This window comes from Perca flavescens, chromosome 20 (assembly GCF_004354835.1).
Source record: "Perca flavescens isolate YP-PL-M2 chromosome 20, PFLA_1.0, whole genome shotgun sequence".
In the NCBI taxonomy this organism is placed as follows: Eukaryota; Metazoa; Chordata; class Actinopteri; order Perciformes; family Percidae; genus Perca; species Perca flavescens.
This window is the reverse complement of record NC_041350.1, coordinates 4,663,082-4,726,993: the sequence shown is the minus strand read 5'-3', so window position 1 is coordinate 4,726,993 and position 63,912 is coordinate 4,663,082. Positions and strand designations below refer to the sequence as shown.

The window sequence follows — 63,912 nt, the reverse complement described above, 5'->3', positions numbered from 1 at the left end:
CTCCTAACTGTGGCCCTGATATTGTGTTTTAAAGACACTATAGAAATTAGTGGTTTATTGCTGTGCAAAGCCGACAGAGCTGACATGACTGTATAGCACATTATGATTTGTAGATGTATATATACTATGGATATATGGATACAGAGCTCCCACTCTGAATAGCCATTTAAGAAGATGTTAAAAGTAAAACTACTTTAAGCTGATCATATAAACTGGAGATAGTGGAGCTGAAGCAGGAAAGTGAAGAAAAAAAAGAATAATGTGATACAGCCAAGATGTTTCAGCTTTTGTGCCTGTACCATTGTAAAGATAACTAATGAAGGGGAATTTTGATCCGCTCTTTTGAAAAATAATACAAACTGCCAAAGATAGTGGTGGAAGTGCTCATACACAAAGTATACAACTCACCAGTAATGGAAATCTTGTTTTTAACACGTAGTAAAGTCTAGTTTCACTCTTGTACTAAAGCATCACCCCCCCAGCTCTATATTGTATAATAGTTGAGGCAGAATATGTATTTGTAATATTTTATGGCTCATATTGGATTTTTAAGAAGTTTTATGACAAAGAAATGTTTTATGTGATGGAGCTATGCTTGAGCTTGTCCAAGCCTGTCAATGGAAATAGAATGCTTTACAATGAAATGTTATTTTTTAATATTGTCTGGAATGAAGCGCTATGACTAGGTGAAGACCCTTGTTCGTTCATCCACACCAGTCGACCTGTGAAGTCTCTGTTTCCTCTGGATATGAATACAAATCCTCCATCCACTGACTAAGGGCCATTCATTCCAACAATCCTGCTCATCATCCCACAGGGCATCCACAGACTGTTAATATTAATGGACAACGCATCCGGTTCGGTGAAGTGCTGCAAATGCGGAAGTGCCTTAAAGCTGCATTCTGTCTGAATTCCAGCAGGGGGCGACACGTGTGGTTGCAAAAGGAGGTCGGTTTCTGTAAAAGTCTATGAGAAAGTGACCCACTTCTCTCTTGATTTATTACCTCAGTAAACATTTTCATAATGAGCTTATGGTCTCAATCGCTAGTTTTAAGTCTTCTGCAACACAGAATGATGTTCATTTTTTGAATTATGGTCTCGTTGATTTTAAAATCGACGATAAATCAGGGGGTGTTTTAGGGCGTGGCTATGATGTGATTGACAGTCCGAGGCCTGTCTTATATGTAATATAACTATGGGACAAAGATATATTTAAAACCTAGCAAAGCTAAATCTTACCTACAATTATGTCGGCTAGCTTTCAGCAGCAGTTGCATCCAGATTGCCGGTGAAAGTGTGTAACGTAGAGTGTAAGCAGCGTTGGCAACTCTCCGCTCTATGGCTCCTCCCTCTCTCCTCCCTCTCGACTAAAATTGTCACATCCACAACCAGGATGACTACGCCCGTAACGGCAAACTCGACGACTCATAGCAGATCTCCACAAACCAATGGGTGACGTCACACGTGCTCTGTCCATTAATATTATACAGTCAATGAGTGTATCACAGTCACATCTCAAGTGTGTGTGCGGATGTGTTTTTGTACTTTTATCCTTGTGAGAACTAGAGCTGTGTCCCAAATCCATACTAATTACTAAGTGCATAAAGCAGTGCTTCTCAAAGCCTGGAGCCAAGGTCCGCATCCAGACCCAGCCCATAAACCTTGTATTATGAATGCAATAAAAGCAATAAGTAAAACTAATTAAATAAACTGATAGATTTGCTAATTTCGCAACTTTTCAGATCTGTTCATGAACAACCGTTCCACATTACTTCACTTCAACCAAGGGCTAGTTAGTTTTTGGGTTGTTCCTGTGGTTACCTGCTAATGTCTATTGTAAGTAGGGTCAAAGAGTATAGAAGTACCAAGAGGCGAAACTCAATAGAATGTTGTGTTGCGTTCAGTCCGAGATGTCGGAGCTGCACTCTTTAGAACGTTCCATTGCAAGCTGCAGCTCGGCCATGGGCATAGATATATAGTGTATGTATCTATGGGTCATGGGTGCATTAAGGTCTAAAGAGTGCAGCTCCGCCATCTTGGACTGAACGCAACACAACGTTCTATTGAGTTTCGCCTCTTGGTACTTCTATACTCTTTGGTAGGGTTGGGCATTGTTTTAATTATTAACAATTCTGATTCCAATTTCAATTCTTCCTTTCAAGTGGAGTGGAGTTGTAATGGGTCACATGCTTATTCCACAGATAAGAGGAAGGTTTTTATTGAATGGTTTTACCGGGCTTTTTCAATGTAAAATGAAGCCACACTTAAGAGCGCTGCTTACTGTGCTCCGTGGCTGCAACACAACAAGCGCCTGGAAGTACAGCGGATGCTGCAAAAACCAAATACTTGCGGGTGTTAAATTTGGAAACTGGATGATCAGATTCAAAACGATTCCAAACTATTCCAATGAAGAAACTATTCCATTGGAATCTTAATTTTTGAAACGATTCCAACCGGTTTTTGATGCCCAATCCTAATCCTAAATGGTGAATTAAAATCTCAGAATTATGTTTATGTTCAAATTCAAACATAACCATTTGGATGGTGACTAAACAAAGCTGGAGATTATAGAACATGTTACTTTATCCAACCTTATGTCGAGGTCAACACAATTATTTCATGAAGATGACAATCATCTTGTGATCCCAGTAAACAAAGCAGATGAATAAGGAAAGACATGGTCGTTACCACCTGATTTAGAGTTCAGATTAGAATTAGCATGCATTAGGTGAGCATTAAATACAATGGAACATTGGTATAGGATTGAGATAAGAATTAGGTCTGGGTTAAGGCAAGGCTTAACTTTATGTTTAGAGTGGAGCCTCTTTGCCGTTAAAATTAGAATAAGGATTTGATTTAGGTAGCCCAATGTGCAAGAGAAGGTGATAAAGTGCTCTCTAAACCGTGATTTATGCTTCAGCGTAAAAACTACGCCGTGGCTACGTACATAAGTATGTGGTGACACTGACCTACGCCGTAGCCTGACATGAACCTCTCGAAAAATTTTACTACACGTCGTTCGGCCGTGGGTTGGTGGCGTTGCATTTCCCCCGACTCATTTCCTGGTTCTCCTTCTCCATAAACAACATGAAATCAAGGAGAGGGTTAACTTCTCCTGCTCCAGATTTCCCACCGTGGTCAGAAAGAACAGGAGAGACACTTTGTTTCTCTCACTAGGACCCTAGAGTTGCCGTCACTCTCTCACTCACTCTACCACACACTCCCCACGCGCGCGCACACACACACACGCCTGACCTGATATTCTCCTAAAGAGATCGACTCACACACCATCGCCCAAATTCAAACTTCAGGCTACTTACGTAGGCTACGGAGAGAGCTCTGCGTGAAGCCTCTGCACAACCATAAATCAAGCTTTAAGTTTGGAACTGTTTTCACTTAATTGGATTAGGACTCTCTGCGCGTTGGTGCCATTTTCATTTTTTTAGGGCCCGGCCCCTTAGACAGCCTGAGTGCTACTTCTGGGTAAAGTCCCCAAATCCTGTGGTTGTCCCTCGGAGTCTGGAGGAAAGAGGGAAGGCAGTTTAAGGTCTTTACAAGGATACAGTAGACTGTGTGACTGTGTGTGTTTGTTTCTGCAGTGACCATGGCCACAGGCCCATACCAGCCCCCCCCCACACACACACACACACACCAATACACTGAAGGAACTGACCTAGTAAAGAACCTCAATCGTTCTAATTGTTTCAACAGCACCAGTCAAGTGCAATAAATGACATGTTTTAAACCCTTTGTCTCTTGTGTGTATTTTCTCTTCACTTCATGTTAACCCTTGTGTTGTCTTCCCGTCGACCAGGAACTTGTTTTCCTTCCGGGGACAAAATTGAAAGTGAACTTTTTTTGGCGCTTTTTCCGACGTTTTTGTCCCTCTTTTCAACTTTTTTTTTCATTATTTTTATTAATGGTCAATAAACCAAATTTAAATGACATTGTACCAAATTTTTGAGTTTTTAAAAAAAAAAAGCAGATATTATGAATTATTTTGACTAATAGTTAAGATCAGAGGATGTTAAGTGAATCGCAGGCACACTTTAAAAACATATATTTTTTAAATGCTATGAAATTGAATAAAACAACCAAAATTTAATGGAGGTAATCATTTATTTTACCTGCTAAGAACGTTGGGTTCCATACAACGTACATGCAAGCATCCATGTTATATGTGGCCATTTTATAGTGCGTTCTTTTTGTCTTGTAATCACGACTAGTAGCTCGAGTGTGATGTCACATCCGTGTCGAAAAACGAATAACCGCGGGGTTGTTGCGTTCTTTTGTCACACAATACTACGAGTCGGAGAAAAGATTGATTTTTGTAACATTTTTAGTAACATTTAGGATTCTATTCACCCAGTTATTGACATATTACACAAATGTATTTCACAGTTTGATACATGAAAATTACGTTTTGATTAACGTTAACGTTAGGCTACTGCTCTGCTTTCTGCTGAAGACTCGGCTTAAAGCCATTGTTGTCATATAGCAACCGAGCGTCTCTAGCCAATTTCAGCTGCACAAGCTACAAAATAACTAATCAGGCGGTATTTAACTCCTAATAAGACTGAAGCGACATGCCTATAGGTAGCAGTATACAGCACTATGTGTACGACAACTTCATTTGGTTACAACAACGACAAAAGTGCTTAAAATTGTAGAAAACCACAATGTTTACTACGTGTGATGCACGACGTAGCTATATTTGAAAGCGAACTCGGGGTCCTCTGAGTTCAGACGACTTGACGAGTCATATATGCGACCTCGGGGGCGTTCTTTTTGCAACTTCCGGATCGTAACTCCGGAACATGACTCATAGATCGACTTCGGTGGACAAAAAGAACGCACCATTAGTTGAAAGAAACCCATATTTCTGATATAAAAAACTTTGAAAATGTGTCAAATTTGACCTGAGGACAACACAAGGGTTAAATAAGCTTACTTAGTTTACATTATTAAATCTATATTGAAACCCCACCTCTACTCTACTATACTACAGCCCACCAGAAAACCCTGTCCTTTCTGCGTCCTTCACAAACAAAACCTTTTTCCACATATTGTCTTATGTTGCTGGTTTATTATTACTGCTTCAATTGCTGTTCAATTGTTGTGTTGCTGTCTGTTATTTCTGTGTTCCTATAATTGTAAAGTGCACTGAGACCATGTTTAATGGTAATCTTACAAGAGAAATAAAATGTGATTGATTGATTGATTGATTATTGGCAGATCCTTGAGATCTGCAGTGACCAGTTTAAAGACATGTAAATACCAGGCTGAAAATGAATGAATACATAACACATATTTACCATGTTATTCGGGTTACTATAAAAGAAATGTTTAAAGCATTCTCACCCGACTCTTCTGTTCTCCTTAGCTCTAGTGAGCTTTTTTTATGCTCTTTCAGTTTACTGTTTTGGTTTCACAACCCAAAAGTACAGTCACTTTTTGGCTTAGTCCCATCAACTCTCAACTGGTTTCCAACAGGCGCTGTTTTCAGTGGAAAGGCTGTGATGACCGACCTGCCCTACCTGCTCAGCAGCAAACCGCAGACAGACCCATTGTTGTTGTTCTTATATTTGCTTTAATGAACAAAGATGGAGCTTATAAGATATGATAAGATAAAATGTCTGTCCACATTTTCTGTTTTCTTGCATCGTCTGCTCCAACATTCAACAGATAACATTAAAAAACAGAAACATAAACGTCTGTATGGTCACCCCACAAACATCTGACACACACACACACACACACACACGTGGCTCCAAATAATTATTTTCCAGACAATAATCTGAAGTTTGTCAATTCTTTGTTACTGTAATGTTGAATTGGCACTTAAATCCAGTTCCAGGTATTGTTAAATAGATCTGGGAGTACTGAGATTGTCTCTCTGAAACCTGCAGATTATGTTATAGTTCTTTCTTTTCTGCAGGCCTTTGTAGGAAAGAAAACGAAACATATTTCACACGTGTTCAAGGCACTTGGTAGGCCTACTAACAGAACAGCAATGTGGAGTAATCCTGCCACCTAGAGGACATTGTGTAACACAGTCAACATCTTCAGGAGGGCTGATAGATAGATAGACAGATAGATAGATAGATAGATAGATAGATAGATAGATAGATAGATAGATAGATAGATAGATAGATAGATAGATAGATAGATAGACAGACAGACAGACAGACATATAGACTTTATTAATCCCAAATTGGGAAATTTCTCTGTTACAGCAGCAAGTTTCAAGGACATACACACATACTCACACACATACAGAAAATACAAGAAATATACTATAAATAATGAAGAAGATAAAAATAAGATAGCAAAGATAAAAATGCCAGAACAACTACTGGAAAAAAAAAAAAAAAAAAAAAAAAAAAAATATATATATATATATATATATATATATATATATATATATATATATATATACACACACACTTAGAGTGATGAAAAGAATACACATGTATATACAAGTGTAGAATACAATTTATAACTTACATACATAGTATATATAACAAACTAAAATATGTGTAATATTAAATAAGAATTAACCAGTGTGCAAGTATACAAACAAATATAGGAGGAAAACTGGTTGGGTATGGAAATATGATAAACACCTAAAACGATATAACTAAATATTAGACACCCCTCTGAAATAATGCAGTCCACAACATACTAACTACAACCTCATGCTAAAACTTATCATTTAATCAACACCTCTTTGACAGTGTCAAAAGCACTACCCCCAACCATACGTGTATAGCTTCTGCTGTCATACATGGTTTACCCTCTGGGAATGAATAAAGTCTTGGTATTTAATTTTGTGTAGATATTTATAATGCAAAAAGTCATGTGTATAAGTTTGTATTTGCTCTGTTCTATTTATCTGTTATTTATTTACTTGGTGTGCACTTAATGTTTTGTGATTGATGGGATTTTGTTTAATTAAAAAATAGGAATTGAGGTAATGTCAATACAATACAATACAATATAATATAATGGGTTTCTTCTATCTTCCCTGAAATGAGGCCAGTGACAGCAGAGGAACCATAGAGACCTCCACACTTTTAGCACATTACGAACATTCGAAGCGCAGGGATTCTCCTTCGCTTTAGTAGAATGACGTACAAGATACGCGTCTGGCAGTTACGGAGTTTACGTTAACGTTTTGTCGTAGCAGAGGCCCGGGTGAAAGGAAGTGGTCCCACCGTGAACGAGTAGCCACCAAATCGGGACAGCAAGAGTGAATGGCAGTGGGGATATCCAACGAACGATTTCAAGTCTTTATAGCCCGTTCTATCAATTGAAAAATATACATCAGGTGAGATTATGTACCGAATTATATGTTTTTTTCCTTCTGGAATAACGTTAGCGTTACTCTTGTGCATGTGTTGGCCTTGCTAGCTATTAGCTAGCGCTAGCTAACTAGCAAACTGGCTGGCTGACATGGTGATGGTGCATGGTGGATGTAGTCACTGTCCGGACGTTATGTTGCGTTACACGCTGTACATTTTGGGTGAAGCCATGTTTCAGTTTGGCTCGTTACACTGTTGGGGCCAGGCAACACACACATTCAGACATAACGTCACACGCCTTTGGCCATTAAAATAGTCAGGTCAATAACTGGTTCCCGACAGGATCGATCTGTTTGATGTAGCTAGCTTTCGCTAGCCATGCTAGGTTAACGTTAAGTTAACCGTTAACTTAACCTGCTGAAAGCTGCTAGAAGGGTTTTCAATGCAGTTATGCGAGTCTTTGCTAATTGGTAACGCTATGCAAAAGGCTGATAGTATGTCACTGACATTATTTGTACCAAACTATTCTTTACGACATTATATCAGATAAGATAACGTAAATAAGCTAATACGTTAGCATCCAGTTGTTTGTAAATGTAACGTTAAGCTAGCGTCCCCGGTTCATACTTTGCCACCAATAATGAGGCCAAGGATCTCGAGAGGCTTTCTTGCTCTTTGTAATCATGCAATCTCAGGCAAGCGTCTCCAAAAATGTCAGCAAATTGCTTTGACGTCATGGTTATGTTCATTAACTCGGCTAGTTATCTATCGCTAACCTTATAACGTTTATGCTTGGCAGAAAATGAGCTGCTTAGTTGCTAACCAGCTAGCTAATGTTACTCAGCATGGTCTCTGCCAGTAAGTAGCCTTAACTTAATGGTCAAGTGTCAAGCTGAATGGCTTTTAATTGCCTTACATGGGTTCTTGCTTTACATTTTGAGAGATGAAGCTGCTAACAACGTGTAAACATGATGATAGTTTAGTACTTGCTACCGATAACCCAGAATTGTAGAAATAAATGTCATACTGGCACTAGCTAGGTTATATATTGAATGACAGACACTGGATATGGTGAAGTGAAAATAAATTAATCTGGCTAATGTTTCCGACGTTGTGTTCTGCGTGTATGTCTTGCATGTTATAGGCTAGCTGCCAGATACACTTGTGCAAAACGGTGGGACTATGGCAGATATGTTGAGTGTTAATATAAGCCTACAGGTGTGAAATATTCAGTAATTTAAACGGACGTTACATAAGGCCCTTTCAGACAATACATTTTTTTTATAAATGTTCTTGCAATTTGATATATCATTGTCATGTTTGAAAAATATTTAAGTTTTTTTGTTTTTTTTTCTTCATTTTGTTGCCCCTCTGTCTGCGTTCTCTGTCTGACCTAGCATTCCTGTTACTGTGACTGTCACCAGTACAGTCACATTAACATGTACAATATGCATATTGTTAAGGTAAATATGTGAACATAGAAAGTACGGCTTAAGCTTCTTAAAACGTACATACCGTACATTTCCACACACAGGCATGGAGTGATACAGAGATCAAAAAAGGTGCTGATGGTTTTACACTCTAGTTCGAGTGGCACATGCTAAGTCCGAATGGTGTGTTGATTCTTTTAATGCTGCTCCACTTCTGCTGTCTTATGGAGAAGCAGCTTTATTTGTATAGCACATCTCAGCAACAAGGCAATTTAAAGTGCTTTACATAAATGATAAAGAGCAGTTAAAAACATGTATTATGGCACTTATAAACAGTTTCACTCGATGTATTGTCCTACCACTTCTCACTGGCATAAACTGATTCTTATTGACATATGCCATATACTGCATACATAATATATATATATATATATATATATATATATATATATATATATATATACACACACACACACACACACACACACATAATCGGTTTGAGTAATTAAAAGAAAGTAAGAATTGTCTGAATACAGCTTCTTAAATGTGAATATGTTCTAGTTTCTTCTCTCCTCTGTGACAGTAAACTGAATATCTTTGAGTTGAGGACAAAACAAGACATTTGAGGACGTCAACACTGATCCACATTTTTCACCATTTTAAAGCCCAAACAAGTAATCAAGAAAAGAATCGGCAGATTAATCGACAGTGAAACTAATGGTTAGTTGCGGCCCCGTAGTCGGGATGTGGCTATCTGGGGCAAATGTAAACACTTGGAAATAGGACCGTGGTGTATCTCGACGTGGTGCTGCACATCACGCTGTGGTGACACCTGTCGATGCCGCCTGCTGTGGAGGGCTTACAGTGTTGCCACCGGCTACATAACCAGTCGTCAGTGTTGCATCATTGGACCAGAGTTGATAGTCATGTATCTTTCACCAGGCGCTCTTTATTTCTAGAACAGTTTTGGTGGCCGCAACAACAAAATCAATCTTTCTGGTGTCAAAGAAATTATGTAAAACACACTGATTCTTATATCTACAACAAAATAGAACGGTTTCCACAGAGTAGTATGAAGCAGTATTGGTTAATATAAGTCCAGTTATTACTTTCTATATTACGTTAATTTTGACAACTGACTTTCAAGTTTCCATACCTGTGCTGTACAATGACCAACCACAATCCAGTCCTGAGTGTTGAACTCCTTTTGCCTACATCGTTCTGTCCTACATGTTCTGTAAGGCTGAGCAATTTTATCGATTCTGCGATATAAATCGATTTTTTTATTCCCCAAGAAAGTATCGATTTTTATGCCGTGAGTATCGATACATAAGTCCCATTCAAATCCCCCGTGTCTACCCCCGTTCGCATTGCAGGAAGAGCGATTTGGTCAGCCAGCCGCTAGTGTCGCTGTAGAGCAGCCAACTTCAACTGGCGGCCCTCCGCCAAAGCTTTTAGTCTGGCCCACAGAATAATCATGAATTCACAAAATGTAAAGAGGAAAAACTGTGTTCTGTTATTTATCATTTCAAGCATTTAGAGCAAAAACACAGCCCCCTGTATTTACATCTCTATTCACATGCCGGGATTCTCTACAGCGATTACCGAGCTCCACACACACACAGATGTGTGTGTGTGTGTGTGTGTGTGTGTGTGTGTGTGTGTGTGTGTGTGTGTGTGTGTGTGTGTGTGTGTGTGTGTGTGTGTGTGTGTGTGTGTGTGTGTGTGTGTGTGTGTGTGTGTGTGTGTGTGTGTGTGTGTGTGTGTGTGTTAAAGGTTAAAACACGCAGCACCAGACTGGGAACGATACAGAGTTACCAACGGCCACTGGGGCTTTTGAACTCACGCTGGTCTCTTTTCTGTAAATAGGCTCCAATTAAACCTTCGTGAGTAGAAAGTCAATACTTATCAATGCACTCACCTGTGTAGACCGGCATAAACATGCAGAAAGCAATATTTCAATCTGCTCAGTCCACCGCGCTGTTTTACGCAAACACAGCTCTACTCTGCAAATAGCGAATTTTTACAAAAAAGCTAAAACAAAAGCTGTCGGTTTTTAATCTAACTGTTTATCTTAGGTTGCCGGGAATCTGGACATTTTGACAAATTCTTGTAAACCTCACTGCTGGCTGAACAAACCAAACCTTCCGCTAGAGCGGACAATCTGGAGCTACTTAATATGTACGTGAATGACGCAATCGTTATGTTCGAGTGATGATGATGATGATGATGGTTGTATTATTTTGCAACATCATCGTTTCATTGCAAATGAGGCACACATGACGAGTGCATAGCCTGCTTATCAGTCCATTCATCATTAAAGCTGGGCTTTTGGCTTTACCACGTGAAGCTTTCGCTTCAGAGTCTTGGACAGTGACATGTTTACCTGACAATAGCCTTTCTTTCTGCAAGCATTTTCCACCAATCAGGATGCTGCATACTACAATAATGTTTCCATAATCACAGACTTTAACCATCACTCCTCAGTGAACTGCCTCCTAGTCAGATCTTTTTCTAGTTAAAGAGCCAGTTATCATTAGGGAGTTTCCATGTTTTTTAGGAGTTTGCTCACACTAATACATGTAAAAAAAATAATAAAAAAAAAATAGCATTAATTCAGTAAAAAGTGAAAAAGAAAAGGCATAAATTCATTTTTATTTTCTTTTATTTGAAAGTCCGGCCGCCAGAGTGCTTAGAAAAATTCTGAAAAAAATTTAGTTGATGATCTCTGCTGTAGACTCTCTGTCCAGTCAGAGACATATATTGGGTAATTGATGTTTTCAGTTCAATTAATTAAATCCAAGTAAATGGAACACTGACAAGATGTTACCAAAATCACTCGGTCCCCTTTAAATCTTTCAGAAAATTATGTAAGTGTATGGAATTATATCGAATCGTATCATTGGCTGAATATCGTGATATATATCGTATCGTGAGCTGAATATCGTGTATCGTATCGTGAGATTAGTGTATCGCTACAGCCCTAATGTTCTGAGACTTAGGCCTGTAACAGTTATTCAATTTTTTTATTTAACCTTTATTTATACAGGTACTCCCATTGAGACACAGTCTCATTCTCAAGAGAGACCTGTTAATGACTACAGTTACAGACACAGGGTTCGTACGGGTGCTTGAAATCCTTAAATGCTTGAATTTTGATGTTGTGTTTTCAAGGTTTGAAAAGTGCTTACATTTTGGATAAAATGCTTGAAATTGTAACTGTATTTCTTTAACAACCAATACCTATCTGACTGAATAGTTTGTTTATTAAATGGAGAAATAAAATGTTGGAGGGCTTAAAATGGAACCTGCTCGCTTGTGCATTTGTGACTGCGATATGCCAGTCTGTTTCCATATGTGACTCCGCCCCCTTGTTCAGGTCCTATCCCCTGACAAATCGGCTATCCTAACCTTAACCACTCGAGGTAAAATGCCTAACCCCAACCGTTCGAGCTGCTCCATAGGGCGGATCTTGGCGTGGCCAGAGTGGGATTTGTAATATCGCTGGCAGGTTGTCGTGTCACTGAACGTTGGCTGGAAGATGAAAAATACAAATTATGGATTAAACGGGGACAAACCCCACGAGTTGCCTCTTGTAAAGTCTGCAAAAAAGACATGCAGCTTTTCACAATGGGCGAGTCTGCGCTCGCGAGTCACATGAAGGGTAAGACATAGACTTTTCAGGTTAGCCAACTGAACTACAGCCTACTGTACACGTTTGTTTACGCTAGTAACTGCTAGCTAGGAATTCTCTGGCTAAGTGACCGAGTACTTGGTGTGATAATGTAATGTTAGTGTAACCGAGGATCTCTTATACTGTCTAGACTCAGGTTTGGCCGTAAAATAAAGACACAGGCTTCAATGCTGGAACCGAGACGGCACTGCACGTCTCACTTTGTCTCACTTTGTTCAACCCCGACGCAGTCAATTGTGAGAAAATACAACACTTTATCCACTTCCGTTTTTTCTCGTCACAATAAAAGCTCCATGTTTACTGTAACTTCCTCTTAAGCCGCAACTGAGAGGTTACACAATAAAATACCTTACATTAGTATTGCATGTCTGTTATGGCACGTTCATTTGTGGAATATAAAGTGAACATAGCCAAAGTTACATCACAGTAACTGTAATGTTAACTACCGCAAATTAAAACCAGTGTCCTGCAATGATACAAGTAGCCTACTGTAAGGTTGAGGATGGCCTCATGCAATATTTACACTGCTCTATTCCAGTAGATAAATGTATATGTCTTGGCAATGAAATACATTTTTTTTCAATTACATAATATAGGCTATTCATCAGGCAGGTGCCTGTGCACTGTCAGAGTCTTCTGGGTTAAAATGGAATTACAGGTTATTGGTGCACTGTCTGAGATTTTGTTCAAACCTTGTCCATATCAAGAATGTGTCCCAAAACCAAGGCCTGTAACACATTTCTGTTCAGATATGTCTTCATATTTTCAGCCTTTGAAATTACTTCAGTTTTAGAGCCTTTTTTCCCGTTTTCAAAGTTGCTATATGAAAAAATGGGTCTCTTTAACCAAATTGCCCAAAAATAACCTGGATGATTCCCTACACGAAACAGGCTGTAATTATCCATCAACATATGTTTCTTTGATCTAAACTATTAGTCAAAATCATTTTTTAAAACTCAAAGGCAGGGCTTGACATTTACTTTTTGAGGCACTTGTCCTTCGGACAAGTACATTTACGTTTCACTTGTCCATGAACAAAAGTCACTTGTCCGGGTAAAGATTCATCATTTTATAATTTCTTTTGTGTTTTGCTAATGCAGAATTTGAAGAAACCATTGAAAGAATCCAAACACTATCAACATTAATACAATTCAGTTTAAACAGTAGAAACAAATGTGTCCCAAGAATAGATTTCCCCTTCAACAAGAAAAAAGGATCTCCAGACTCATAATACAAAATTATACTTTGCACGCCGGTGTGCAGAAGTTAATATATTGAGATTTTAAGTGAATATTTTAAAGTTTCTCATTACTTTCAGATTCCTAGTCAATATTCTAAGTTACTATGTCAATATATTGAGATATTCTGAGTTACTAAGTCAATATATTGAGATACTGAACCAATATGTTGAGTTACTAAGTCAATATATTACGATACTAAGCCAATATATTGAGATTAAGTCAATATTTTATAGTTTCTCATTACTTTGATATTCTTTGTTTATATTCTGAGATACTGAGTCAATATATTGAGATACTAATTCAATATTTTGACCAGAGGTAGTGGTGACTTGAACTTATACTATATCTAAAATAATTTTGTAGACATAACAATGGATTTTGCCACTAAATGTTGGTGTCAGCGTGTTTTTTTTTTTCTTTCTACAATTTCACTTACCAAGGGATCCTTTAAAAAGGTGTAGCTACTTTACAGTTGATTATTACCTGATATTTAATCCGCTACAAACGAGTAGCGGAGCAGCTAGTAACGTTACGAGGCAGAGAGCCAGCTGTCAAGAGTCAAATTAACTTCATGCTTCATCCGCACAAAGCACACTTCTATGGCCACGGTGACAGCTTTATTCGCTCGTTTTCTGTGAACGATGTGGGGGCGGGGGTACGTTAAAGCGTAGTTAGCATGCTAACGTTAGCTAACTAACACCGGCTGCCTGGCTTGCTGGTTCCGCGGTGCTTTCATGCTGTATCGCTTACAGAGAAGGAGCTGAACAGTGGGCTGGGTCTAACGTCAGCGGTCCGCTCTCCCGCTGCTGCTGGGTCTAACGTTAGTTAATGTATTTGTTTCAAATCGGTAAAGTAAAATCTGTAACATAAACGGAATGAGTGGTACATAATAAAGTATATAATGCTTCATCCACACAAAGCACATTGCTATCGCCACGAGTGACTTCTGTTTTCAGCTTGTTTTCTGTGAACGATGTGGCGAGGAGGTAACGTTAAGATGGAGTTAGCAAGCTAACACCGGCTAACTCGCCGTGCTTTCATGCTGCTTCGCTTTCGGTGAATGCGCTGAACAGCGGGCTGGGTCTAACGTTAGCGGCCCGCCGACCCGCTGCCCGGGATTGTGGGGTAAAATATGTATTTGTTTCAAATCTGTAACATTGACGAAATGAGTGGCATTTTGTTTTGTTTGAGTTTTAACTTGTCCAGTGGGGCAAGTAAATTTCTCTTCCACTTGTCCTACAAAAAATCCACTTGTCGCGGACAAGCCTTAATGTCGAGCCCTGAATTAGGTGTATTTTCATATAAATGAGGTTTATTGACCATGAATTCCAAAAAAAATGGTGTTAAATTAGAGTTGATAAGTTAGAAAGAAGTTGGCTAAGAAGATGTACACACAAGTGATACATTATGACTATGCTGCATAAACAAGCAAGAAAGACGGAGGACAACAAGTGCATGGGTTAAGAAAAAAATACAATGTTTTATGCTAATAAAGAGGCATAGTTTACTTCATAGGCAGTGTACTTGGGTTATTACATTATCTGGCTTACATGACTGACATAACCATTAAGATGTATCCTGGGATTCATTCAAAACTTTTTGTTTGAAAAAGTAAAGTATTTTTAAATTTGACTGAAAGAGAAAATGATATTGTTAATGGCAATTATTTCGGAGACACTTAATTGCACAGCAAATTTGGAGTTGACCAGAAAGACCTTTTTCTAAAAGTCTCTGTGTGTTCAGCTCTTAGTATTTTTGTAGCTTCTAACTACGGATGGGCTTGCGTATTAAAATTAGGATTCAAATGTTGATTTAGAATTTGAACGTTGCCGTTATGAATGGAGCTTCAAACTATTCAGTACAGCCTTAAAACTGTGACTGTTTTGATTGAAAATGAGCATTATGCATCTGATACATTGCTGAGCATTGTTATTGCTGCCGCCCTGCTCTTTTAGATGCGTTCTAATAATAGATTTCCCTTCCAGGAGGAATCAATCCCCCCTCTCGAGTAACTGACGCGATCACTCGATCTGGGGGAACGTTACTGGTGCCCATCCCTGATCCTAACTGGATCTCTGCGGTTTGAAGTTTACTTTCTCTCCTTTGTCCCTGTTTGTACTTTCAGATATAGATTTATTTTACCGTTTCATTTTCCCTTTCAGCTGTATAGGAGTCGTTTGAACCGCTGAGTTAAGTTACATTTGCTGATTTTGCTGCTTCATAATAAAAGCTTTTAAGTAACAAAATAATGGAGGATGTTTATTGTGGGCGAATTTATACTAAATTAAATGTGTGTATATATAGATAGATAGATAGATAGATAGATAGATAGATAGATAGATAGATAGATAGATAGATAGATAGATATAGATATTTATTTATTTATTTTTTTTTTTTTTTTTTTTTTTTTTTTAGCAAAAGCATTGACATGTTACCGACAGACTGTGTTCAAATTCACTTTTTTACTCACCGGCCAAGTTGGCGGCTAGATGAAAAAATCCACCGGCCAAGCATATTTTTTACCGGCCAAAATAACAAAGTTTTTGTAACTTAGGCCTACATAAGAAAACGTTATGGTTGAGGTTGCAAGTCCTGCTGGGAGGGATGTTAATGATAAACCGTTAACCGACAATAGGATTTTTGACCAATTAGCCTAATATTATCAGTTAAACCAATATTTAAAAAAATATATATAAAGTTTTTAAAAAAAAAACTTCTTTTGCATGTTAAAAATGTATGTAGGCTATAGGGTTGCAGGATAGTGACAAAATGTGATATTGCGATATTGATTATGACTATTGCTATATTGATATTAATTTCGATATTTTTAAACATGTAAAATTACAAACGTAATAACACATCTAAATAGTTTCATAACAAAGAAAACAAGTTTTGTTACAACACAAGGTTTATTTCAACTGACATACACAGTCCTATTGGACTGGTCCAACCTGAATAAATAAGGACCATGTCTATAGAACAGGACATGTTTTACTGGTTGGCACCCCTAGTAGGCATAGTATGTATTTCTTAACTGCAAATTAACTTGTTAGTCCTGTCGGCGACAGTGCGATAATAACATCCAAAATAGAAGACTCCCTCTTAGCCGTAGCCCCGAAAAGTCCCGCCATTCCTCTAACGACACACCGTCAAACAGGTAGCCTTGTTCTAATGGAAATGCATATCGCCGCTGGGCTGACGCAGAGGCATGGAAAACCGTCAGAAGCTTTGTCAGAGAACTCCCTTCAGAGCGGTTACACTCTGTTCTTGGCTCAGACCAGTAAATCCAGAGGACAGATTTGATTCAGCTGCTTGATTGAAGCTCCATAGATGAGCATCAGGTTGCGTTATGTTTTTAGTCACCAGCAAATGTGAGCCACTCCATTGAAGACCTGTTTTTGCTTCACAAAGCTGACTGCCGGGATCAGTTACAGCTGCGGGGCTTAGCAGTATGTCTAGTCGCGTGTGCCGTGGTGGCCTTTTCTTTGGCTGTGTCGAAAAGCTCGTCCTAGTCTGCCGATAGATCCTTCTTCCCCCTTGCTCAGTGTACCCTCGTCAGCATCTGGCACCCTGCAATACCATACAGTTCTTATTTTGCTCTCTGCTTTTGTCTTTGCAGAACTGAGGACCCAGCCACAATCCCTGACACTTCCCATTTGTGTCGAGGTGAGATGTTTTACTTTTGAGTGTTGACAGTGCTGTCACAGTATCAGCACACGAGTAACCGAAGCAGCACATGCATAACACATGCAGTCTCTGTCGAAGCCAAGCTTGCTTGGGTTAGAGCTGGGCGATGTGGAGAAAATCAAATATCACGATATGTTAGACTAAATGCATCGGTGGCAATATTGTTGCCATATCGTAGGGTTGACTTTTGGTGCTTTCACCAAAAGTCTATTTATAAAAACTCTATTTTCACTTGTCTTAGCAAGTCATCCCAGGAACTGCAACTAGTGCAAAATTCTGCTGCTAGGCTGTTGACCAGGTCTAACAGAATGTCACACATCACTCCTGTGTTATCCATGTTACATTGGCTTCCAATAAAGTTCAGGATCCAATTTAAGGTTCTAGTTCTGACATATAAAGCATTGTATGGTCAGGCGCCTGTTTATATCTCTGACCTGCTCCAGCCGTACATCACTACCAGGTCACTCAGGTCTTCTAACCAGGGACTACTGATGGTCCCTCGCACTCGTTTAAAGACTAAAGGTGACTGTTCTTTCGAAGTGGTAGCTCCGACCTTGTGGAACGCTCTTCCTGTTAACTTACGTTCTGCAATCTCGGTTGACGCTTTTAGAAAGCATTTGAAAACATACTTGTTTCAAATGGCTTTTTGAACCCTCACTCAAACTGCGTTTATTGTTGCTTGTTTATTTTCTGTTTTGGATTTTAATGTTTTTTAATCAAATGTCTTTTGTTTGAAGCACTTTGTGACTCTGTCTGTGAAAGGTGCTATATCAAATAAATTACTTACTTACTTACACGAAAAATGTACACCATGAGATTTTAGATACTGTACATAATCACCAATAATGTGGATATGACTAAGTGGGTAATGGCAAATAACAGAACAGCTAAAACACTAGTTAAATATTACGATATCCAAAATGTAAGACTATATCTAGTCTCATGTGTCGATGTCAATAGGATATTGATATTTTGCCCAGCTCTACCTTGGCTGCTTGCTGTATATTTCATATGTATTGTGAATGAAGAGATTCTGGTGTAATTCAGAAGTCTACATGGATTTTCATTATGGCTTTCTACAGCCAAAATAACTTTTTGATTGTCATTTATTACACTGTTATATAGACACCTTATCTTATCGCTTGTACGTCTGTGCCATGTTTGAAAGGCGTGATTATTAACAATGTTCTCTTTTTGCTTCTTTAGGTCTGTTTCCCACTAAATGTGGGGGAGCATCTGGAGTTGATTAAGAGATATTGTATCATGAAGCCCAGATTAAGTGTTGTCTGCCCATCCAGAAATTCTCAGTTATTACCTGTAAGTATATTTCCTAAGGCATTATTCCAGCACGCTAATCTCAAGCGCTAAACAAACTAGAGCTGTACAATATATCGTTTTTTTATCATCATTGCAATATCAAAAGGCGCAATACACGTATCGCGAACGGCTGCAACATATCGCGATAGACACTCAGATTTTTTGTGTTAGTTGAAAGAACATGGCAGTAGAAAACTGCTTTTTAAAAGGTTACTGACGTTCTTTTTTTAGTGCTGCCTTTTATGTTTAATTCCATGTTCAATTTGTTCAATAAAAGAATGCTAGAACTGATTTCCTTTTGTTTGTTTCAAAATCAACGAGCAATTTGTTGTATTTTAGCAGAATACTGGAAGCAGCAGAAATGCAGAACTGAGTACACTTTAATATCTGTTTATTTATCGCAAGTAATATCGTTATCGTGATATTCAACAACGATATCGCATATCACATATTTTCCTCATATTGTGCAGCCCTAAAACAAACCACATTCAATACTTAATTGCCATGTCGACATATTTGATAGGAATTTGGTTTGGTGAACTCGCACAAAACAAGAATAAACCAAAACCTCAAGTCACATGAATTTGGCACATAAAATACCAATAATACATAGTTAAACAGCCATTGGCAAGCATGGGGATGCCGACAGTACCACAAACGCATACACATATAGGTCTTTTTGGACGGGGAGCAATCAATGCGCCTAGTAATTAATTTTGGTTACACTTTACTTGAAGGTATCTACATAAGAGTGACATGACACTGTCATGAACGGGTCATAAACATTATAAACAAGTCATAAACGTTTATGACATAACGCTTCTTTTAGTAAGTGTCATTCGGTTTTTGTCATGACAAGTTAGGGTTCATGTGTCATGACTGTGTTCATGACCGTGTCATGTCACTCTTATGTAGATACCTTCAAGTAAAGTGTTATCTTAATTGTAATGAGCTTAGGGGGGCATGGGCAATCTGGCAGGCGAATTGACCAGTAGGCGCAATCCCGCGAAACTGTCGCGGTCGTTCTCGTCAAATGGCACTGAGCAACGCACGGATTCTTGCTGTTTGTGAGTTTCCCTAAAATATATAACCGTTATCAGGACATAAACAGCAGGGCTTTAGCATGCAAGGCATTGGCACAAGACTGGATGTATTGGGTAGCGTTGTAGCTTGAACTTAAATTAGGCTATAGAATTACGTCTATTTGTTTACACTTATATGATTAGGGATACGTGATACCTCAGTCAACTGATGTCATTCAGTTGTACCAGCAGGGAAACCGTAGTGCACAGAAGCTCGCAAAGTGCTTGTCTGCCCGTCTATTCATACGAGGAGCACAGCGAGGCCCTGCGGATCCAGGCAAGTACACAGGCAAAGTGTCACTGGCCGTCTGAAAAGACCTTTTCAGTGTGTTGTAGACAGGCATAATAACGGCACATTAGTGATGTAGGAGTTAAGGGCACGAACGGTCTCTGGGTAAGTGCTGTTGCACAACCTGGCTGTCTTAGATCTGATACATTTCCATCTTTTAAAAGTAGGGATGGATTTAAAAAGAGGGTTAGCACAAAGACATGAGTCCACAAGAATCTTTTTTTCACGTAGTCTAATAGTGTAGATTTTTAGCAAGGGACGGAAGACTCCCGGCCTGTGATTTGACGCAGTGCGTACCTTTTTTGTCCAGAAGTTTCCTGTCTTGTGCTGAGATGTATCTGCACCACACAGTTATTCCAAAGCTGTGGATGCTCTCGATCCCATTGCATCGTACCAGAGAATCCTATTTAACACTGAGCTGTAATCAACAAACAGAAGGGCTCCGCTCTACAAATCTAAAAGCAAACATTTTGGGGTGGCGGCTGAGATTAAGTTAGTTTTTACTGTTTGGCCTACGCAGGAGGTTACCAACCTATTGTTCAGTAATTAAAAATGGAGCCACACAAGATATGAGAATGAGGCAGTGGGACAAAGCTGGTATCAAACCTGCAGTCAAATTTAGTGTACTTCATCAGCCAGGTTAGGATTAGAAACTAGGATGACCATGGTTTGTTACTGTACACTGTAGCTAATCTAGATGGAATACATGGATCTTCAACACATTTCATATAAGAGGTGACAACATTTATGTATTTATCAGGACAAGGCACATTAAATAACAATTCTCCAAATGCGCCAGCTGGCTATTTTCAACTGCAGTCCTAGTTACCTAGCATGTATGTCTTTATTGTGGGAGGAAACTAACTTTTACATCAGTAAAATAGTCTAGATCTTCATTTGCCTCCTTACTTATCCCCCAGTTAGTTCACAGAAGACGGTCGTTAAACCTGTCTGTGTATTGAGGGGACCATTGCCTGGCTATAGTCTTCCTGGGTTTCTCAGTGTTTAGGCCTGAATTATACTGGCCGTTCCCAACCTGACGCGTGCCATCCTGACGTCAAAATGACGTAGATCTTGCTGGCGCGCCTGGATTTATAGCGCACGACAAAGTGATACAGGAAGCATGAACGAGCTCCTGGGCAACCGGATGCCAGGACTCTCAGAGTGACTGCAAGTCTCTCCTGTAAACATACTGGGTTAAGATGAGCTCTTTTGTGGTGAATGAAAGGCTTGATCCGGCCAAGTAGGTCATCCAATCAAATCGAAGCATTGACGTCAATGCTGCTGCCAGTTCTGCTGTTGTTTACCTTTTTCTTCTTCTAGTCCGTAGAAAGAGCAACGTCGGTAGCCTTTGCTCATCAGTGCCACTGCTGTTCAGGAGAAGGCTGCAACTAGTGTCGCGACCACCAGCGCGGGTATAAATAGTTACAGCGATTCCATGACGTCACATATGCGCGCGCTAGCTGGGTTGCGGTTACTGTAAAACACGCATTAGGGAATGAGAGACATGTTGTGGTCTGACTCTCCAAGGGAGCTCTCGCCACCGCGTGAAAAGCCGATGGAATAACACCGAGACATTTGATTGGGTTTTCACGCCTCGTGGCAGCAGAGATTTGCTCCTTGTACCTTTTTTGGAGTACTTTTCTCAAGCTTACATGGCTAAAATCACCCAACACCAAAACTACCAAGTCTGGGTTTGAGTTTTCTGCGTCCATGATGTGGGTCAATAGCTGTCGAGCCGTAACTGTAACAAGCTGGCGAAAAGCCGTCGTCTGGTCAAAGAAGCTAGCTCTTGAACCCGTTTAAAGATGTTCTCGTTAGACAACATTGTTCCAGACATTGTAATTAGTTATCTGTGCCAGAAACTCTCGTGCTGCAGGCTGCTGTGTGGCTGATGTGTTTCTTCTCACCCCTGGCTTTGCTGATGAGGTTTTTTTCAGCTTTCTTAAGGAAGAGTAAGAAAAAGTGTGCACCGTATCTGCCGTACACTGTACATTAACACAGTATGCTCATCTCCCCCTGCCAGTGAACTTCTGAAAAGAAGGACAATGAAATGAGATAAAGTGGACGACTGGAGGAGCCCAGCCCCCTCACCTCCACCTCTTTGAAGCATGGCAGGCCTACAGCTTGTCACCCCTGCCACTTCACCCATGGGGCCTTTCTTTGGTCTGCCATGGCAGCAGGAGGCTATCCATGATAACATCTACACACCTAGGAAATATCAGGTAAGAAGGCTGTGCTTACTAGCTGCTTGATACACTGTATAAGCATGTACAGGCTAAGTCCTGATTTATAGTTCTGCGTTAAATCTACACCGTAGGTACGTACGCAGGTACGCGTAGATACCTGACGGGCACCTCTCCAGAAATGTGCAGTGCTAAGCATAAGTGAATACACCCATGTTAAAGTTGACTAAAAAGAGGAATAAAAAATCCTCTTTTGGAAATTGATCCTGCCTTAATTAAAAAAAATTGGAAAAATCCAACCTTTAAGGACACCAGTTTTTTTTGTGAATGAATAATTTATTGTAAATAAATAAATGTTCTTCCTTTAAAATACAGGGGGCATAAGTATACACACCCCTATGTTAAATTCCCACAGAGGCAGGAAGATTATTATTTTTAAAGGCCAGTTATTTCATGGATCCAGGACACTATGCATCCTGATAAAGTTCCCTTGGCCTTTGGAATTAAAATAGCCCCCCATCATCATCACATAGCCTTCACCATACCTAGAGATTGGCATGGGGTACTTTCCATAAGCTCATCTCTCAATGCAAATCAAACCAGCTATTAGGCTAACTGAAATAAAACCATGCCAATCTCTAGGTATGGTGAATGCTATGTGATGATGTGGGGCTAATTTAATTCCAAAGGCCAAGGGAACTTTATCAGGATAGAGCCCCGCACAACCATAAATCCACCTTAGGGCATTAATGTCACAGAAAAAATGTCATATTTAGAGCTATTCATGGCCGTTCTTTTATTTTTATTGAGTGGTATTGTATTGTATTTTAGTTGAGACTTTTCCTTCATCAGCTCACTGTCTGTGAACCTGTACCTTTTGTCCACAGGTAGAACTTCTTGAAGCAGCTCTTGAACATAATACTATCGTCTGCTTGAATACTGGCTCAGGGAAGACCTTTATTGCAGTACTTCTAACGAAAGAGCTCTCCCACCAAATCCGTGGACATTACCAAGAAAATGCGAAGAGGACTGTTTTTCTGGTGAACACAGGTACCTGCAACCTTTTTATTTTATTTTTTATTTTTTATGTGCCACGGATGCACATGGAGTGTTTTCAATTCAAATACATGGAGTGATTTGACTTGGAATTTAATTCTCTGGTCTACATTGTCCAGTTGTGTCTGTAGTTCAGCAAGCAGCTGCAGTCAGGACTCACTCGGACCTCCAAGTGGGAGAGTACACAGATCTGGAGGAGACCTCAGCATGGACAGACCAGCGGTGGAGTCGAGAGATCATCGAGAATCAGGTGTGCTGATCATTCTCATTGGCTTCTACAATAACGCTAGCGTCATACTAGTTTCATGCTTAGACATTGGGACTTCTCAGGTTTGAGAATAGGCCAAGGTGGTTGTTTTCTGTTTCAAATATTTTTATTTTGAAGCTTAATTTCAAAAATCAAGTATACAAACAAAGATAAGGAAGGAAAATAAAGATAAATAAAAACTTACAAACGAGAGGCCCTAATCCCTACCCACAGTAACCCTCCCCGGACTGGGGTCAGGATACTGCTTGTCCTCTAAGATAAGATTCCAAAGGACCATAGGCAGGCTGGGGGAACTCATATTAATGTTAAAAAAAAACTCATAAAGTGACATTTTCATGCCATGGGACCTTTTTAAGGATGAACCGGATCCTCTCAAGGTGGAGTGTGTCCATCATCTCCGTGAGCCATATCTTCAGTGTCGGTCCCTCTTTCTTTTTCCAGAATAAGAGGATACACATCTTTGCAGTGAGAATTCCATATGCCAACAAGCGCTGTTGTGCCAGTGTCAGTCTCTTTGCTTCATTGGATATCCCGAAGATTACTAAAACTGGATCTGGGACAATTTGAATATTCAACACCTTAGACATGAAACTAAAGATATCACTCCGGTAACCTTGTATTTTGCAACAAAGAACATAACTATGAAGTGAATCACCAACATATGAGTGTCACATTTTTCACACAGAGGAGAGAGCTCAGGAAAGATCCTATGAAGTCTTCCTTTGGAGTAATGTAGCCTACGTAGGATTTTAAACTGTATTAGACCATGACGTGCGTTTATGGAGCACTTGTGGATGCATGCTAAACTATCGTCCCATAGGCTAGGTCATTTTGTATGTTCATACCCAACTCCTTTTCCCAATCCGCTTTAACAGTGGCAGTAGTTCGGCGGCTTATCTCTTGTAACTTAATCATATAAACAGGATATGTTGTGATCTGACCTCCCTAACTCCGAGGTGGTTGTTTTCTAAAGGTGGCCTTTTCATAAATACACGGAACAACAAGTTATAAAAACATGACATTCTTAATTACAGCACAGTCAAGTGTAGAGCTGTCAATCTTCCTTTATATTACCATTCAAATTATGTTTGATTATGTAATGCTGAAATTCAGCCTATTATCAATCTTTACTACACAGGCTTTTGTATTGTCAATGCCACTTTCAGCATGTGGTTGTCGTCGTCGTTATAATTTCTGAGGACATTAAACCATTACACACAAAAAAGAAAGTTGGTGTACTAATCAGGGTTCAAAATGATCACCGTATACCAGCCAAATGATGGTAAAATATGCAAGTGGCTGGTAGATTTGCTTCACTCACCAGCCAAAATAACAATGGCAATCTTTTGAGTGGCTGGTAACATTTGAACATTCACTAGCCATTTGGCTTAGGGCTGCTCGATTATGCAAAAAATAATAATCACGATTATTTTGGTCAATATTTAAATCGCGATTATTTAACACGATTACTCATTAACCTTTGGATACAATGGATAGTGTCCAGGGTATAATCTTATCTCACAGAAAGTCTTTGGATCAGAATAAATTCTGTTTTGTGAGTCGGTTCAGCTACAGATATCACACATAATTTACACAGCTAATGAACAATTCCAGATTCATAACACAATGTGCATCTCACATCACATTTTCACTCACTATGACCACTACTAGCCTACTGCCATTACTAAACATTGTGCCAAAAATAATGTCGCCCTCAGTGGGCTTATTTACGAAGGAAAAATCCAGCACATAGGCGGTACCTTAGAGTAACGTTACGTGAAACAGGTGATTTAATGTCCCTGCTCATTTTACATACAGTTTAACAACAAACTAAATGCTGAGGGAACGTTACTTTGATTTTTCATGTTGTTTTTTAGCAGTATGCCTATATGCACCGCCACTAAGCTGGAACAAGTTTTAAACAGTAAGTGAATACAGCGTGTCAGGAGAATACAAAGTTTACTACAGCGGGGAGGCAGTGGCAGAGGGACTGCAGCCGCAGGGTTAGCTAACGTTAGCTGCTCCCAGACAACCGAGTTGGTTTTGCCTTTTTTGCTCACCAAAACAGTGCTGTGGCTGCTCTCCTTCTGCCATCTTTATTTGCGCTGAGTTTTTATATTCCAGCGGAGGATATGCACACAACTTGCCTCCCTGACTGTATAGGCTGAGAGAGTTTATGGCTTCGGGAGGGGCGGATGTGTGCGTGCAGATGTGTGCGTGCAGATGCGCGCATCCGCGTATTATTCAGAACACAAGACAAAATAAGAGTGTTCTTGCTAAACAGAACATGGCAAAATAATCGTTTTTTCTCGATTATACTATTTTGGTGATCGTTGGGAGTTGAAATTGAAATTCAATTAATTGCACAGCCCTAATTTGGCTTATGGACGAAAAACTTCATTTTAAACCCTGGTTCTAATCCTTGTTCAGTCACTAATAAAAAATATCGGTGAACAAAAAAAAAGAAAGAAAAGCTCATCTGGTCATGGGTCACATCTCTCGCCTGCATCCAGGCGCTATCTCACGGTCACTCAAAGACTACAATTACCAAGTAGAATAGATGTGCTGTCTATTCAACACACACACACACACACACACACACACACACACACACACACACACACACAAAACACAAACAAGCACACAAACACGCATCTCTGTCTTACACACACGCGTCTCGGAGCTAGCACGTACACCATATGAATGTCATTCCATAGTCTTGACTGAATAACTCCGTGTTCACTGTTGATAATGTTTTCTCTCTTCCTGTGATTTTTATTTTTTATTATTATTTTTTGGGGGGACATTTTAGGCCTTTATTTCCACAGGACAGCTGAAGACATGAAAGGAGAGAGAGAGGGTAAACCTCTACATATGTGCGCCTGCTCTACCAACTGAGCTAACCCGGCCACTCTTGCTGTCATTCTTAACTTTCCCTTATGCAGGTGCTGGTCATGACTTGCCACATATTCCTGCACATTCTGAGGAAGAAAATCTTACCGTTGTCTAAAATCAACTTGGTGGTTTTTGACGATTGTCACCTGGCCATCACAGACCACCCCTACTGTGAGATAATGAAGGTGAGATTGTGTTTGCAAAGTAGAATGTGTGTGTGTGTGTGTGTGTGTTTGTGTTTGCAGGACTGGCAAACAGTCGTCCAAGAGAACTGTGAATGACCTGGCACTCTTCTCTCTCTCTCTCGCTCTCTCTCTGTGCAGCTGTTTGAGGGCTGCTCATGCAGTCCTCGTATCCTGGGTCTCACAGCCTCCATTCTGAATGGAAAGTGTGACCCGTCAGAACTGGAGCACAAGATCCAGAATCTGGAGAGCATCCTGAAGAGCAATGCTGAAACTGCCACTGACCTTGTGGTCCTGGACAGGTACGACAAGCACGTATATACAACCTAAACCAAGGGGCTGGACAACTACATCTATGGCTAAATGTGTCCAGATTCTGATTGGGACTCAGTGCACGTCGAGATCAACAAAAGCGATCTCCGCAGGGTTGTGTGGGCGATGGGAGTGTCACTTAAATGGCTCGTCTGTGTGACGTCCTGTTGTGCTATTTAACCCCCCGATGTAGCACAAGTAGACTTTCTATTTGACAATTATTGTTTTCCGTCCGATCGTTCATAGATCTTGACATTTCCCGCCACACTCGAAGGTTACTTCATTCATTCTCCCCGGATGCTGCCTGTTGAATCTGTCTCAAAGAAAGACAAAACCAAGTCAAAGTCCAAATTAAAAATAGAATACCTACCCAATGAACGATTATCAGAAAAGTCGAATATTCAGATCCAGCCCTAGCTACCACTAAACATTGCAACAAGCGATTTCACTGATTACAGTTCGTTCAAACAGACAAGGAACGCCTAGTTTGTAAAATCTCTCCGATGAATGAAACTCAACGGCCGCAGTAGATGCCAGAAACAAGGACTCACGGGTGTGTGCTGAAGTCTAACCCGTGCACTGTATTATATTTCAGATACGCCTCTCAGCCAAGAGAAGTGGTGCTGGACTGCGGCCCCTACGTGGACAAGAGTGGCCTCTCTTCCTCTCTGCAGGTAGAGCTGGATGAAGCTCTCCACTTCCTCAATGACTGCAACGTATCTTTTGCCAGAGAGGACCGTGATCCCACGTACATCTCCAAACAGGTCAGAGCTAGCAAGATAAAGATTTAGTGGATTTTTATTTAAATTTTTAAATTTTTTTATTTGTTTCATTTAATCACATGATGATCAAATAATGCGATGAAATCAACAGCGTATGCAGGTAATAATATGCCAATGTTGTGGTTACAACCTTTCTGCTGCTCCTCAGTGACGGGAAGATCTGCCATACCTGTAAACTGGTCGCTTTTCGGCGAAAATCGCCGTTTTGAATGGGAAAATGTCATCCACGTGAATCGTGTAGATCCGAAGAGTTTTTATTTTCGGGAACCGAAACATCACCGCACGGGACGTTAGTTAACACTACACCTGACAGCGGGTAACGTTAGCCTACCGTTAGCTAGCAGCTGGAGGAAACCCGGTAAAAATACTGACAGCTAAACGGTGTAAAAGTGTGTCTGTATTTCACTGGAGAGGACTCTAACACCAGACTGTAGCTGCCGTTGTCTGAAAAACAACACAGACTCAGGAATTTACTGGTGAAATAGGTTATTGTTATAAGTTATTGTTATTACATTTTTAATAAATCATTTAATTTTGACCCAGTGGCCTTAGCAATAAACAAGCCGTTCTTTAATTTTTTATTTAATGTAATTGCTGTTTTGTATTCCATTTTTTTATTTAAGATCAACTTTTTATTGTTTTAAATTTTTGAACAGACAAATACAATTGAACAAGGTGAGATATATAGATATATAGATAGATAGATATATATATATATATATATATATATATATATATATATATATATATATATATATATATATATATATATATATATATATATATATATATATATATATATATATATATATATATATATATATATATATATATATATATACATATACATATACATACATACTGCACCTTCTTAAGTTCATGAGTTCATACAAAGGTTGCCAGAAAGGTTCTTGAGGCTAAAAGTAAGGGGGGGACCCAAATCAAACTGCTCTTCACACGGTCTCTGTCCCATCCAGGTCCTGAGTGACTGCCGGGCCGTGCTGCAGGTCCTGGGACCCTGGTGTGCAGACAAGGCCGCAGGCATCATGGTGCGGGAGCTCCAGAAGTACATCAAACACGAGCAGGAGGAGCTCAACCGCAAGTTTCTGCTCTTCACCGACACCATCCTGCGCAAAGTGCACGCCCTGTGCGAGGAGCACTTCTCGCCCGCCGCGCTGGACCTCAAGTTCGTCACCCCGAAGGTCCTGCGTCTGCTCGAGATCCTGCACGAGTACAAGCCCTTCGAGCGCCAGCAGTTTGAAAGTGTGGAGTGGTACAACAACCGCAACCAGGACAACTACGTGTCCTGGAGCGACTCTGAGGACGAGGACGAGGACGAGGAGGTGGAGGCCAAAGAGAGGCCCGAGGCCAACTTCCCCTCGCCATTCACCAACATCCTGTGCGGGATCATCTTTGTGGAGAGGCGTTACACAGCCGTCGTCCTCAATCGGTAGGGCTCCGACATCCCTGTGGCTGTTTGCCCTGTGGCGTGAGAGCTGTACTAAACACGTTTTTGGTAACACTTTACTTGAAGGTAGCTACATAAGAGTTATAACATTATAAACAAGTCATAAACGTTTATGACATAACGCTTCTGTCAGTAAGTGTCATTCGGTTTTTGTCATTTGTCAAGTTAGGGTTAGAGTTCATGTGTTCATAACAGTGTCATGTGTTCATGACCGTGTCATGTCACTCTTATGTAGATACCTTCAAGTAAAGTGTAACCCATTTTTCATATGTGGTCGTAGGGCTGCACGATATAAGTAAAATATCTTATTGCGATTATTTTGACTGATATTGTGATATGGTTCATGATACTGAAGGGAATGATCATTTTTTGATCATTATTCTCATTTTCATTGAAAAATATTAAAACATTTTGCGAGGATCTGTACCAAATAAAGTAAAAAATAAAAATCTTTACTCTGTAGGATAGAATTTTTATGCTGGGACGTCTCTGCAGCACCACAATACTTAATTCAGAATGGTTTGACACATGCGATTTGGATACAGTGAGGAAAATAAGTATTTGAACACCCTGCTATTTTGCAAGTTCTCCCACTTGGAAATCATGGAGGGGTCTGAAATTGTCATCGTAGGTGCATGTCCACTGTGAGAGACATAATCTAAAAAATAAAATCCAGAAATCACAATATATAATTTTTTAACTATTTATTTGTATGATACAGCTGCAAATAAGTATTTGAACACCTGTCTATCAGCTAGAATTCTGACCCTCAAAGACCTGTTTGTCTGCCTTTAAAATGTCCACCTCCACTCCATTTATTATCCTAAATTAGATGCACCTGTTGGAGGTTGTTAGCTGCATAAAGACACCTGTCCACCACATACAATCAGTAAGAATCCAACTACTAACATGGCCAAGACCTAAGAGCTGTCCAAAGACACTAGAGACAAAATTGTACACCTCCACAAGGCTGGAAAGGGCTACGGGGAAATTGCCAAGCAGCTTGGTGAAAAAAGGTCCACTGTTGGAGCAATCGTTAGAAAATGGAAGAAGCTAAACATGACTGTCAATCTCCCTCGGACTGGGGCTCCATGCAAGATCTCACCTCGTGGGGTCTCAATGATCCTAAGAAAGGTGAGAAATCAGCCCAGAACTACACGGGAGGAGCTGGTCAATGACCTGAAAAGAGCTGGGACCACCGTTTCCAAGGTTACTGTTGGTAATACACTAAGACGTCATGGTTTGAAATCATGCATGGCATGGAAGGTTCCCCTGCTTAAACCAGCACATGTCCAGGCCCGTCTTAAGTTTGCCAATGACCATTTGGATGATCCAGAGGAGTCATGGGAGAAAGTCATGTGGTCAGATGAGACCAAAATAGAACTTTTTGGTCATAATTCCACTAACTGTGTTTGGAGGAAGAAGAATGATGAGTACCATCCCAAGAACACCATCCCTACTGTGAAGCATGGGGGTGGTAGCATCATGCTTTGGGGGTGTTTTTCTGCACGTGGGACCGAGCAACTGCACTGTATTAAGGAGAGGATGACCAGGGCCATGTATTGTGAGATTTTGGGGAACAACCTCCTTCCCTCAGTTAGAGCATTGAAGTTGGTCGAGGCTGGGTCTTCCAACATGACAATGACCCGAAGCACACAGCCAGGATAACCAAGGAGTGGCTCTGTAAGAAGCATATCAAGGTTCTGGTGTGGCCTAGCCAGTCTCCAGACCTAAACCCAATAGAGAATCTTTGGAGGGAGCTCAAACTCAGAAACCTGGCTGATCTAGAGAAGATCTGTGTGGAGGAGTGGGCCAAAATCCCTCCTGCAGTGTGTGCAAACCTGGTGAAAAACTACAGGAAACGTTTGACCTCTGTACTTGCAAACAAAGGCTACTGTACCAAATATTAACATTGATTTTCTCAGGTGTTCAAATACTTATTTGCAGCTGTATCATACAAATAAATAGTTAAAAAATCATACATTGTGATTTCTGGATTTTTTTTTTTTTAGATTATGTCTCTCACAGTGGACATGCACCTACGATGACAATTTTAGACCCCTCCATCATTTCTAAGTGGGAGAACTTGCAAAATAGCAGGGTGTTCAAATACTTATTTTCCTCACTGTATGTTACTAGTTCAAGATTGCAATTTTGATAAAATTGCGATTAATTGTGCAGCCCTATGTGGTTTAATGTGAAGTCAATGACTCTTGTCTTTTAACTTGAACCTTGGCCCCTGTTGAATACACTTTATATCAAAGAACGCCGAGGTCCCCCTGTAAAGCTTCACACATGCAGAATAATTTGTGTATTGTTTTGAGAATAATTATGATTGTGCCGCTGCATCAATGTATTCTATCAGTGACACTTGCTGTCTGTGTTTCTTCCTCAGTCTGATCAAAGAGGCAGGGAAGCAGGACCCAGAGCTGGCTTACATCAGCAGCAACTTCATCACCGGCCACAGCATCGGCAAGAACCAGCCGCGGAATAAGCAGATGGAGGTGGAGTTCAGGAAACAAGAAGAGGTAAACCGTGGCAGACAGAAATTGCGTGGATATGTTTGACACTGAACAGCTGGCCCCTCGTTTTATCAATGAATGCACGCGTTAAAACTTGCCACTGGTAATGTTTTGATATAATATTGGGGACATCAGTAGCCTGACAAGCCAGACCAGGTCTGGAAACTCACCATTGGCTGGGCTCAATCCGAGGGGCGGGATCAACGGTTGTCTTTCAAATTTCCAACAGTAGTTGATAGATTAAACTTTAAACTCCGAACACATCTTCCTTTTTTAAGAATGAAAAAGAAAGAAAGAAAAGCTGAACTCCAAGTCTTCCAGAAGACCGCTGTTCGCCAGCAGCAGCAGCCATAAGCCAGCCCACCAACTCTACACAATGTTATTGGCCCAGCCAGAGTTTGGGTTTTCCAGCTCGCCAGCCAACAAATTACATTTGCTGCCGCTAGGGGGCGTCTAGATTTCTAGGCTAGGACATCAGGCGAGATGGATTGAAGTGTCTGTAACAGAAAAAGAAAGTTTTTTTTTTTTTTTGGTTTTTTTTCTGGGCTAAATTATTATTATTAATCGGATCGGTGCATAGTCTCACATACTCGCCAGTACCTATACGAGCATTTTAGGTGGTATCAGAGACTTTTTCAATATCGGTATCTAACAACTCTAGTAACAAAGACCTGAAGGAATTCCCTCGGGAGATAAAAAGGCCTAACCGTTAGTGGTAAGAGCTCTATGTCTGACAAGCAGAACTGCTCCCACACATTTAAAACACATTTCGGTGTTACCTCACTGTCCCCATCCAGCCCGATAGGAGCCCAGAAGCCATTTAATAGCAAGGAAGCGAGTCATTGAGCCACGTCTCTGTGAATGCCATGAGACAAGTATCCCTGTAATCACTAAGACAACTGATATTACTGTGTAATTTATTTTTTTTTTCCTTTAAAGGAATGGAAGTTGTGGTTTAATCACAGCAAATAGTTAAGAAAAGCAATTATCAAAACTCGATTCTCTTTCTCTCACAGGTTCTCCGCAAATTCCGGGCTCATGAAACCAACCTGCTGATCGCCACCAGCATCGTGGAGGAAGGCGTTGATATCCCAAAGTGTAACCTGGTGGTGCGGTTTGACCTGCCCACGGAGTACAGGTCCTACGTCCAGTCCAAAGGCAGGGCGCGAGCTCCCGTCTCCAACTACATCATGCTAGCTGACAGCGAGAGGACCAAAACCTTCGAAGAAGACCTCACTACCTACAAGGCCATTGAGAAGGTAACCTTTTCTCTTTGTCTGGTTTGATTTTAGTAAGTAGTTGATTATTGAAATGATGCAAGGAAAAATGTAAAACAACAAACAAATGTTAAGTATGTTTCTGATCTGTCTGATCTAGGAGGTATGTTAGTAGAAATATACAATATGTAATGGTCGAAAGGGACATTTCTGACGTCATCAGGTTGTTTTGGTTGGTTATTTTTTTTTTTATTTATCTTTTCGCACTTTTTCAAAGTTATTTTGTTTCTGTGTTTGATGTTTTTGTCACCCTTTTCAGTGTTTTGTCTGGGATTTGTTGACAGTTTTTTTTTTTTGACGTTTTTGTCAATTTTTCCATCGTTTTTGTGACCTTGCTTTTGCTATTTTTGTCACCCTTTTTGGCGTTTTGGTGCTTCTTTCCAACGCTTTGATCGCTTTTTTTTAGACACGTTTGCAATTTTCTTTCCATTTATTTAGTTTTTCCCAATGTTTTTGTCCAAAGTGAAACAGAATGAGGTAGTGATGATGCTCCCAATTTACTTTTGAGCAGATCTTAAGGAACAAGTGCTCCAAGTCGGTGGAGGTGAGTGAGTTTGAAGTGGAGCAGGTCCTGGACGATGACAACGTCCTCCCACCCTACGTGCTCCGATCTGAGGATGGAGGTCCCCGGGTCACCATCAACACAGCTATCGGACACATTAACAGGTATGGTCATGTTCAAGTCTTTAAATCCTCAATTCGATTGTACACACATAAATCTGCTTTAGAATAGCGTTTCTTAATGTCTTATTTGCCCTGGTGCTCAGGTATTGTGCCCGGCTGCCCAGTGACCCGTTCACCCACTTGGCACCCAAGTGTAAAACTGCAGAGAGACAGGATGACCGCTTCCAGTCAACGCTCTACTTGCCCATCAACTCCCCTCTGCGAGTTCCTATTAAGGTGAGAAGGAACATTGGCAATGGTTACACCAAGGGCTGGGCAATATGGACCAAACATCATATCTCTGTATTTTTTGGCTGAATGGCGACAGGCGATACATATCTAGGTATTTTCTACAAAGTGGGTTAAATGTTCAGTTGAAAGTCAAAGCCACGCGTGAGATGCCGCGAGCACTTTTAATAAAACAGACTGTAATCAAAATAAATGCAAGGACAGGGAAGAACCCTGTTTTTGTCTTTTAGGATTGTGCACCATTTCATCTATGATGATATATGATGATATAAGTAAACAAGCCTGCCTGTGTCTGTCTTTGCGTTGTCAGAGGGAAGTCTCAGAGCAGACACACACCGCTGGCCTGCTCACTTTTTTTGAGCACTGGCCTGATACAACTGGCTGGTTGTGTTTACTGGTGCGATTTTAACTTTTTACAGGCTCCGGGGGGGAAACCTGGCAATCCTTGTTGTTTTTCCAGCCTCCCTCCTCTGATTTAGTAAGAATGAATCGTATTACAACTTCTCAGGGTTCATTCATTGTATTGATGTGTCGCTGTCTTTACAGGGTCCTACGATGAACTGTGCCAGACTGGCAGAGAAAGCAGTTGCACTAGTATGCTGTGAGAAACTCCACAAGATAGGTAAAACCAGAACTGAGATTAAACAGATGCATGATTTGGACAAATCTTCACTGCCAGCCTCTCTAGAACTTTTTTTTTTTTTTTGGCATCTATTTGAGCTTGTTTATCTGGCTGTCTTGCCCCCCAGGTGAGCTGGACGATCATCTGATGCCGGTGGGAAAGGAGACGGTGAAGTACGAGGAGGAGCTGGACCTTCACGATGAGGAGGAGACCAGCGTTCCAGGCCGGCCCGGCTCTACCAAACGGAGGCAGTGCTACCCTAAAGCCGTAAGAAAGTCATTCTGCTTAAGTCTCGTCCATTACAGCTAGAGTTAACTGACCATCATTGGCAAAACCAATATTAATACAGTTTATTTCTATGGTTTGTTTCATGGGACGTATTGCATGCATGTTATGTGGAGAACTTTTGTTGCTGATATACTCCCATTAAAACAACTTCTGTGATGGAATTGCGTTAAAAATGCATCATAATGTTTAGTAATCATACAGTGAATCCTGTCAGTTCTGTCATTCCTCTTTCACCGGTCAAACAGTTATATAAAAATCAATTTCTATCTCTCTAACTTGGCTGGCTTTAAAGATAACTAACGCCGGCAGATTTAGTGAACTGTCGCTAATTCCCTGAGCTGGCTCTAACTTGTATCTTTTTAGTAACTTCACTGCACTCCAATCCAGTGTTTATTAATGTTCAACCGAAGGGGGCTTCCTCAAGTAAAAAAAAAATACACCACTCGGTTTTTTGTACATTGATACCGATGATCAGTGGGCCTCATTCGCCAAAAAGCTTTTTCTCAAATGATAATTTAGTAAATGGTCTCTCACTTGTCTTTTGTCCTCTGCAGATACCAGAGTGTCTGCGGGACAGTTACGCTGTACCGGAGCAGACGTACTACCTATATGTGGTTGGGATGGTCCTCACCACCCCTCTCCCTGATGAACTCAACTTCCGCAGGAGGAAGCTCTACCCACCGGAGGACACCACCAGGTGCTTCGGCATCCTGACTGCCAAACCCATACCTCGAGTACGTCACCTGGTTAAAAGCCTTCCTTTATTCTCTCAGATCGGATTGACATGTTTTCGAGGAATTATCAAAAGAAGAATTTGATTTGATTCTTTTTACGATACATGGGTGCCGATTCGATTTGTATTGCGGTTTTCATTTATTGCGATTCTAAGTATTGCGATTCAGTGCTATTGAGTATTGTGATTTTTCTCCCCCTTCTTAAACAAAAATGGAATAATACACTACTAGAGGCAATATATCATGAAGCATTTTAAAAACTTATTGTTTTCTAAAAAGAATGCACATCAAATGTCAGTCAGTCTGACATTTATTTCATTTTTAAAGAACAAAAAGATTTTCTGCATTTTTGCTTTCACTCTGTTTTGCTGGAAACAGAAATGATGTAGTCGCTGTCGGCGATACCGTATAAATAGAAAATATTTAGGTGAGTCATTGGTTGAAAAAGAGATACAAAAATTTATTCTGGGGGGAAAGAATCAATTTTAAAAAATCAACGCAAAAACAATTATGAAACGTTAGTCAGGGTTCCGCTTGGTCTTAAAAAGTCTAAAATTTCTAAATCAAAATTTTAGGCTTTAAAAAGTCTTAAAGTGCTCATGTTATGCTCATTTTCAGGTTCATAATTGTATTTAGATGTTATATCAGAATAGGTTTACATGGTTTAATTTTCAAAAAACACCATATTTTTGTTGTACTGCACATTGCTGCAGCTCCTCTTTTCACCCTGTGTGTTGAGCTCTCTGTTTTAGCTACAGAGTGAGACATCTCACTTCTGTTCCATCTTTGTTGGGAGTCTTGCATGCGCAATACCTAGGTAAGGACTACTAGCCAGTCAGAAGCAGAGTATGAGGGCGTGCCCTGACAGTACCTAGGTAAGGCCTACTAGCCAGTCAGAAGCAGAGTATGAGGGCGTGCCCTGACAGTACCTAGGTAAGGACTACTAGCCAGTCAGAAGCAGAGTATGAGGGCGTGCCCTGACAGTACCTAGGTAAGGACTACTAGCCAGTCAGAAGCAGAGTATGAGGGTGTGCCACGCTAGCAGCTAGGCGAGCATTATAACGTGTGTTACAAAGTGACCACGTTTGTTTCTGAAGTAAAGGCTGGACTACAATAGAGCTGTTTGGAGCAGTGTGTGAACAGTGTTTTCTGTTGGAGATGGTAATTCCCTTTGGGGGAGACTTTGGGCTTTTTCACTTTGTAAACCTATAACGTGCACAAAAAAGATATATAACACAATAAAGGAAAGGGGAAAAAGCCAAAAAGCATAATATGAGCACTGTTGTAGGTCTTAAATAATTTTAAACCGGTCTTAATTTTCCGTGTAACGCTGTCTCTAATGCTCATTGTTTTATTAATTTTGTGGGGTTGTAGTTCTTTCTTACACTAGTCCAAATATAATTCGCTCTAATCGTACAGATCATTATTACTACGTCTCGCTTTTATTCAATTTAAATATATTGATTTACTTTGCAAGTACTTTGCAGTGACTCTGCATTTTGTTGTACTTTTATGTCGTGATATAGGTCTTAAATTTCATTTATAATGGTCCTAAAAAGGTCTTACATTTACACAAACCCTGATGAGTGATTTGTTTTTCCCAACCCGTATTGGTTATGGATGGTGGCTGATGCTTTCCTTCTGTCCAGATCCCCCATTTCCCGGTGTACACTCGCTCGGGCGAGGTGACCATCTCCATCGAGCTGCAGAAGTCGGGCTTTGCGCTCACCACCGCCCAGCTGGACCTCATCACCCGCCTGCACCAGTACATCTTCTCCCACATCCTCCGCCTGGAGAAACCTGCACTGGAGTTCAAGCCCACGCTGGCCGACTCGGCTTACTGCGTTCTACCTCTGAATGTTGGTGAGTAGACTCCCTCTCAGCCGAGCGGGGCGGATTACTTCTCCAGGCGCGTGGAGATTAGGGCTGCACGATATGAGGAGAATATGCGATAACGTTGTTGAATATTGCGATAAAGATATTTTACTAAATAAATAAATAAACGGATATTGAAGTGTACTCAGTTCTGCATTTCTGCTGCTTTCAGTATTCTGCTAAAAACAACACATTGCTTGTTGAATTTAGAACAAATGAAAGGCAATCCTTTACAACATTCTTGTATTGATTTTATCAATTGAACATTGAATTTAATATAAAGGCACCACTAAAAAAAAAAAAGTTAAATTTTACAGCTTTAGTGCGTAACTTTTTGATATTAATGAACGTCCATTCCATTCAAGCCATTGCCAAATAAGTTGCTACAAAGCTAATTAAGACTATCAGCTCCACACAACTCTCTCTGGATTTCTCAGTATGGCTATGTTCAGGAGATTGTGTCGTGAAGATAATTACCTCTTCCGAAGGATCCATGTTTTTTTTAATCCTCCATGTCCTCGTTGGCTACTAGCAACTGCGTGGAGGAGGATTGTGCGCAATCACGGAAGGCTTGTATCATGTTGACGCTCCGACAGTGTTGTTGTCATTACCTAGAATTTAACATGGGGGCGACAGAAACTACGCACTATAGCTTTGAAGTGCAGTTTTCTACTGATATTTATTTTCAACTAACACAAAAAAATCGGAGTGTCTTTCACGATATGTCGCAGCCTTTCGCCATGTGTATATTGCGCAAGTTGATATCGCGATGACAATAAAAAAACAAGTCTACATATTGTGCAGCCCTAGTGGAGTAGCTGATTAGTTTTCCTTCCATTGTCCCCTCTCTGCCGCTTTGTTGGCTCAATCAGTTGGGGACTCCAGCACGCTAGATATGGACTTTGGGTTCATGGAGGACATTGAGAAGTCTGAGGCCCGCACTGGCATTCCTACCACTCAGTACACCAAGCAGAACCCCTTCATCTTCAAGCTGGAGGACTACCAGGACGCTGTCATCATTCCAAGGTACCACTGTACCACATATGTACTGTAGTTTTACTGTGTAGAAATTAGAGATGTTCCGATACCGATAGCAGTATCGCCTCCGATTCTGCCTAAAATGCTGGTATCTGAATCCGAAAGTACTGGAGTTTATGCACTGATCAGATACCACGCAATTTAGACCTGCAGAAAATCTACTTTAAATTAGTTCATTTATTTTCTTTCTCTGTTTTCACTCACTGTCAAACTGGGTAATAAAAGATTGAAATCAGATCACATCCATACAAGGATAGTAGTATACAGCTGTTAAAACAAAATTAAATGACATGCTGGTACAGTGCTAAGCATAAGTGAATACACCCATGCTAAAGTTGACTAAAAAGAGGAATAAAAATAATCTTTTAGACATAGATCTTAATGCCTTAATTAAAAATAATGAGGAAAAATCCAACCTTTAAGGACACCAAATTTTCTTTGTGATTGAATAATGTATCGTAAATAAATGTTTACAGTAGGCATAAGTAGGGCTGGGAAAAAAATCAATTTGATTTAAAAATCGAGTTGGTAGGTCAAATCGATTCATATTTTCAAAACATCGACTTTTTAGATTTTTTTTAATCCAAATACAGTATAAATAATTTGGATGTTTAACAATCTTTGTTGCACACTGCACAGTGACTTTTCACTTAGAGAAAGGGTTTACCTTTGCAATTTTGTTTATGTTGATGCACTTTAATTAAATACAATAAATATATATTTTTAAAATATATTTACAGTTTGCAGTTATTTTGTTTTAAATGGAAGGGGGGGGATCAAATCGTAAATCGAGTTTTTTATAATAAAAACGCAGATTTTTTTAGGGAAACAAATCGCCCAGCTCTAGGCATAAGTAAGTACACCCCTATGTTAAATTCCCATAGAGGCAGGCACATTTTTGTTTTAAAAGGCCAGTTATTTCATGGATGGGTACTTTCCATACGATCTCTCAATGTAAATCAAACCAGCTATTAGGCCAACTGAATTTAATTCCAAAGGACTAGGGAACTTTATCAGGATGCATAGTATCCTGGATCCATAAAATAACTGGCCTTTAAAAATAAAAATCTGTCCGCCTCTATGGGAATTTAACATAAGGGTGTACTGACTTATGTCCCCTGTATTTTAAGGAAGAAAAGTTATTTACAATACATTATTCATTCACAAAGAAAATTGGTGTCCTTAAAGGTTGGATTTTGTGCGCTGTAAAGAATACATTGTTGATTGGCGGTGCGCCCAAGTACAACCTATGTATGGGAAACACTGGTGTCAGTTGTTTTTCTATTAAATTTTGTATTGCTGTTTTATGTACTTTTTATTTATGTAATGTTGTCTATAGGGATGGGTATTGATAAAATATATTTGATACCGGTTCTTAAACGATACTGTTTTTGATAGAGATTTTACCAAACAAATTACAACATTTCACATTTTGGCAAAAATATTTTTATTTATTATTTAGCATCTACTGTGTGAGCGGTCTCTGTCTAAAGTAGAGTTTTTCCTGCGTGTCACAGACATTAGATGAGATTTACTCCTTAGGTATTGAATGACGAGGCATTTTTCAATACTCAGTACTATAGAGGTAATTTGGTCGGTGCCTAAAAAGTATTGAATTCGGTTCCCAGCCCTAGTTGTCTATCTGTATCGAGGCAGACTTCGAACCATCTGCCTTGGTTGTAAAGCACTTTGGGTCAGCTTCTGTTGTTGTAAATGTTGATCTACCCACTGCTCCTCTTCCAGGTATCGCAACTTTGACCAGCCTCATCGCTTCTACGTCGCTGATGTGTACACAGACCTGACCCCGCTTAGTAAGTTTCCTTCACCAGAGTACGAGACATTTGCCGAGTACTACAAAACCAAGTACAACCTGGACCTGTCCAACCTGAACCAGCCGCTTCTGGACGTAGACCACACCTCCTCCAGGTCAGCAGCACTGGGATCATGACAAGTTAAATATAGCTCAAGTTTTTTTTTTTCTTATTTTTTTTTTTTTCCTGAGTTTGTGCAACAGAACAGGTTTTATACAATGTTTTAAAGGGGAACTCCACCAATTATACACAACATACAGCGGAAAAACAAACCGTACAGTAAACACACAAACTTAAAATACTTTACACAGGATAGAAATTACAATATATTTTTTGTATAGTGTTAGTGTGGGTCATTACATTTTATTTAAGATGTTTATGGCGGGGATGAAGGAGCGTTCGTAAGTGTTTTTCTTGGCAAGAGGGACTTTATGAGTGGAGTACTCCTTTTTTAAAAGAGGTTTTCAGAATATTTTGAGTCAGTCCTTGGACCGTGGTCTTGTCTTATAATGTGACGAGCAAGAGCCAAACTTTAAAGCCCAGTGTCATAAAGTCAGTGTAATGACAGCTCTTTGTACATGAATTTTATTTGAACAGCTATAAAGTTGAGGCTCTTGTTTTCCTGTGCTCTCAGACTCAACCTGTTAACCCCGCGGCACCTGAACCAGAAGGGCAAAGCCCTGCCGCTCAGCAGCGCGGAGAAGAGGAAGGCCAAGTGGGAGAGTCTGCAGAACAAGCAGGTAATGGCTGCCTCTGTGGTCACACCGATGGCAGCGCTGTCCTAAAAAACACAGCCCCCTCATTCATTCCAATGGGACCACTGTGTTGGGCTCTGGCAAAAAAGGGTGCACCTGGATTAGTCTCGCATTGCCAGACCTTCCACGGCACTGCGGACGAGGGTCTGGCTAGTCCACACAGCATTCCGGGATGGGAGAAAAATGTGCTCTGGTTTATTGGCATTTCTTAAAGGAAAAAAAAATAAAAAATCACAATCTTCTTGGGCGGCGCTATGTGCCGGACGGAGCAACCGTGCCGCTGCAAAATAGCCTCGGGAAGGAACTTGTTTTGGTGGAACAAGTGTACGTTCAAAAGTTTAGAAATTTCCGGCGACACCGGAGCAATCCCGGAAGCGGAATTACGAATCCCACTATGGCCACGCCAAAGACCCGCCCTACGGAGCATCTTGATTGGTTTGGGTTAAGCATTTGACCTGGAGTGGTTAAGGTTAGGATCGCTGATTGGTCAGGGGATAGGACCTGAACAAATGGGGTTACGTTACCTTGCGTAAGAACGCACGCCTGGCCAGTAAATGCTAGAGAGAGAGAGAGAGAGAGAGAGAGAGAGAGAGAGAGAGAGAGAGAGAGAGAGAGAGAGAGAGAGAGAGAGAGAGAGAGAGAGAGAGAGAGAGAGAGAGAGAGAGAGAGATTTTAAACAGCTACGGGGAAAAATGACAACAGGAAATAAACATTTGTGGCCGGTTTGCTGATTTTAATTTATTAATAATATTTGGATAAAAATGTGGATACATTTTAGTCAACAAAGACACATAGACAGTCTTTCGTTTAGCATTCTGAATTTTCATCTCACACTGCCACAGCTAGAGTATATGATCCGTACAGCAGTGTGATCATTCAGATGCTGGATTCACTCGCCTGTTCACATTAATACTGTTCACTGTCCTATAATGTGTGATTCTAAAGATAAAACAGGAAATTTGGATAGTAATGTTAATTTGTCCAATATCCTGTCTCTTTATACCTTCCCTTTTTGAGCCGCTTCGTCATGGTCATTTTTGAACAAAAGTGACTTAGAAACTGTTCAATATAAATTGATCACATACTCTATAGTCACTACTTGTGTGAGTGTGAATACCACTACATATATGTCCCAGTCTAAAATTGTGTTGTGTTTGTCAGATCCTGGTTCCGGAGCTGTGTGCCATCCACCCCATCCCTGCTTCCCTGTGGAGGAAAGCAGTGTGTCTGCCCAGCATCCTCTACCGCCTCCACTGCCTTCTGACTGCCGAGGAGCTCAGAGCCCAGACAGCCACTGAAGCTGGAGTGGGAGCCCAGACCCTTCCCCCTGACTTCAGGTCCCTGTTACATACACTACACAACATATGAGTTCAGTGTTTTATAAAAGTGAGTCCCTTTCAGTTATTCCATTTGCTGAATCAGAACTTTCCTTAAAGAAGGGAACAATGGCCTTACGCCATTATACCCTACTGTAACACAACACTACAATTGCGCACAGGTAATTCATGTGTAATCTCCCACAGTGTGAGAATGAAACGCATGCAGTATGCTGGTATGAGAGCTGGCGTGGTATTGATTTTTTTTTTTCTTCCTTACGGCACAAATTAGCCAAGCCATTCAAACCATCAGCTCCCACCGTGAGTTTATTATTTTTTTGTTTTTAGAGTGAGTGATTTGAGTGGAGCTGGGTAAAATCAGAGTTTAGCACGTAGCCAAATTGAGCAGAGCAGCTTTGAACGGGGTAGCGGTGATGATATTAATGGCGAGCCGAAAGCGGTCGCGGTGCTGTTGACGTTACACTTCCTCTTAGACAAGCAGTCACAACGGTGGTTTTTCTGCCCTGATGACTGACTGACAGGCTGAGCTTGCAAGGCAAGGCACTTTTATTAATGTTACGCTGAGTGAGCAGTTTTACCAGAATTTTTAAATTTTGATAACTGTTTTGATTCACAATTAAGGTGGAAAATAAAAGCTTTGTGTTTAATGTATTTTTGTTGATGTTGAAATTGAATTTTAAAACATATGGTATCGAAAAAAGTATCGTTAGGAATCTGTATCGAAACTGAGGTATCGAAATTGGTACCGGATCGAAAGATCCTGAAGGATACCCAGCCCTACATTCATATTTACATGAACACAATGACAGCTGCAAATTTGTAATGCAACTTTTACTCATATACTCTTATTTCTATTTATTTTTTTACAACCACAACTCCGTGTTTACAACCTCTCGAGTCTGTCACTACAACTTCACATATGTGCTCTCTCGCATCACAAAGTGGCGAATCTGCGCGCCTCGACATTTGGCGATAGATTGTCCGTCTGCGGCTGCAGGACTGGGAGCTCACCGCCGGTGTTTCAGTTTGACTGTTAAAAAGTGTTTGGCTAATTTAAAAGGTATTTATTTAGAAGCGGGCTGGCTGGTTAGTTGGCCAACGCTAGCATGCTACTCCACCTAGCTTCCGTGCTACATCAATAAGCCGGACAGAGTCGTCCCTCACCTGGCGATAGAAACCCTGCTCTCCCTGTTCTGTTGGCTCAGAGCTCCACACCAGGGTGGCTGTCACAGGTGGTGCATATTAGTTTAGTACTCTTAGTGGAATACACTCAAAGGATTTCCAAAGACAATGTGGTAGCAGTGCACATTTCTACAGAACATTCTGTTACTGCCTCAGTGAAACCATAGAGCTGGGCTTTTATTGACTGATTTTGCCAGTTTATCATTGTCAAAAAACAGAAGAAGATCAAGGTAGATCAAAACACGCCTGAACCACTGCTGACATGGAAAATTGATTTTATGTAAAAAAAAAAAAAAAAAATAATAAAAAAAGATGATTCAGCATTCTAATGTATCCCTGGTCTGTATGTTGCAGGTATCCAAACCTGGACTTTGGCTGGAAGAGATCCATCGATAGCAAAACGTTCATCTCCTGTCCCGACTCCTGCAGTGAGGATGGCGAGGGCGACTGCGAGCATCAAGAGACTCTCAGCCCTGAGCGGGGGCCCCTCGAGCCCGGAGAAGCCACATGCACGGGGAACCTAACCAACGGCACTGCCGTCGTCACCGACTGTGACGACGACGGCCGCCAAGACGAGCACCTTCACCAACGTGACAATTGCCAACGCTCCCAGCCCAGCTCCCCTGGGCTGCCGAGTCCCGAATCAATACAAACCACTACCTCAGTTCCTGCGCAGCCCTCTCACAGCTTGAAGAAGCCCAGCTCCAGTCCTCCACAGCCTAGCGATGAATGTACACCAGGGAGGCCCTCAGACCATGCAAATAAAGCTACCTCAGTCTGCAGCCGGGCAGCCACGACTCCCAATGCTCCCACAGCACCTTCTCCTCCCGATCTGGACGCTGTCCCCCAGCACAGAGCCCAGACGGGAGACTCCCCCAAAAGCCTGGGGCCCAACCCGGGCCTCATCCTGCAGGCCTTGACCCTATCCAACGCCAGCGACGGTTTCAACCTGGAGCGGCTGGAGATGCTCGGAGACTCTTTCCTCAAGCATGCCATCACCACATACCTGTTCTGTACCTACCCCGACGCTCACGAAGGACGACTTAGCTACATGCGGAGCAAGAAGGTGAGACGGTTCATGGCTTATCATAAGGACGATGGGGCGTCATAGGTGACATGAGAGTTGTGGTCACAATTGACAGTTTGAAGAGATTTTATTGCTTCTATGAATGCTGAAAGTTGTAGAAATATCTCTAAAAATATTACGATGTTGGCTTTTAAAGTGTTGCAGCAGGTGATTACAATAGGGGTAGAAAACATGCACACAGAGATGCAATATAAGATGCCATTACGATTTTGGGCTGCTAATGATCACAAAAACGGAGTATTCGAGGAAAAAGATTATTTTTGCACACACTTATTTTGTTTTGTGTAATAAATAAGAAAAACAAAGTTCAAACGGGAAAAGTATAAAGTGAAATTTCACAGTTCAAGGTGTTTTCACTGTTGATTTGTTTAGCTGCTTCACTGTAAATTTAAATTCAATAAATGCAACATCTTTCCAAAAAACAATGAGTAACCGTGTTAAATAATCGTGATTTCGGTATTGACCAAAATAATTCTGATCAGGATTTTTTCCCATAATCGAGCAATCCTAATATAAGACACCATTCAATAAATGACAATGTAAAAATATATTCCATTTCTTTTGTGGCCTTCATCAGCGGATGGAGTTTGCTCATGTGTCATGGAGATTCCATACTTGGGTTACATGATGACACTGAAACTGAAGCAAACTCCTTCCGCTCATGAATGCTCCAGAAAAAAATATTTAAATCAATTAATGACTGAAAAACTGAGAGATTTTCAACTTACTATCTATCTAAAATAGTTTTTTATCCACATGCTGAAGGACAAGCTTTGACATGTTGTGCATGTTCAGCTGACCTGCTGTGCACTGACTAGAAGACACTTAATGACCTAATTCTTTCCAGGAGCCTTCTTAAAAAATTACAGATTGATTCATATCAGTTTTTTTTCTAGGAATTCCTTGTAAACAAAATGGTGTGTTACCTACTAGTAAAGACATTGCTGTGGTACTGAACACTCAGATGGTTATTCAGCGAGGGGCATGCTGTTGTAACCAGATATGTAAACACAGATTGGTTACCACTCAGTTCTCATTAGTCTCAGATAGTATCCAAAAAACAATCGCACTTGACTGTTGAATTAAAGCAGACTTTTCCCATGTAACTGATGTGTGTCTGTAAAGGTTTCGTGTCTTTTGACTCATCCCTCTTCGGTCTGCCCATGTCCAGGTGAGCAACTGTAACCTGTACCGGCTGGGGAAGAAGAAAGGGCTCCCCAGCAGGATGGTGGTGTCCATCTTCGACCCCCCTGTTAACTGGCTGCCCCCTGGCTACGTGGTCAACCAGGACAAGAGCAGCACAGACAAACTGGATTCAGAGGAGGTCAGTGGGCTTCATTTGATGCAGAGTCAACACTTTAAACTCGCGGAGTGAGAACGCTTTTCTTTCTTCTTCAAAGGGCTGGATTAGGGTCTGGGCTTAACATAAGAATTAGCAGAGGTACAGTATGTGTAAGGGTTTGACCTAAGTTGAGCTGCAAAGATTAATCGATTAGTTGTCAACTATTATATCAATCGCCAACTATTTTTTAAAGTCTGTTTGAAATATTTTTTATGAAAGATATCAATTCTGGAAAATTCTCTTTCCAGCTTTACATTTACGTATACTTATACTTTTTTTTTCACTCCCCTGTGACATTAAACTGAATATCGTTTGAGTTGTGGACAAAACGAGACCTTTGAGGACCTCATCTTGGGCTTCTGGGAAACACAGATTGTCATTTTTCACCATTTTCTGACATTTTATAGACCAGACAGCTAATTGATTAAACGAGAAAATAATAAACAGAGTAATTGACAGTGAAAATAATTGTTGATTGCAGCCTTATACCTTAGATTTCAAAATGCTTGCACTCAGTGATAGTATATAAGTAGACAATGTAGTAATTTATATTCTTGTTAGTTCATTCATGCCTTCATTTCTGTCATGGATGTTGTCAGTGTTATGATGTTGTCAGGCCACTAGAGGGCAGGCTTCCACCTTGTCTGGCAACACACCATTTACATTAGTCTTTGACTCTAGACTCTACTCCTACATATAATATGAATGTATGTGAAAGTAAAACAATATGGAATGCTACTACACTAAGATAATCATAATATCTCTACGTAGCACTTAGGGCTGCACAATTAATCGCAATTTTATCGAAATCGCAATATGGCCTAGTGCAATATCCAAGTCTCAGGGGGGTGCGCAATATTTGTTAAAGGCTAAATATGTGTCACACCATTCTGAATGAAGTAGTGTGGTGCTGCAGAGACGTCCCAGCCTACAAATCTTATCCTACAGACTAAAGTAAATCTTGTTTTTTTTTTTGGGCGACCTCTGCTCACCCAGTAAGACCATGCGCCCCATGTAGGCTGAGATCTTTGCAGCAGACCAGATTAGAATCCGACCTACTGCTTTTTGCTGCGTGTCATCCCCCCCTCTCTCTCTCTCTCTTTCTCTCCCCCTTTCCTGTTTATCCACTGTCACTATTGAATAAAGGGAAAAGCCCACAAAAAATTAGCCCCAAAAAAAATTATCTTTGTATGCTACAGATCCTCGCAAAAATCACACTGTAATCATTTACAATCTAATTGCAATATCACTCAAAATAATCGCAATTAGATATTTTCCTCATATCATGCAGCCCTAGTAGCACTTGGTACAAAAAATAGAAGCTCAAGTGCATTAAGAAGAATTTAAAGCCCCCTCTGTCACTGTATGTCTTCAAATGCCCCGATTACAAGCTCAGCGAAGACAAAAGTCATCGGTCAAGAAACCCCTGAGTTGTATCTTAATTTCTCAGTCGAATCACTTTCTCTTTCCCTTTTTTGTTTGTGGTTTCACTGCTCACAGAGCAACACAGAATAACAGTACGGCAGGCTGTAAGCCTTTACAAACCAAGTCTAGTCTTCTTAAAGGCCCTGGACACGGTAATGTGGCTGATTGGACCTTTTCCAGGACTGTGTGGGTGTGGTTAGACTGAGTGATTGACATCTTCCTAAGTCCACTGTTAGTGTTGAACGTGTTAGGGCGGGACAAATTACACCTTTATCATTCTTATTGCTATAGAACTTTTTCACGGCAGACATGTTGACATGTCATAGTAGGAAAAGCACAGGTGTGTTCAAAACCATTAATGATGGCTGCATTCCACTCAGGAGAGGCCCTGGTATTAAACCATTACTGATGGCTGCATTCCACTTAGGAGAGGCCCTGGTATTAAACCATTAATGATGGCTGCATTCCACTTAGGAGACGCCCTGGTATTAAACCATTAATGATGGCTGCATTCCACTTAGGAGAGGTCCTGATATTAAACCATTAATGATGGCTGCATTCCACTTAGGAGAGGCCCTGATATTAAACCATTAATGATGGCTGCATTCCACTTAGGAGAGGCCCTGATATTAAACCATTAATGATGGCTGCATTCCACTTAGGAGAGGTCCTGATATTAAACCATTAATGATGGCTGCATTCCACTTAGGAGAGGCCCTGATATTAAACCATTAATGATGGCTGCATTCCACTTAGGAGAGGTCCTGGTATTGTACATGCTGACTCACTGAAATATCTTACTGGGACACTTGATGGAATTGAGCCATCGTTAAGGTTATCAATTTCAGCTGTCCTTTTCCTACTATGACAAGTCAAAATGTCTGCTGTGAAAAAGGTCTATAAGTTCCCATCAATCACCACCTTCAACCTAAACAGAGCCTAATCAGCCAGAATAACTATAAAACACCTGTGTGGGTTTTCAGAGGCTTTAAAATGACACCCACTTGTTTCAACTATGCTTGAACCAGACACTGATACAACCTCCTGATGCTCCTCTGATCGACTCTTGGGCTGACTTTGCCGTCAGCAGCCAATCGGGGCCTCCCTGTGGGCTGTTGCCCTGCTGGTGACTGTACTGTGACTGGGCAGAAAATGCTGAGTATTTTAGAAAACAAGAAATGTGTCTTGTGAACGCAATATCTCTAGAAGGGCGGGAGGGTATTTCTTTAAATTTGCCTCAAATGCCCACTTGGGCTCAAAACTGAGGATTGTAATTCGTGATGAAAGGTCACTGTGATCACTCATTTTTGGAACTCAAGAATGAATACACAAATTATAACAAAATTTCACTCAAATGTCTAATAAGATAAAATGATGAAGTGATGACATTTTGCATCAAAAAAGTCTTCATTGCGACATCATGTTGTTCTGGAAAAACACCTTTCTGGCCATTATTCAGTGCCTTTTGTAGTTTAAGAATAATTGGATTTCTGTGTTTCTATAAACGAGTATGTCTTCCCAACGGCGGCTGTGGCTCAGCAGTAGATCGGTCGCCTGCCAATCTGAAGGTTGGTGGTTCCCTGGCCCTGCATTCCCATGTTGAAGTGTCCATGGGCAAGACACTGAACCCCGAGCTGCTCGCGATGCTGCGCCATTGGAGTGTAAATGTGTGTGAATGTTTATCTGATGAGCAGGTGGCACCTTGTACTGCAGCCTCTGCCACCAGTGTATGAATGTGTGCGAATGATTCCTGTACAACGTAAAAGCGCTTTGAGTAGTCGTGAAGACTAGAAAAGCTCAATATAAATACACTTCATTTACATCTTTTATATTATAACTTAATTATTATTAGGACCATTCTTAAACACAACCAAAGAGACTTATCTTTAAGACAGTTCGATCCTCACACACCTGTTGAGACTCTGACAAGTAAGACCACTTGTCATTTTTACCACGTTAGTCAACTCATGTTGGAACTCGTACATCAGAAAGGTTCATTTAAATGGAGACACCTAAATACCTAAAAATGACTCTTCAGCTCGGTACTTAATCATGACTACTTATTTTTAATTCCCCTTTAACTCTGCTTTCCTTCCTGTTTTTGTCCATCGTCCAGGCCAAAGAGGAGCTTCTGGCCAACGGGCAGTCTGGAAACGACTCCGATGAGGACGACGAGGAGGAGGGTGAGGAGGCGGATGAGGACAGTGAGCTGATGCTGAAGGAAGAGCCAAAGGATGAAGTCAACATGGAGGACGATCTGGAGTATTACAAGGAGCACATCAAGTTCATAGACAACATGTTGTTGGGATCCGGCGCGTTTGGTAAGAAGATCTCCCTGAGCGGCTTCCCTCCCTCTCTCGCCCCGGCCGCCGCTTCCTCCCCCGCCATGGAGTCTCCATACGAGTGGAAGCCCCCCAAGAAGTCCCCCCATCCCACCGCCGCCCACTACCCCGCGGAGCCGGCACCCAGCGGGCCCTCCGCCGAGGAGTTTGACTACAGCTCGTGGGACGCCATGTGCTACCTGGATCCCAGCAAGGCCGGGGAGGAGGATGACTTCGTGGTGGGCTTTTGGAATCCGTCTGAGGAAAATTGCGGCGCGGAGCTCGGCAAGCAGTCGATCTCCTACGACCTGCACACGGAGCAGTGCATCGCTGACAAGAGCATTGCCGACTGCGTGGAGGCCCTGCTGGGCTGCTACTTGACCAGCTGTGGCGAGCGAGCGGCCCAGATGTTTCTCTGCTCGCTGGGCCTCAAGGTGAGCACGGACCTCCCACACTGTTCAGTCTCAAAATTGCACGATTCAGCAATGATACATTGGGTCTAGGGTTGGGTAGCGTTCTTCCACCCCCCACAATACCTTTGGTAAAACGATACTTTTAAAATGGTGCCGTAATTGATATGTTCAAAAAAGAAGCGGCATGAAAGTCGAACGATGAGCGCTGTGTAACCAGTAACGTAGCTCAAGCACGGCGTTCGTCGTTCGACTGGTTGCAACTGTTTTCCCAAGATGGCGCCTGCCTGTATACGTGAACGGTACTGTCTTTCTAATCTATCTTTTTAATAAACTGTCTGTGCACTTACAAAGTTCTCAATGCTTGTGTTTACATGTAGGGACCCTCATTATGCTACCGTGGAAGTGTGGAGCTATTTTGAGCCTTGTTAGTGGTATAGAAATAGGGATTTCTTTTTACTTTACCAGTGCCCCGAGGACTAGCGTTATAAGCTAATTAGCGGTTTGCGCTAAAACTGGTCACATTTGATTAGCATGAAAACATATCCCAGAGAATGGTTGACTCGGTACATCTTCTTATTAACCCCTAGGTTCATGTTGTGCCGGAATTGTCCTTTAAAGAACAGCTTTTACAAGGCCATATTGTCAAATTTCAATAATTTATGATAATAAATATAATAATTCATCGGCGCACCAGAGAGCAGATTTCAAGCATTTATGTGGCATCGAAATGAGGCAGAGAAATCTGCGTTGCCGTTCGGTTATAGCACCGGGTATTGGTGTCCAAGCCTACTTGGGTCAGCACCTAATGAGCATAATGAATGCAGATGGTTCACGTGCAAAGTATAGCACCCTTGAGCCACGGCGTAAGGCAGTAGGCTCGTATTGTAGAAACAGCTAGCAGTGCTACAGTGTGATGTTGCATTAAAGAGTCTGACTGCTGCTGGAATGATGGAAACGGGATGGTTAAAATACTACCAACAATTTCCTTAGTCTGAACGTTAAGTTGTCGACCTTCTAAATAGAGCTGGACAATATATCGATATTATATCGGTCTCGTCTTAGATTTTGGATATCATAATATCGTGATATGAGACTAGATATCGTCTTAGATTTTGGATATCGTAATATCGTGATATGGCATAAGTCTTTTCCTGGTTTTAAAGGCTGCATTACAGTGATGTCATTTTATGAACTTACCAGACTGATGTAACTGTTCTATTATTTGCCTTTAACCACTTAGTCATTGTATCCACATTATTGATGATTATTTATAAAAAATCTCATTGTGTAAATAGTTTGTGAAAGCACCAATAGTCAACACTACAATATCGTTGTGGAATCGATATTGAGGTGTTTGGTCAAAAATATCGTGATATTTGATGTTGTCCATATCGCCCAGCCCTACTTCTAAAGAGAGAGAGAGAGCTTTTTATAAAAAGCACATTGTTGGGAAGAAAGCTGTGGCCTGGACAGCAAGGCCCTGCGTGACAAGACAAGATTTTGACACCATTAGTAGGTTCCTACCAAGCATCGATCAGGCTCATAGGGTATTACAGGTATGTTTTGGTTTTTTGTGACAACAAGGTGTTACCGTTGGAGAGAGGGGCCCTGACCGGAGCAGTGGTGCAGAGCTGTCGGATCACCACCATCGACCTGTGCTACGGCTGGCTGAAGATCCCGCCGCGCTGCCTGCTGGACCATCCAGACGCAGAGCGAACTCTCAACCACCTCATCTCTGGCTTCGAGAACTTTGAAAAAAAGATCAACTACACATTTCAGAACAAGGCTTACCTTCTGCAAGCCTTCACCCACGCTTCCTACCATTACAACACCATCACAGGTCAGACTTCCCCTCACAGCATCCAGATACTTTTGGTATTGTTTACTCTACAGTTTCCGTAGTATTTACAGTAGGGTTTAGAATATTGTTTGGGAATTAGAAGTATCTTCTGGGGGAAAATATATTTGTTTTTGTTTAAAACTGTTGCTGGCAATGCATGTTGAGACATTGAGACATGTATGTTTATGTAGATTAAATACAAATGAATATAGAAGTGGCCAGAAACTGGGTAAACTGGTCTCTTTCCAGCCTTGAACGCTGCTCATCTCTGCACGTCTCTATTAGAAAGGCTAAATTCTAATTAATATCACAATGTAATCAAACACAATTATTAAATCGCCAAAGCAGCTCTTTGTTTTTTTATGCTATACAATCTAACCAACTAGAGGGTCGGAAAATACCTGTCCATGAATATATGCTGCAGCTCATCAAATTCATACAACTTATAGAAGCCAAGTCAATGAGAGTGAAATATCATGGCAGAATAACATGCTCAGTAGAGCTGAGGGAAACTGCAGAACTGTCTGGGGGCTGATCTCTACAGGTGACACCTTTTTTAGATTGCACTTGATTCCAGGGTTTCTGCGGGGTCTTAAAGTGTAAAGAACTCTAAAATTCCAAAATCAAAATTTTAGGCCTTAAAACGTCTTTAATTCGAGGAAGTATTGTGTTGTAGGTCTTAAATAATTTTAAACAGGTCTTAATATCCCTACCTCTAATGTTCATTGAAATGTGCCCGCAGCACTTAACAATGTTCTTTTTTAATTCTGTGGTGTTGGAGTTCTTTCTGTCGCTAGTCCAATTATAATTCGCTGTATTAAAGGTCCCATGGCATGACAATTTCACTTTATGAGGTTTTTTAACATTAATATGAGTTCCCCCAGCCTGTCTATGGTCCCCCAGTGGCTAGAAATGGTGATAGGTGTAAACTGAGCCCTGGGTATCCTGCTCTGCCTTTGAGAAAAGGAAAGCTCAGATGAGCCGTTTTGGAATCTGCTTGTTATGAGGTCATAACAAGCAAGGTTAATTCCCCTTTCTCTGCTTTGCCCGCCCAGAGAATTTGGCCAACCCATGAGAGAGAGACATCTTGGCTTTCAAACGAGAAAGGTGGTCAAGGCCACACCCCCACCCTCCACCTTGCCCCTCCCACTCTCCTTCTCAATAGCTTCAGACACAGAAATGGCACATCAAGGAAAGCTCATTGTGGGTCCTACTCTAGTGGCTGTAATTCTGCACCAAAGCTGAATTTCGGGAAAGAGACTTCAGATACAGTATTAGAGGTATCACTAAGGCCTATATAAAAGAGACTTCAGATACAGTATTAGGGGACCACTAAGGCCTATATAAAAGAGACTTCAGATACAGTATTAGAGGATCACTAAGGCCTCTATAAAAGAGACTTCAGATACAGTATTAGGGGACCACTAAGGCCTATATAAAAGAGACTTCAGATACAGTATTAGAGGATCACTAAGGCCTCTATAAAAGAGACTTCAGATACAGTATTAGGGGACCACTAAGGTCTATATAAAAGAGACTTCAGATACAGTATTAGGGGACCACTAAGGTCTATATAAGAGACTTCAGATACAGTATTAGGGGACCACTAAGGATTATAAAAGAGACTTCAGATACAGTATTAGGGGACCACTAAGGTCTATATAAAAGAGACTTCAGATACAGTATTAGAGGATCACTAAGGCCTCTATAAAAGAGACTTCAGATACAGTATTAGGGGACCACTAAGGTCTATATAAAAGCATCCAAAGAGCACCATGTCATGGGACCTTTAAGACTACAAATGAGACCAACATGCAACCTATATTCCAGCCAATCTAGACACCATGTCCTATAATGCCAATGAGGAAATCAGGGAATTGTTTCAGCCATTGTTTGACATCAGACTTTCTTTTTTTTCTTTTTTATGTTGCGTTATAGGGCTTAAATTTAATTCATAACAGTCTTAAAAAGTCTTACGTTTGACCTGGTGAAACCTGCAGAAACCCAGGATCCGTTGTCAGTGCTAGGATGTGCTCTGACTGTTAATTTTCCGTCCCCTTCAGATTGTTACCAGCGGCTGGAGTTCCTCGGCGATGCAATTCTAGACTACCTCATAACAAAGCACCTTTATGAAGACCCGCGGCAGCACTCTCCCGGCGTGCTGACCGACCTGCGCTCGGCACTCGTCAACAACACCATCTTTGCCTCTCTGGCCGTCAAGTACGACTACCACAAGTACTTCAAGGCCATCTCGCCCGAGCTTTTCCACGTCATCGACGACTTTGTGCAGTTTCAGCTGGAGAAGAACGAGATGCAAGGCATGGACTCCGAAGTGAGTCCTGTTTCTACAACAAAACACAGCGAGCACCCATACCGAACAACCAAGCCCTGTAGGAAGAAACCTAATCTTTGCTGTTGAGAAAATGCAGTTGGATTTAATTTTCCTGGAAATGGCTATCTTGGCACCAGATCCCCTCTCATTCTACTGGAGAGGTATACTTCTATGCCTTAGGGACAGCAGGCACATACACAAACCTACCAAAAATACAGCTGAAAGAAATAAAGACGTGCTGCAGTAATATGGCACTTTTCACTATTCATCAAACAAACTAACAATAACACGATGAAGCTGCTAACGTAGCAACTCTTACAGGTAGTGTCAGTTTTACATTAGCAGTCAGTGAAGAATGTCTAAAGGCTTATATTTAATAAAAAAAAGGTCTTAAGCCTGAGACACGCCAAGCTGATAATCGGCCATCGGACAGTCTGGCGAGGTCAGTGACTCGAGTCTGTTCGGTGTGTTCCGTGCCGTTGTCCGTCCGAGGGGCCGTCGGCCTTCATTTTGGCCGATTTGACATGTTGAATCAGCGGGGCGGTAGAGTTGGTGATTGGTAGAGTGCTAACCCGGAAACGGGGAGCGGGATGAGCGTGACTGGAGTCTCTCAAAATCTGACGAAAATCTTTTAAACTGACCTTTGTCATTTTAACCAGACAAAGTGGTTAGTCCTGGCTTAGACTGAGCAGCAGCTAACTGGATGTTTTCTGCACTGTGCTTTACTGTTTAAAGACAGGAGATGGGTGCCTGGTTGAGCGTCTTTTTTTGTATAGCTTCTAATCATTTTTAGCGTGCGCTACCACATACATTTAGATGATTTTTGTGTGTGTGTTAAAGTGCTCATATTATGCTTTTTGGCTTCTTCCCTTTCCTTTATTGTTATATCTCTTTTTTTGTGCATGTTATAGGTTTACAAAGTGAAAAAGTCCAAAGTCCCCCCCAAAGGGACTTACCATCTCCAACAGAAAACACTGTTCACAAACTGCTCCAAACAACTCTATTGTAGTCCAGCCTTTACTTCAGAGACAAACGTGGTCACTTTGTAACGCACGTTATAATGCTCACCTAGCTACTAGCGTGGCACGACCTCATACTCTGCTTCTGACTGGCTAGTAGTCCTTACCTAGCTACTGTCAGGGCACGCCCTCATACTCTGCTTCTGACTGAAAAGAGAAAAGAAAAGAGGAGCTGCAGCAATGTGCAGTACAACAAAACATATGGTGTTTTTTCTTGTTTGAAAACTAAACCATGTAAACCTATTCTGATATAACCTCTAAATACTCTAAAAACTATGAACCTGAAAATGAGCATAATATGAGCACTTTAAGATGGCATCAGCTAACAGCTTTGTGCGTGTTTTTGCAACCAGCTGCGGCGCTCTGAAGAAGACGAGGAGAAGGAGGAGGACATCGAGGTCCCTAAGGCCATGGGGGACATCTTTGAGTCGCTAGCCGGAGCAATTTACATGGACAGCAGAATGTCACTGGAGACGGTGTGGCAAGTGTATTATCCCATGATGAGGCCACTTATAGGTGAGGAAGAGTGAAAGCACATTTATTTAAGATAAAACTTTATTGTCTGGTCAAAAACATCTTTATGGTCACCCAACAAACATCTGACACGCCATTTCCATCATATATACACACACACACACATACACACACACACACACACACACACACACACACGTCCAAGTATACATTATGTATGTATTCCTTTGGGATTGTTGGGTGATTGCAAACATTGAGGAGTTTTGCCAGTTCTGTTGACGTGTTGTAGAACTGAAAGTCTGATGTTTCTGTTGTTTCTGATGTTCCCTCTCTATCCCCTCACCTCTTCCAGAGAAATTCTCTGCCAATGTGCCACGCTCTCCTGTGAGGGAGCTGCTGGAGATGGAACCAGAAACTGCCAAGTTCAGGTAGGAGATCACACCATGCTGTATACGATGGCTGCTTGTGCCATTACATTTGTCACATAGAATAGGCAGGCGTGAAAAGATGCACATGTGAAGCCATGTGTTGATTAAAACAAATTAGATTTGAAGTAAACATTGAATTTCATGTATTAAGCACAGTTTGAATGTAGAAACTGTTTATAAAGTTCAAACACAACAATAAATAAATAAATAATTAATATTAAAGGTGCAGTAGGTAAGACTTATAAAACTAACTTTCCATCGTATTTGCTGAAACTGACCCTATGTTCCAGTAGAGTATAAAGCAGGTCATTAAAAGAAATCCGGTTCCTCTGGCACCACCTGCAGCCTGTCCCTGTTCAGATGCACCAATCAGGGCCTACGTGTCAATCACTGTTTGTGCACATGGATTCATTCTCCCTTGTGGGGGGAGGGGCTTAGGAGACCGTTTTGGGCTTTAGCGGAAACGGGGATGGACTGAGAAGTTGACGATGTTCTAATTTTTTGGCTAAGTCCTGGATCTTCACAATCCTACCTACAGCACCTTTAATCAAAATAATCAGGATTATCATTGTAGCAATAATAACCGATAATCAAAATATATGTATAAACAGTATTCACATTTAAATTAGACCAAATGGAAAAAACACAAAGCAAGGTAGACATCTTACATTATAAAACCACAACATGAATTTTATAAACTTAGTAAAAATAACAGGATGTGCCATTATTGGTCGTAAAATCAGCCAGTCCCATTCAACTAAATCCAAATACTGTAAATTCCCCAAAAAAGAGTTAGAAATAAAGTGCGGCTGATAACAGACTGGACCTGTGCTCCACACATGAGCTCTGAGTTTCTCTTTTTTTCTTTTTTTTTTTTTACAGGAAAACATTCACTCATTTCCACTTTGCTTATACTTTCCAATCATTAGCTGAACTCAACACTTCCTCCAGAAACGTATTTCTGTCTGTAAACGACTGCATAAACAATTTGTGTTCTCATAAAAGAAAAGAAAACATTCAGCAGTAACGTAAATTATCAGAATAAAACCGTACAGAGTACAAACACTGATGGAATTAGTGCTGTGGAAATGCACTTTACACTGAATGTATCGAGACAAGCGGTAAATGTGGAGGAGTCTTTGAGTGTTCAGTAAATGGGCACATGGGGAAATGAGAAATAAAGGTCTGTCTCTAATATCAGCCTGTTTCAATTGAAGGGGATGTATGGGATCTACACTTAGTTAGTTTAAAGGACAATTCCGGCGCAAAATGAACCTAGGGGTTAATAACACATGGCTACCGAGTTGACTGTTCTCAGGGATATGCTTTCATGCTAACCGAATGTGACCAGTTTTAGCGCAAACTGCTACTTAGCTAGTTCTAATTAGCGTGCTAAGTTGATGCTTTCTCTGTGGAGTGCAGACTGATTTGCTGACCAAATCGCAGCCATTGCAATTAGGAAATCGTGATATTATTGCAAATGCAATTAATCGTTCGGCCCTAGTGTCGAGCCTCTTAGTGTTTTAAAAAAAAAATTTAAACCACTAAGAAGGCTTTTTGAGCCTAGCATAAAAGGGCCCCTAGCACTCCCATTCAAAAGGCCATTTGACCGAAAAAACGGAAATGCGGTAAATCTTGAAAGTGGCGATTCCGTCCTAAACGTAAGTTTGACTCTGGTACATTCAAGAAAAGACCTTAGGTTGCATTTTGGCGAGAGTTACGCTGTATGTTAGTTAGTCTTATTTGATTTCTGTGTCTTCTGTGTCATGCCAAACATTTGGCCCATCCCGTATGGGATTACAAGACCCCACGAGCCTATTGACCGGACATCTTCCGGTCACATAATGCAAATCATGTAGAGAAATACATGAATAACAGAAAACAAAAACAAGAAATATATAGCTGTGAAATAAATGAATACAAAAAGCAAATATGAAATAAAAACGACAAACCATATATACAAACAAATATCTAAAAATCATCTTGGTAAAGAGCTTCTTTTCTCTTCTAACTGGCTCGTTTCTATTTTTCACAATTCTCCAATTGACACCCTGTCGTTACCTTCTGGTCTGTGTGCAGCCCTGCAGAGAGAACGTACGACGGGAAGGTCCGGGTGACGGTGGAGGTCGTCGGTAAGGGCAAGTTTAAAGGAGTCGGCCGCAGCTACCGGATCGCCAAGTCGGCGGCGGCGCGGCGAGCGCTGCGCAGCCTCAAAGCCAATCAACCTCAGGTCCAAAACAACTGAGCTCCTTCCTTCCAAGCTCTCAGCATTAGCACCTAAAGCTACTGACGCTAATGGAGGGAAAAGAAGAAGAAGAAGAGAAAAAAAAAAAAACGACATCGGGCTTCACAGCAAAGCGCGGCGCTCGCCTGCGACGGCACATCCAAGGCTGCCAGGGAACACGGTGTGGAGACGCAACAAGAGAAGCAGACTGATCTCACAACAGATTTCACATCAGATCTTTTTTTATTTTATTTTTTTTTGCGCAAACACAATCTTTGCTTTCCCTCTCTGCTTTGTGTAATCACATGAGTTCTTTATTAACGTTTAGCAAAGTATAAAAAAAAGGTCAGGTTGCAATGTCTATTCCTCACCGTTTTTTTTTTTTTTTTTTTTGGTTAACCTCTATGTCAATGAGATGAGGCTTATGCTTATTGTGTAGTATTAGATTGTACATAGTTCAATCAAAATGATGTAGGAAGATATAAAAAAAAAAAAAAAAGAAAAACTCCTCAGCCTGTGCACTAGTGCCAGTCAGTTTGAAAGCGTTTTTGAAAACGCTCAACGGCAGACATGGCTAACAGATACCACTGGAGCAAAAACCTGGTGGCACTTCTGTCTGAAATCTGTCTTGAAATGGTATTCTTAATCATTTTTGCACTTATTCCATTAGGGTCTGTTACCTTGAGAATTGTGTGGTCACATTGACACCAAAATCCTATACGTAGCAAAGTATATAAAGATATATAAAAAAAAAAAAGAAATAATAAGATACATGGATGATATTGTTGGCCTTCGATGCTAAGGCTCACCCTCATATCCTACGAAACGGATAGGAATTTCAACATTCCCAGTTACTGTAATTTAAAACTAGTTTTTAACCGCACTTGAGGTTGCATGTTCTTGTAGTTTATGTATAAACCATGACAACTGGATTGCTTCTATAAAAGTTCTAAATCTATGGATATATCTAGCGTGCGAGAGCGAGATTCCGTGTAAAATGGCATTATCTTGACGATTTGGTTTACCGTGTTTTGATACCAGGAGTGGATGGAATTGAATTAGTCATTCTTGCGCACTAAATGTCTTTCCACGGAGAAAAAAAATCATCCAGTTTTGATATAACGACGAGAGAGAGACATATCACGCGTTCAATATGCTGCAGACTTTTCTACATTGGATACTCGTGTCAAGGCTCCGAATCGTTTTTCGAACACGGCCTTTTTGTTGGGAAAAGGCCGATTTGTTTCAACACACTAGTGTTCCTCACATCCCGTACCTACCAAAGCTATACCAAGATGTGACACTATGAGGTTGAAGTCAATTCCTACGGATAAGGATACCAGCCTTTTTTGTTTTGTGTTTTCTCTTTCTGACAAATTTCGCTTCTCGCTAAATGTCCACCCCCCACCCACCCTCTCCCCTCCTCCTCCTCATCAATAAGCCCTTTTTTTCACTTGAATACCTCAGTTAATTGCATGCATTTTCTTGTCTTTATATCTTTGTTTTTCTTTTCTTTTTTTCGTTTGGTGCTATGTTTTTGTATTAAGCTTGAATTTCTCATCTTTTTTTGCACTGTAACTATAATACCTCTTTTTTTTCTTTTTTTTTAATTATTATTATTTTGGAAATCTGTTTGATTTGTTTGTCCCGTTCATCAGCCATCAAGCTGCAGAGGAGAGCTGCGTTGTCGTCTCTTCTCCTCCTCCCCCCCACCCCCCCATCCCATACTGGAGGTGGGGGGGGAGGAGGGAGATGTATTCTCTGCACATAAGCCTAATTTTTCTTTTTCCCACCCCTCATTCACTAGCCAATCATTTCATCAGTTGAGAATCTGTTAAATTCTGGGTAAAAACAGAGACTTGATTTGATTGATCGGACGGGTAAATGCTTGCAGAGGTAATCAGATTGCACTCTTAAACTTTGGCTTTCTCAGAGGGGGAATATTACTTGACTTATTTCTTCAAAACTATCCTCATAAACAAGGGTCGGAAGAGACGCGCGCCCGTGTGGTTTCTAAACTGTGTAAATAATAGCTATCTGAAATCTATTTCACAGCCACAGGCGCTTCTACCTCAAAAGACACTCAGTGTTCATTTCTGGACAAGACTGCAATTCAATCCAGTGACTCTCACGGCGACGCCTACTGTAGTCTCCGCTACACACCGTATACTGTAACCCCGACGTCTACGTCGCGCCTTTCACCGACTCGCCGTTCCTTGCCCCGTCATCTGTGTCTCGCGTCTTTGAATCGAGACAAACCAAACTCAGTGCCTTCTCCGCGGGAGATCCGTGTCCGCATTGGCCGGATTTAAATTCATCCATCCATCCAAATTTGACTTTGACACTTTTGTGCAGACTGATCTCCTAAAGTGGCGTATGTGTGACACGCCAAGCCAAGTGTTTATCAATGCCGTTCGGCTGCCATTGACCTACATTACGTGTGAATTTTTTCGCCGTAGTATGAAAGGACGTAAGTCCGCAGAGGGTGGTTGGTTGGGGTGGAGGATGGGTAATACTTTCCAATATGAGAGCCGGGATCGCGTCCCGCGTGTGTGGCGTTTTTCAACCGTTTTTATTTTTTTATTTTTGAAGCCTTCCCCAATGTTTCTTTCCTAAACCCAAGCATTTATTGTTTTCCTAAGCGTGTGACGTTGGTCATGTCGTGTTTTTGTTTTTTGTGTGTTACTAAAGCCTTTCCCAATGTTCTTTTTGGAACGCGTGTGACGTTCTCGCGATAGTACGGCACGTTATCGCGTACACACGCGACATGTATGTTCCTCCGCTGCATAGACATACACGTGGATAGCTCAAAATGCGTACAGATAACACGCCACTTGGCTTTAGGACAGTGGCATGTATGTTTACGCAAAGTCATGATGCCACGTTGGTTTGTGAGCAGAGATCGCAGGAGGGGAGCTCTTTTCTGTTTATAAATCTAAACTTTGGGAGCCATGAAAAACAAATAAAATAAAGACTTTAACTGAACTGACCCAACAGCAACTCGACTCCCAGAAAAAGGGCCCCAGGGCCCCAAAAAGTAGCTGCAGTGAAAGTTTCTTGTGCTGTTTAAGGCTGGATTATCAACCAGGCAAAGCAAGCACATACCTGCCCAAATAGCCCCACAGACCCTCTGGGGGTCCGAAGGCTCCTGGTTCACTATGTGGCACTGATAAAGCACGACCTGAAGTAAAGTGACAGAGGTCTTAAAGGGGACACCTGCGTTATTACCCAGGGCCTCCTCCTGTACAGTTGACCTGATTTCCAATCCAGTTTTAAGGTCGTAAACATTTCAGTTCATACTGAGCATAGTCCTCTTTAAACAAAGTTACCACAAACTGAACCCTAAGGGATAAATAAACACATGAGGGGAACAGAGGTCAGTTGGGGCCAACAGTTCAGTTTTTGCACAAAAGATGAATCTGGTTTTGGGATTAAATGACCATTATCTGATATATCGGAGCTCCCGTAGGGCAGTTGACTTCAGCATTACGGCAGTGTTAACCAGTGTTAATGTGCTCATTAAAAAAACATGAAGATATATATATTTTTAAAGGCCTATAATGAATTTCACAATGATGAAGTCAAGTCGGTCATGTGACTGTTCTCAGGTCCAGTTTGTTCCACCGCAAAGCCAGAGACCTGTAGCAATTCCAGCTGAAAGTTTAACCCGAGATACACTTTGGATCAGGTTAAAATAAAAAATTAAAAAAATACTCTAGTCAAGAATGAAATAAGAAAAAAAACTTGAGCTAACCAGTGAAAACTACTTGTAGAAACGGCAGACTCACTTTTGGATTCAGCCTTTGTGATATCCAGATCCCTCAATGTGTCTCTGAAACTATATGTGAAGTTACAGCTCTTGCCGTCGGGTTTATGATTATCGTTTTGAATTTGTTGAATAGGTTCATGTATAAGAAAGGGGGGAGGCATGTAAATTCAGATATTGGGACTGATGTTTCTCATTTCCCTCAGATCTCTCGTTGGGTGCCATACTTTTCGTATTCTGCGTCCGACAGATAACCGTGTGAATGCTAAAGTGTTTTCTTTGAAATCCTTCAGTTCTAATGTTCAAAATCAATCTTTCTACTATCAGATTTAAAAAGAAAAAAAAAAAAGGAGTGCAATCTGTCATTATTTCTCAAGTCTACACATTTCCAGTAAACCCATAAATCTGGGATGTGCATTTTGGTTTCCCGTTGGAGAGGCCCTCGAGTCACACACCTTCCAACACCTCAAGTCTGTAGCACACACACACACACACACACTCACTAATTATATGTAAATCTCCGGTGGGGATTACTAAAAAAAAAAAAAAAAAAAATGTGAATGTGAAATCACTCATACGGTGCCATGCCCACTCTATTTTTGTCAACTGATGAAAACAAGGATCACAATTAATCTTGTCAGCCATCAATATCCAGCAGCCTCGTATGTTTTTTTGTTTTAATTGAGGGAGGGAGGGGGGTGGGGGTGAGGGTGAGGGTGGGGGTGGGGGTGGGTGCTGAAGTTAAGGACTACGTTTTCTCGTACTGGCAATTTTGTTTCTTTTTTTTTTTTTTTTTTTTTTTTTTTTTTTTTTGTACATGTAGCACAATTGAGCATTGCACTTGGGCGCCATACTTTACCTCATGTCAGCGTGTGAAAGGGAGTGAAAGATGGAGGGGGGGAAACAAAAAATAAAAAGTGTATATATGATGCCGTAATGTTAAAAGAGGACTAACTCGTGGTTGAAGCTTTGCTGCTGTTTCAATTTGCTGGTATTACACAAACCTATTTAAAGAGAGAAAGAGGGGGCTACGGGAGGGGAGACAACATGTGCCTGCAGGTTGGTTATCATCGGACAGATACACTGTAAACAGAATCTCTGCAATTTGGGTTTGGCTAAAATGCCTGGGCGTCAGGTCCGACGCCGACGTCCCGCCTTAAACAGCTGTTTTGGAACCGACTTGTAAAAGTCAAACCAGCACGTCCGATCGTGACTTGAATGACAAACTGACACACTTGGTTTAATTGTCTTCTGACTACTTGGATATGGACATGCCATTCTCCCAGCCTCTCTTCTCCTCCCTGTGGTGTGTTAGTTTGGAGTACAAGACAAACCCCCGGCCCGTTATCGGGAACATTTTAAGGCTCCGACGCACCAACCCGGCAAAAAAGGAGTCGGACTGATCAGTCACCGCAGCGACGCCGACTTGAGCGTACGTACTGCGCGTAATACGTCTCCCAAACAGGAGGCGGCCCTAATCTGTATTGTCGCCCAAAAAAAAAAAGAAAACCGGAAATGACGGAACACCTCTCTAGACCTCGTAAACACCGAGCGCGCTGTCGTCAGTCATTGTTTTCATCAGAGAGTGGTGATCGTAGTCAAGAAGGGTCGTCGTTGTCAAGAAAATACCACGGCTAGTCAAGGGCTAGCACTCCCCCAATCAGATTGGTCCTTGAGCGCGACTGCCCACTGGCC

The 63,912-nt window shown here is 41.1% G+C and overlaps 1 protein-coding gene across 1 annotated transcript; it reads left to right on the top strand.

Moving 5' to 3' along the window:
• Window positions 1–7,173: 7,173 nt before the first annotated feature.
• dicer1 (dicer 1, ribonuclease type III) lies at window positions 7,174–58,796 on the top strand. Its single transcript, XM_028566408.1, has 30 exons — window positions 7,174–7,330; window positions 17,289–17,335; window positions 18,563–18,673; window positions 22,071–22,269; window positions 23,118–23,280; window positions 23,406–23,536; window positions 26,500–26,634; window positions 26,773–26,933; window positions 27,539–27,707; window positions 28,703–29,175; window positions 31,589–31,721; window positions 32,732–32,974; window positions 33,504–33,658; window positions 33,760–33,892; window positions 34,451–34,526; window positions 34,654–34,793; window positions 35,369–35,548; window positions 37,198–37,411; window positions 38,296–38,449; window positions 40,205–40,387; window positions 40,907–41,012; window positions 42,189–42,364; window positions 43,901–44,612; window positions 45,805–45,957; window positions 49,517–50,155; window positions 51,719–51,974; window positions 54,038–54,306; window positions 55,679–55,841; window positions 56,152–56,227; window positions 58,307–58,796. The coding sequence occupies exons 4-30, from the start codon at window positions 22,156–22,158 to the stop codon at window positions 58,470–58,472; spliced, it is 5,673 nt and encodes a 1,890-aa protein (XP_028422209.1). The 5' UTR covers window positions 7,174–7,330; window positions 17,289–17,335; window positions 18,563–18,673; window positions 22,071–22,155; the 3' UTR covers window positions 58,473–58,796.
• Window positions 58,797–63,912: the final 5,116 nt, after the last annotated feature.

Excerpts from the sequence above, each read along its gene's own strand:
- dicer1 (XM_028566408.1), top strand. The coding sequence starts at position 22,156 with ATGGCAGGCCTACAGCTTGTCACCCCTGCCACTTCACCCATGGGGCCT. Across the intron at positions 37,412-38,295 it reads CGTTCTACCTCTGAATGTTG|TTGGGGACTCCAGCACGCTA; the intron begins GTGAGTAGACTC and ends TGGCTCAATCAG. Across the intron at positions 41,013-42,188 it reads AGAGTCTGCAGAACAAGCAG|ATCCTGGTTCCGGAGCTGTG; the intron begins GTAATGGCTGCC and ends TGTGTTTGTCAG.